This window comes from Chionomys nivalis, chromosome 8, assembly GCF_950005125.1.
Source record: "Chionomys nivalis chromosome 8, mChiNiv1.1, whole genome shotgun sequence".
NCBI classification, from domain to species: domain Eukaryota; kingdom Metazoa; phylum Chordata; class Mammalia; order Rodentia; family Cricetidae; genus Chionomys; species Chionomys nivalis.
Genome location: NC_080093.1, coordinates 74,714,627 through 74,766,462, shown reverse-complemented (window position 1 = coordinate 74,766,462; position 51,836 = coordinate 74,714,627). Strand labels below are relative to the sequence as shown.

General features: G+C 44.1%; 2 protein-coding genes across 3 annotated transcripts; one reads left to right on the top strand and one right to left on the bottom strand.

Annotated features, from left to right (window-relative positions):
• Positions 1-5,874: 5,874 nt before the first annotated feature.
• On the bottom strand, positions 5,875-33,103 carry Ears2 (glutamyl-tRNA synthetase 2, mitochondrial). 2 transcript variants are annotated; one of them, XM_057779443.1, is made up of 9 exons: positions 32,965-33,103; positions 28,855-29,010; positions 21,008-21,197; positions 15,024-15,496; positions 13,372-13,480; positions 10,211-10,364; positions 9,996-10,126; positions 7,070-7,205; positions 5,875-6,338 (listed from the first exon to the last, which is right to left on the bottom strand). In XM_057779443.1, the coding sequence occupies exons 1-9, from the start codon at positions 33,101-33,103 to the stop codon at positions 6,255-6,257; spliced, it is 1,572 nt and encodes a 523-aa protein (XP_057635426.1). In that variant the 3' UTR covers positions 5,875-6,254. The 2 variants fall into 2 exon arrangements, with proteins under 2 accessions (XP_057635426.1, XP_057635427.1); XM_057779444.1 differs by having other exon boundaries at positions 32,821-33,082.
• Positions 33,104-33,253: 150 nt separating this feature from the next.
• On the top strand, positions 33,254-48,846 carry Ubfd1 (ubiquitin family domain containing 1). The gene is made up of 7 exons (XM_057778897.1): positions 33,254-33,546; positions 33,732-34,046; positions 35,060-35,268; positions 38,556-38,621; positions 38,764-38,869; positions 42,650-42,732; positions 45,140-48,846. The coding sequence occupies exons 1-7, from the start codon at positions 33,522-33,524 to the stop codon at positions 45,248-45,250; spliced, it is 915 nt and encodes a 304-aa protein (XP_057634880.1). The 5' UTR covers positions 33,254-33,521; the 3' UTR covers positions 45,251-48,846.
• The last annotated feature ends 2,990 nt before the right edge of the window (positions 48,847-51,836 follow it).

Here is a 51,836-nt window from a genome sequence, read left to right as displayed (position 1 = left end):
TTCCTTGCAATCAAAATTACTGCTTCTAAGGATGACAATGCAGATGATCAGAATGACTGAGAATGCTTATCTAAAAAACAAACAAACAGTATAGTCATTGGTCAACAATTCCCTACTTCCTCTACCTCAGCCTGACAGTCACTATTCTGCTTTGTCTCCTATTCATCCTTTGGTGACTTTGGCACAAGGTTCATCTGTGTTATAACATGTGTCAGAATCAACAGCATCCTTTGTTTGACATAGGGTCTCATACAGCTCAAGCTGGTCTCAATGTCGTTATGGCTCCAGGAAGGAGTCTTGGGGGAGACAGGGATACAAAGACTCACTGTGCTGCCTTGGCTGGCCTGGAGCTTGGCTCAGTGAGGAAAAGTACTTGTGTTAAAGTCTGCTGACCTGGCAGGATAGGGCAGTGGTGGTACACGCCTTTAATCCTGGCACACAGGAGGTAGAGACGTGTAAATCTCTGTGAGTTCAAGGTTAGCCTGGTCTACAGAGATAGTTCTAGTCCTGAGCAGTCAGGGTTATAGAGTAAAACATTGTCTCAAAAAAAGTCTGGTCAGGACAGGCTCCAAAACCACAGAGAAACCCTGTCTCGAAAAACCAAAAAAGGCAGAGGCAGGTGAATCTCTGTGAATTCGAGACCAGCCTGGTCTACAAGAGCTAGTTCCAGGACAGGCTCCAAAGCCACAGAGAAACCCTGTCTCGAAAAACCAAAAAAAAAAAAAAAAAAAAAAGTCTGGAACCTCAGTTGAAGGTGAGAACTGATTCCTGAAAGCTGACCTCTGACCTCACAATTATACTTGCACAGTACACAAATAATTTTATTTTAAAAGATTTATTTATTTATTTATTTATACAGTATCCTGCCTGTAGGCCAGAAGAGGGCACCAGATCTCATTATAGGTGGTTGTGAGCCACCATATGGTTGCTGGGAATTCCAGGACCTCTGGAAGATCAGACAGTGTTCTTAACCACTGAGCCATCTCTCCAGCCCCCCACAAATAATTTTAAAAAATTAAATAATTCTATATGGAAGATGAGCTTGAATTGCTGATTCTCTGGTCTCCACTTCCAAAATGCTGGGATTACAGCCCCCAAACACCAGTGATACCAGGTCTACTTGGCATTACAATACTTTGGGACACATTCACATTCTCATTCCCTGAGCACAAGCCTATGAGTTTCTGTATTTTCTCTATTCCCTCACCCTCATTATTATTATTATTATTATTATTACTTAGATTTTTTTGAGACAGGGTCTCTCTGTGTAACCACTATGACTGTCCTGGAACTTGCTCTCTAGACCAGGCTGGCCTCAAACTCACGGAGATCTGCCTGCCTCTGTCTCCCAAGAGCTAAGATTAAAGGCATGCGTCACCACCACCTGGTCCCATACCCACCTTCTTTCTCCTTTTTGGCTTTTGTGGCTCAGGATGACCTTGAGCTCACTTTCCTTCTGCATCAGTTCCCACCCCCACCCACCCAAGACAGAGTTTCCTCTGTGTAGCCCTGAATGTCCTGTAACTTGCTCTGTAGAAGAGGATGATCTGAACTTGAGCACTGGGATCAAAGGCATGCACCACTATGCCCAGTTTACCTCAACCTTTTGAAGGCTAGGATCACTGGCATGTGTCATCACATCTGACATCGTCATTTTTAATGTTTCAAGAGTAGTGGTTCAGACGTCACTTAATTAAGAGTTGGAAGGGGGCAACTGGAGAGGCGGCTGAGCAGTTAAGAGCACTGGCTATTCTTGCAGTAGACCCAGGTTTGACTCACAGCACCCACATGGTAGCTTATAGCTGCCTACAACTTCAGTTCCAGGGGATCAGCTGCCCTCTTCTGACCTCCACAGGACCAGACATACACATGGCAAATGGACATACAGGCAGGCAAATATTTTACAAAAAAATATTTTTAAAAAATTAAGGCCGGGCGATGGTGGCACACGCCTTTAATCCCAGCACTCGGGAGGCAGAGGCAGGCGGATCTCTGTGAGTTCGAGACCAGCCTGGTCTACAAGAGCTAGTTCCAGGACAGGCTCCAAAGCCACAGAGAAACCCTGTCTCGAAAAAAAAAAATTAAGTTAGTCTAGGCATGGTGGCACTGCCTTTAATTCCAGGACTTGGGATCTCTGTGGGCTCAAGGCCAGCCTAGTCTACAAAGCTAGTTCCAGGCCAGCCAGGGCTACATAGTGAGAATAAAAAACAAATAAACAAACAAAAAACAAAAGAAAAAAAGGTTTGGACTCTTCAAATAGTCATAGATCTGAGTTTAAGACTGCCTCATATCATATCCCAAAAGTTTTACTTAATTTTTCACAGTTTCAGTTTCTCCATCTATAACATACTCCCTCAAACAGTAATAATACCATCTATCTCCTGGGGTAAGAGTTAATGAGCTAGGGACTGGAGAGATGGGGCAGCGATTAAGAGTACTGGCTGGGGCTGGAGAGATGGTTCAGTCGTTAAGAACACCAGATGCTCTTCCAGAATGACCTGGGTTCAATTCCCAGCACCTATATGACAACTCACAACTGACTGCACCTCCAGTTCCAGGGGACCCAACACTTTTGTACATGACATATTTCCAGGCAAAACACTATTGCACAGGAAATAAAAATAAATAAATTATTTAATCCTGTGGGGGAAATGGTCCTTTTATCTTGTCACTTGTATTATTTTTAATAAAACACTGATTGGCCAGTAGACAGGCAGAAAGTATAGGTGAGGCAACCAGGCAGGAGGTAGAGGTGGGGCAACGAGAACAGAGGAATTCTGGGAAGGGGAAACAGTCAGTCTACAGTCGTCATCCAGACACAGAGGAAGCCAGACACTGAGCAAGCAAGATGTGACTGCCTCACCAAAAAAGGTACTGAACCATATGGCTAATACAGACAAGAATAATGGGTTAATGTAAGATGTAAGAATTAATAAGAAGCTGGAGCTACTAGGCCAACCAGTTTATGATTAATGTAGACCTCTGTGTGTTTCTTTGGGACTAAACGGATGTGGGACTGGTGGGACGGAAAACTCGGTAAACAAACAAACAAAAAAGGGTACTGGCTGTTCTTCCAGAGGACCCGGGTTCAATTCCCGGCAGCTCACAACTGTCTGTAACTCCAGTTCCAGGGGATCCAACATGCTCACATAGACATACATGTAGGCAAAACAGCAATGTACAGGAAAAAAATTGAAATAAATAAATCATTAAAAAGAGTTAATGAGCTGGGCTAACGTGCTAGCCACCAGCATCTAAACCCTGTGAGCAGTTGAGGTGGATGCAGCACACAGTCGCTGATGTGCTTATTAGCTCTACTCAGTAATCAGCCTCTGGAATTTTTTCAAGTATCTAGGGAAAGTTTCTTACATTTGAGTATATCTCTGTGCAACCATCTATTCCTAGTGAGGGTTGGCAGTAGCACCTCTGGTAGCCCACCAGACTCAGAAGCTGAATCTTAAGCTCAGTCACCCAACACCTAAGGGGAAATTGCTGAAAAAAATAAACACTCACCATCACTGGGATGTATACCTGTCCCCACTGCAAGACCTCAGCCAAACAGGTTATCAGCTACCATTGCCTGGTTTCCATCTTAGTTAGGGTTTTTTTTTCTTTTTTATTGATACTTATTGAGCTCTACATTTTTCTCTGCTCCCCTCCCAGCCTCTCCCCTCCTCCCTTCAACCCTCCCCCAAGGTCCCCATGCTCCCAATTTACTCAGGAGATCTTTTTTTCTACTTTCTACTTCCCATGTAGATTAGATCTATCTAAGTCTCTCTTAGGGTCCGCATTGTTGTCTAAGTTCTCTGGGATTGTGGTTTGTAGGCTGGCTTTCTTTGCTTTATGTTTAAAAACCACCTATGAATGAGTACATGTGATAATTGTCTTTCTGTGTCTGAGTTACCTCACTCAAAATAACGTTTTCTAGCTCTATCCATTTTCCTGCAAAATTCAAGTTATTGTTATTTTTTTCTGCTGTGTAGTACTCCATTGTGTAAATATACCACATTTTCCTTATCCATTCTTCGGTCGAGGGGCATTCAGGTTGTTTCCAGGTTCTGGCTATGACAAACAAAGCTGCTATGAACATAATTGAGCACATGTCTTTGTGGCATGATTGAGCATCCTTTGGATATATACCCAAAAATGGTATTACTGGGTCTTAAGGAAGGTTGTTTCCTAATTTTCTGAGAAATTGTCACACTGACATCCAAAGGGGTTGTACCAGCTTGCATTCCCATCAGCAATGCAGAAGTGTTCCCTTTTCCCCACAACCTCTCCAGCATAAGTTGTCATCAGTGTTTTTTATCTTGGCCATTCTTTCAGGTGTAAAATGGAATCTCAGAGTTGTTTTGATTTGCATTTCTCTGATGACTAAGGCTGTTCCTAAAAAAGCCTAGAAGTCAGGTACCTGGTCACCATGCTCCTTAAGCTACTCCGAGTTAGTTAGGACCTCAAGAACAGAAACATGATTTCAGGAATCTGAATACAATGACTTACAAGCAATGGTGGATATGATGAAAGGCACCAAATATAAGAAGAGTGAAGGTCTCTAGTTTAAGCATCATGTCTTGGGAACTGGAAGAGAGCAGATGACCTTCAAGGAAAGAACACAGGCTACCCCAAGTCCAAGGATAAAAAGCAACACCAAACACAAGTGTTTACCTGGCTAGAAGAGCAACTTCTCTCTTTACAATTTAAAGAAAAGTCTGATGTCTATTTGGTCCTGCTTGTGTCCATTATGGCTCTACCTTCAGAAGGGCCTGAGAATTGGGACCCATGAGTCCAGACTAGCACTGAACTATTGTGGACTAAACTGCGCCCCGCCTACTATTCCAATTATAGAAATCCTAAGCTTCATGGGGCTGGAGAGATGGCTCAGAGGTTAAGAGCATTGCCTGCTCTTCCAAAGGTCCTGAGTTCAATTCCCAGCAACCACATGGTGGCTCACAACCATCTGTAATGGGGTCTGGTGCCCTTTTCTGGCCTGCAGGCATATACACAGACGGAATATTGTAAACAAATTAAATAAATTAACATTTAAAAAAAAAATCCTGCCGGGCGGTGGTGGCGCACGCCTTTAATCCCAGCACTTGGGAGGCAGAGGCAGGCGGATCTCTGTGAGTTCGAGACCAGCCTGGTCTACGAGAGCTAGTTCCAGGACAGGCTCCAAAACCACAGAGAAACCCTGTCTCGAAAAACCAAAAAAAAAAAAAAAAAAAATCCTAAGCTTCAGTATCATACAATGTTAGGCTGCACTTGGATGTCAGACTTTAAAGGGGTGTTATTTAGGCTAAAATGAGGCTGTGAGAGTGAATAGCATTTAGCCTGACTGGTGCCCTTGAGAAACACTAGGATACACCGAAAGGAAACAGGGATAAATGTGCACAAAGGAAAGACCCTGGGAGGACACTGTAATTCAGGAGAGGCGCCCTCAAGAAACTGACCCTATGACACTTACCTTGTACTTACAGTCTCTAGGACATTAAACAAATCAATATTTGTTTAAGCCACTATATTCTGTGATATTTTATTATGCAGCCTAATGAACCAAGACCTCAGTCCTCTGGACTGATTTGGAATGTTGATCTTTTCTGTAAACTAGCTCCTAATATCTGCTGTAGAACGTGGCACGAAAATCAACACAAGGGGCTGGAGAGATGGCTCAGTGATTAAACACTGGCTGCCCTTCTAGAGGACCTGGGATTCATTCTAAGCACCCAAATGGTAGCTCAAAATCCTCTGAAACTCTATTTCTAGGCGATCTATGTTCTCCTTGCCTTTCCAAGAATCACTGGACGTATGCATGTGATACACAGGCATACATGGAGGCAAACTATCCAAACACATTAAAAATAGAAAAGAACCAGGCAGTAGTGGCACACACCTTTACTCCCGGCACTTGGGAGGCAGAGGCAAGCAGATCTCTGAGTTTGAGGCCAACCTGGTCTACAGAGTGAGTTCTAGAACAGTCAGGACTCCTACACAGAGAAACCCTATCTCAGAAAACAAAAACAAAATAGGTAAAAAAAAAATAATAATAAGGTATGAGTTCAAGTTCATCCTTTCCAGAATCAGCGAGGTGAAGCAGGCTGGGCTTCCCCGAAGGCCAGCTGATGAGGGTATTCAGAGAGTCTGTTTCTCTTACTGTTGATCCTGAAAGTGTCCAAATGGGCCCCAGGCCTCCTGATCTCAGAATGCAGTTTCCATGTGTAGAGGCCTTCAGAGCTGCCTTATTCCTATTCATCTTCTCCTTAGCTAGAAAGCACCTTCTGGATTCGCTCCTGTACTTCCTTTGCGCCCAAGGACACCATCATCTCAGCCACAGGAGGTCCTTGCTAAAAAAAAAAAAAAAAAAGAAAAAAAAGAAAAAAAAATTCTGTCTTTTTGCCTTGAACTGCAGAAGGAACGCATGCTTATTTTCAATGTCTCAATCTATAGAACACAACCCACAGCCTGCAACCCCAGGAATGGAGCCTGTATTTATTGTATTTTCTTTTGTCTAAGGTGATTTTTTTTTTTAAGTTTTGTTTTATGTATATGGGAGCTTTGTCTGCATGTGTGTCTGTGTGAGGGTGTCAGATCCTCTGGAACTGGAGATACAGAGAGTTGTGCAATGACATGTGGGTGCTGGGAACTGAACCTGGTTCCCCAGAAGAGCAGTCAGTGCTCTTAACCTCTGAGTTATCTCTCCAGCCCCTGTCTTAGAGCTTCATGAATGCTAGCAAATGCTTCAGCACTAAGCTATAACCCAGCCCTACTCAGTCCTTACTTGTCTGAATTTTTTTCCCATTCAATGGCTCTCAGGAGGCTGTTTCTGCCTTTGGCAAATTGGTAATCTATTATTCTCATGATCTCCATGAGGAAGGGACATGTGTTCTGTTTATGCCATCTCCACTGTAACTACTACAGTGCCTGGACCCAGAAGATGCTCAGTGGGTAATTGAGGGAAGTGATCTGTTCATCAGTTTATCATCCCCCTGGACTGGCCTTAGTACCAGATATGAATGTTGGCTGGGAGGGTCAATGAGGGACTATCTACAACATTTCAGTACATGTTCCCTCTCACCATCTGTCCACTGAGGGTCATTCGGAGAAGCTTCATCACGCTGCTGTACTTGGTGCCTTCTAGGCCTTCTGAAAGCTTCTTCAGTTCTCTGTTCACCACATCCTGAGTTAGGCTCAAACCAGATGTTTCTAAAACTCTAAAAGAGAGCGAGTCTGAGGCAGGCGTAATGGTCATGATTATAATCCCAGAGCTGGGGAGGCAGAGGCAGACTCGCCTGGTCTACAGAGTAAGTTCAAGAACAGTCAGGGCTACACAGAGAAACCCTGTCACAAAAAACAAAAACAAACAAAAAACTTAGTATTTACTATACCGAACAGCTCAGAGACATTGCAGAGGAACCTAGAAAGAAACTTGGGAATGGGTTGGACACAGAATGCAAGAATAGGTAATTTCTGAGGAATTACTTGAAACAGCTTCAAGATTTGTCAGGGGGAGTATAGCACAGAGGAAGAGGAAGAAAACATCAGGAAACAGCAGCTCTAGGAACAGCTTCACTGTCAACATGCTAGGTAGAGAGCCTCTTTCCCCACAAACAGAAACATGAAGGATCTAAACTCCACCAGTCAGCAACCATCCTCATCTCCTGGAAGCATATTTGAGTTTTAAGTGGTCCCAACTATTGAGAGCTGGACTTATAAGCCATCTATCCCAGCTCTGACTGAGGCAGTACGTGACTACATTCCACTGCCGCTTCCCCAGTCCCTTAGGAATACATCCCAGGGGCTGGAAAGATAGCTTAGCAGTTATAAGCACTTACTGCTTTTAGAGAACCCAAGTTTGGTTCCCAGTACCCATATTAGGTGGCTTACAACTATCCTTAACTTCAGTTCTAAGGAATCAGTGCCCCTTTATAATCTCCACGGACACACACACAATACAAAACAAAAACAAACCAACTTCTAAAACGATAGGACAGAGGTGCTATATCAACGCTACATGAGCAGACCCCCTGCTGCTCCTGATGGGGTCCACACCATGGTGCTCTGAGTGGCAGCTCAGTGTGGAGTAGTACTGACTCAGGGAGTGTTCTTATAAATGATCTGAAGAAACAGCCTCTCAATGTACACAGCTTTCCTTAACAACTGCCAGACTTCAGCAGCTGAGGACATGAAAAACCAAGGAGGACAAGGCCATTGCCTGCTCCTGAGTCAGTTGGCACTCATCTGTAGACCCCCAGCTTTTGGCACTGGCACTGGAAGAACCTGTTGTTTACAGAAGTCTATGGTGTTTTTATCATAGCAGTCTTACTGGACCAAAGGCAATCATTAACTGAGCACAGGATCACTACTGTTTATAAAATCAAGGAGATGAAATACTAAAAATCTAAAGTGCAAGATAGGAAGAAAATGGACATTCCTCAATTGTCACTGTATTCAGGGAAAGAGGCTGCCAAAGAACAGAAGGACAAGTGCCAGGAAGCTGCTAATGGCACCCCAGAAGACATTAGAGCTGGCTGAGACCTTGACACTGGTACGAAAGTGGTCTGGAGGCTCCTAGGCATTTGAGTATCAACTTTCCTGAATTGAGTGAGAGTCCCAGTGTCTCCGAAATCTAATCCACGACAAGGATGAGAAGTTGAGACATGGTCTTGGTGAACTGGAATTAATAGCTGCAGAGATGGTCAGAAGTTAAAAGTATATACCAGGGGCTGGAGAGATGGCTCAGTGGTTAAGAGCATAGCCTGCTCTGCCAAAGGTCCTGAGTTCAATTCCCGGCAACCACATGGTGGCTCACAACCATCTGTAGTGATATCTGGTGCCCTCTTCTGGTGTGGACATACATGCAGGCAGAATATTGTATACTTAATAAATAAAATCTAAAAAAAAAAAAAAGACCCTACTATGGAATACACCAAATTACTTGGGTTCTGATTGGGGGTAGACTTGCAAATATACTTAGAAATAACTTTGCAAGGTTAGTCACTGTACTTCTAAAAGCAAAATTTGGAAGCAACCCTAATATACATAAATAGATTAATTAAATTCTTGTTGAAGTGGTATTACAAGTAAAGTTAGCCATAGAAAGGGATGAGGAGACTTTCAAGGATTGGACAAATCTAGGCATACTACTGCTGGGTAGAGTACTCCATGCCTACAGTCTTAGCTGCCTGGAAAGATGTAGGAAGATCATTTTTGATCAGTTTTGTACTAGTTTGGGCAACATGCAGTACCTATCTCTAAAAAAATAAAGAAAAAAAGAAAAAAAGAGGAAAATATATCTAAAACATCCAAACATTATCACTGTACTATACCTTTTGGGATAAAATGGGAAATAGCAATTACAATTATGAGAAGAACTAGGCAGACGGAAGAATACACCAGGGTATAATTGTACACCACCATGTCCAGCTTATAATATTCACATTTAAAACCTAGGCTTAAAAAGTTTCAGTGTGCTGGGCAGTGGTGGCACTCGCTTTTAATCCCTGAACTTGGGAGGCAGAGGCAGGTGGATCTCTGTGAGTTCAAGGCCAGACTGATTTAGAGAGCAAGTGCCAGGACAGCTAGGGCTGTTACGGAGAAACCCTGCCTTAAACCCTCCCCCCGCCAAAAAAATTTAGTGTATTAATAATATATCAGACACAAAAATGGTACACAGGCATACATGAGGGCAAAACACTCAGACACATAAAATAAAACTAAATAAACCTTTAAAAGTTTAATTAGACAAAAATCCTGTTATTGCTACAGTAAGTCAGGTATTCTCCCCCCTACACACAGCAGAGGAAAAGGAAGCTCTGGGAGGGGAAACCATCTAGACCTTTGGGGTTGCTGTCCTTACCTGAGAAGCCAGTGAGAGAACATTTTTTTTTTAGTTTGTCACAGTTTTGTGATAGGGTCCAAGAGCCAAAGGTCTGGTGTAGAGAAGCAAGGGCAAAGAATGGGAAGGGTGTGTCTAACCCTTAGCCAGGTGTGTGCACACTTACCCCAGCAAGCGTTTGACAATCACATCCACCTTTTCTGAGTCAACGCCCAGTTGTGCTCGGTGGACGGCAGGACGAGTCCATAAGTAGGAGTACACTGGGGAGACCAGATCCTGCAGACGGCTGATGTGGCCCTGGGGAAAGAGAGAGGCAGTCATCACATGCACTGGGAGGAGTTGAGAAACACTGGAAGGGGAAAGGAGGCCCTAAATCCACACCTGTCGCAGCAGGATGATCCTCTCCACATATGCTGGGTCCAGAACATCCTTGTCTTGCAGTTGGCTCCCGAATGCCTCCTTCACCAGGGCCTGAAGCTTCTTCACCAACTGAGGTCTTCGGGTCTCACTGCTCACCAGCCGTTGGAGGTGCAGTCTGAGGGTAAAGGAGGAGGATGCCTTGGTATGAGTATCCCAGGACTATGCCAAACCTTTCCCCTTGGGGGAACAGTAGGGATTTGAAGACAGTCACTCACATCTTCAAAACCCATAGATAAATGTAATTTTTTTTTTTGTATGTATAAAAGGGGCAGGATTTGATCGCGGCCACAGCCAAAGTCTAGGCAGACATGATTTGTTTTCAGTGTTTTTATTTTTACTTACTCTTTCACTTATTTATTTGTTTATAGACAAGGTCTCCCTATATATCCCTAACTGGCCTGGAACACACTATGTAGACCCAGCTAGCCTCAAACACCACACACCCACCTGCCTCTGCACCCCAAGTGTAGATTAAAGGTGCACAACACCACACCAAGTATTTTCGGTGTTTTAAAAATAGTAGCTGATTTTTTTCCCTGTGACTTTTGAGGTGGTAGGGAGCAAACTCGGGGCCTTATGCATGCTAAGGAAACATTCTAAAACTCAGCTACAGCCAGCAAAGGAACTATCTTAAGCTAGATCACCTAAGGAACATTCTGGTTCTCCCCACGGAAGAAGCAGCTCTGGGTGCACAAGCCCCTTAAGTGGCTGGAGCAGGCTGGATCCATGCTGCTGGTTCAGATTCCTGTCCTCCAGTTGCCCTGGCCCTCTCCTCCTTGGTGTCTTACTAGCCTCTCCCTCCCCACACCATCACCTGATTACTACGGGCACCTGAGTTTATCAATAGGATCCAGGAATGTGCTTTTTGGCCTCGCTTGGATTATGAAGCACCAATATAAAAGGAGAGGTAAAAATGTATTCCTAGGATTGGAACAAGGGGCTGTTTTAATGAAGCACTCAGCTTCAGCTTCAAAGCTGGAGCTTTCTGTTCAGTTCAAATTTATCTCTTTTCTGGAATTCTAACTGATTTTCTCCTTCTGAACAGTAAAGCCTCTTAACAGTAAAGCCTCTTAAGAGTCCAACCCTCATACGAAACCCAGTCATCTTCAGTTCCCATGCTGCCAAGGAGACTCAGAGCAGTGCAGAACCAGGGACCATTCTAAGTCCTGTGGCCCCTTGTCTGTGTTACAGAGGAAAGGTAGGCAGTAAAGTGGCAAACAGCTCATAGGGCTGGGACTGGAACAGTCCTGTGTCCAAAGCCTGCCTGGCAAGAGTTTGCAGTCACTCACACAGCCATTAGAAAGCTGGGAAGCCTTGGCACAGACAGGGTGGTAGTGAAGGTTAAATATGGATCTACATTCAAAGTACTGATGCCAGGGCTTGGAAGTCACCCATTCGGGAGCTGCAGCCTGCAGGAGTCTGAGGCTCCTGGTATGTCACAAGATGGAAGACAAGCCGGGCGGTGGTGGCGCACGCCTTTAATCCCAGCACTCGGGAGGCAGAGGCAGGTGGATCTCTGTGAGTTCGAGACCAGCCTGGTCTACAAGAGCTAGTTCCAGGACAGGCTCCAAAGCCACAGAGAAACCCTGTCTCGAAAAACCAAAAATAAATAAATAAATAAATAAATAAATAAATAAATAAATAAAATAAAAAAATAAAAAAGATGGAAGACAAGATATTATGGGAAGCTATCTTGAATCTACACTGACAAAAATATTAAAAACTTTTTGCTTAGCTTCTGATGTTTGAGATAGGTTATATGTAGTCGGGCTGGCCTAAAACTCTTTATCTTCCCACCTCAACCCCCAGTGCTGGAATTACAGGCAAGAGTAATTTTGTTGAAAAAAATATTTTTCGCCGGGCGGTGGTGGCGCACGCCTTTAATCCCAGCACTCGGGAGGCAGAGGCAGGCGGATCTCTGTGAGTTCGAGACCAGCCCGGTCTACATGAGTTAGTTCCAGGACAGGCTCCAAACCACAGAGAAACCCTGTCTCGAAAAAACCAAAAACCAAAAAAAAAAAAAAAAAAAAAAAAATATTTTTCAAAAGAATAGTACAGAAGTTGGGCAGTAGCGGTGCACACAATTAATCCCAGCACTCGGGAGGCAGAGGCAGGCAGATCTCTGTGAGTTTGAGGCCAGCCTGATCTACAAGAGCTAGATAGGCTCTAAAACTACAGTGAAACTCTGTCTTGAAACAAACAAACAAACAAACAAACAAACAAAAACAAGAGTATTACAGAAAACACAGCCGGGTGATTGTGGTGCATTCCTTTAATTCCAGTACTTGGAAGGCAGAGGCAGGCAGTTCTCAGTGAGTTCGAGACCAGCCTGATGTACAAAATGAGTTCCAGGACAGCCAGGACTGTTACACAGAGAAGCCCTGGCCATGCTGAATTGATACACCATAAATTCAAGCCTGGAACATAGTCAAACTAAATGTTCTTAATTATAATTCCCATGTTCATGTACTACCAGTATTTACTGCTACTGCTGCTGGAACATTAATAAGCCTTCTAATGTATTTACTATGTCTCTGAAGTAAGCACGGCAGTGGCATGATGACAGAAACATCTGAGGATAATTATTGGTTGTGGGCATCAGTCCTAAGTACTCCCTCCTTCCCTGTCTTTTTGTTGACCCCTGGCTTTCAAGGAGGCTTGGGAGGCATCACAGTGTATCTCTAACTGGACTCCATGTCCCCCTAAAATAGCACATCTGTGAGATTAAAAAAAGGTAGTTATATTGCATCTGACATGCTAGATTACATTCACTCTTGTAGGCCCAATGCAAGAAATGCCTCACTGCCCACTGTGTAAATGTGTTAGTCATTTAAATTCTGTCTTGGATCTCCTATAGCTAACATATAGCAAAATTACAGAACTGATCAAGTCATATACTTAAAACAAGTGCAGTTGAGTCAGTATGCTGACACACTCCTGTAATTTGAGCACTTGAAAGGTGGAAGCAGGAGGATCAAGATTCAAGGGCATCAATTGGTTACATAGTATATTTGAGGCCACTATGTAATCCAATCTGGCCCAGAATTTACAATTCACCTGTCTCAACTTTCCAAGTGCTGGGATTACAGGTATGCACCATAATACTTGGCTCTCCCACTTACCTATTGAATTCTGGGAGCTTCTCCAGGTCCAGCAGGGCTGAGTGGCAGGTGATCCGGGTCAGGTCAAACTGTGTTATCAGCTCCGGCAGGGTCCTGCCCATTTGGTTCTCTGCAAGTCAGGTCCACTCAGCTGCTCAGCCCCTCCCTCATCTTATTTCTGTAATTACTTTTATCTTTCTTTCTGCATTGCCCAGGCTGGGCTACAGATTTTGATCCTCCGGTTTCCCACACAGCTGGAATATAGATGCTGATTACACTGTCCAGCTTTTCTCCCACTTTCACACACAAAGGAGAGCAAGTGAGCAAGCTATAGGTTTCCCAGTCTTGGATCAAAACTGCAAGAACAGTGTGCCCACTGCCTGGCTTCTCCAGAGCTTCTGTGTGCTTGGCTCTGAGTAGAGTATAGCACCAGCATGCCCTACAAACTTCATACTTAATGCCACAGTGGAACCTCAGTGCTGGAAGTTGCTGCTTTTTTGTTTCGTTTGAGAAAGGACTTTGGTATTATACAGTCCAGACTGACATCAAACTAGCAATCCTCTTATTTCAGCTTCTCTAATGTTGGGATTCCAAGTGTGTAATACCACACTCAGACAGAAAGCTGTTTTTTGAACATTTTCTTATTTTTAGTTTATGTGTGTGTGCACACGCAAGTTACACAAGCCTACCCATGGAGGTTGGAAGAGGCTGTCAGATCCCTTGACACTGGAGTTACAGGCAGTTGTGAGCCATCTGATATGGTTGTTGGGAACAGAACTCACACTAGCAAGAGTTTTTAGCTGCTGTGCCATCTCTCCAGCCCCCGGGAAGCACCTTCTTAGGGAGCAGCAATACCTTTAGTGCAGTCAGAAGACACCATGGTCAGGCATAGTTCTCAAGAACTATATCCTTGCTGGGAGGTGGTGGTGCACGCCTTTAATCCCAGCACTGGGGGGGGGGGGGGGGCAGAAGCAGGAGGATCTCTGTGAGTTCGAGACCAGCCTGGTCTGTCAGAGCTAGTCCCAAGACAGGCTCCAAAGCTACAGGGAAACCCTGTCTTGAAAAACAAAACAAAACAAAAAAAGAACAATATCCTTTACTAAGGATGTGATTCTGGCAAGTTACAACCTCCTCGAGCCTCAAAATCACCTTAGAAACTAGAATTATCAAGTTACTGCCACAAGAAGTCATCCTATTTGGTACTTGGTTCTTCAAGGTTTGTGTTCTAAACCTTGAATAAGCTAGATTCACAGTACACCAGTAATAATGTTAGAGCTCATACTTATGTAATCACAGTAATCATAAGGTCTGTGGCTTTAAAGCTTATGGTGTGGCCAGACAGTGAGCTGGTTCCTTATATTTATAAGCTTACTGGCTCCTAATTAACCCTACAGAGCACACCCTTAGCCCTATCATATGGACAAGATTAATGGAACTCTAGGTCTCTGAGGACAGGGGCAGTGCCTACTGTGAGTCCCACTCCATCAACAACAGCTGTGTGGGAAAACCAAGTGAGGAAGCACAGTAGCGTGACTCAGTAAACACTGCTGACTAGAATTATGATCTTGTCCAAGATCATGTAACTGATAGGTGGCAATTCTGGGACTGACAAGCAGATCTGCCTGTATTAAAGCTCAAGCTCAGCCATCAGGACCACTCTGAAGCATATGTACCTGCAAACCCCGAGCCACAGTTGGTAATGATGTCAAGCAAGGCTTCAGGCAGAAAACCAGAGGCAGCAAAATGTTCCAGGAAAATGTCCCCTTGCCTCTTAGACAGCTTGCTACCATCCCTGTTGAGGAGCAGGGGCAGATGAGCAAATTGAGGCGGTTGCCAGCCCAGAGCCTGGTAGAGAAGCAGGTGCTTAGAGGTGGAGACGAGCCACTCAGAGCCCCTCAGCACATGGCTGATGCTCATGTGGTGGTCATCCACCACACAGGCTAGGTGGTAGGTGGGGAAGCCATCACTCTTCAAAATAACTGGATCCCCCTCCACACTGGCCACTTCATGTTGAGTCCAACCATATACAAGGTCCTGGAAGGCTGGTGCTGCCTCCTCCAGGCGGAAGCGGATAGCAGGCTTGGGGTCCACGGCCAGCTTCTGGGCCACCTGTGCCTGGCTCAGGCTCCGGCACCGATTGTCATACCTATTGGGAGACAGAGCAGCAGAGCAGCTAAAAGAACCATCAATGGACAGATACCCCACTTGTCTTTTAAGTTCTGTTTTTTACTTACAGTACTGGAGATTTTACTCAAGGCCCTGGGTATGCTAGTAAGCACTACCAACTGAACCTTTGGTATCTGATAGCTTATGACCCTGGGCAATGCAGTAACCTCTTGAAGGGGTTTCTTCTATCTAAAATAGAAGTTTAAAAATAAAGTCACGTGGGTAACAGTGCAGCAGACACTAATGTTTTGCTGTTCCTTTTCTTTTGCTAAGGAGGAGATGTAAAAATGCTTAGATCAAAAGTAGGCTTACAATGAGTACAGACCATGTTGCAATCTTGTGACCTGGTGCCAGTGATGGACCCAGGTAGGAATGTAAACCCATTCTATTCATTGAAAATCAAAGAAAACAACACTTGGTAGGTAAGGAAGGGCTAGGGTCCTGGGAAAGATATTTCTTTCCAATGAGGTTAAGATGTACTTGTAAGGGGGAAAAATCCCTCCTTTTATACCTCCCAGGAATACTCTGTGGATGCCACCTCTGAGGAGCCAGATTGGAACTGTTAACCCCCACAGACAATTAAGGGAGAGATGACAAGGCTGTCAGCAGGTGGGGCAACAGTCAGAGAGGTCACCCCAGAGTTATTTCAAGGCTGCTCCTCTTAGTGTGGAGTAACCATCACCAGATTTTCCACAAGATGCACAAATAAGGTCGATGTGGCTCATATCCTCCTTATTCAAAGTAGGCATGACTACCAGCATCAGTTTCACTAGGGAACTCATGAGAAATCAGACCCCAACTTCAGACCTGCTAAGCAAGAATCTACAGGGTAATCATAAGCCCAGATGATTCGCCTACTAGAGAAAGTACAGGGAGCTGTTGTTGCTGTCATTTTAAAAATTTATTTTATCTTTCACTTCTCTTTTTTTGGTTGATTACTTTTTCAAAAATTGTTATAAAAATTATGTATGTTTAAGTACACTTAAGCACAGTGCCTGTGGAAGCCAGAACTGCTGGAAGCCCCTGGAGCTGGAGTGGCAGGTAGTTGTGAGCTGTCTAATGTGGGTGTTGAGAACTCAACTCTGGGCCTGTGCAAAGCAGCATAAATTCCTAACTAAGCCAACTCCCCAGGCCTCTGGTTCGCTCCCCGCCCCCTACACAAAGTTTTAGCTGAAAGTGGTGGCACACACCTTTAATGCCAGCCCTCAGGAGGAGAAATAGGTGGGTTTCTGAGTTCAAGGACAGCTTGACTCTAAAGAGCTTGCTTCTGGACAGTCAGAGATATATAGGGAAACCGTGTATTGGAAAAAAAAATTTTTTTTTGTTTTTTTTTTTTGTTTTTTCAAGACAGAGTTTCTCTGTAGCTTTGGAGTCTGTCCTGGAACTAGCTCTGTAGACCAGGTTGGTCTCGAACTCATAGAAATCCACCTGCCTCTGCCTCCCGAGTGCTGGGATTAAAGGAAAAAAAATGTCTAAAAAAATTTATTATTATTATTATTATTATGCATGTGCATGAAGTGCACATACCATGGTGCACATGAGGAAGTCAGAAGAGAGCATTATAGAGCCAGTTCTGTCGTTTCATCTTTCACACGGGTTCTTAGGCTAGAACTCAGGTTTCCAGGCATATGCAGTAAGCAACTTCACTCACTGAGCCAATTCACTGGCCTCTGTCCATCACTTTTAACTTTCTAAATGTATATCCAACAGTGTCCTAACAAACATAAATGTGAAGCTTGCAGGCTCAGTTCTTGATACATTTAACTCTTCAATCAACTCTCATAGATCCCATGATGTCATGTGACCATAACTAAAAACAATTCTTTGTACCAATGGAATATGGTCTGTTTACAATTAAAAACAAACAGCTGGTCATGGTGGCACATGCCTTTAATCTCAGCACCTGGGGTGGGGGTGTGGGGCAGAGACAGGCGGATCTCTGTGAGTTTGAGGCCAGCCTGGTCTACAGATCTAGTTCCAGGACAGCCAGGGCTACATAGAGAAACCTTGTCTTGGAAAACAACAGTAATAAACCAAAACAAAGCAAAACAAACAAACAAACAAACAAACCACACACACAAATAAAAATAGAAAAGAAAAATTAAAAAAAAATGAAAAGGAGCTGAGCATCAGCATCCATTCTTTCTTCACGCTCACTATGGACATAATGTGAGCAGATGCTTTAAGCCCCTGCTACCTGGACTTCCTTGCCACGAAGGAAAATCAAACTGTGAACCAGAAGAAACCCTTCCTTCTTAAGTTTCTTTTGTCAGGGTATTTTATCACAGCAAATAAACTATGACACTATCCTACATACATAGCACAGAGGCAAAAGGCATATTTCAAAGTTCCCTCACTGTACTGGTTGCTTTTCTTTTGCTGTGACAAACACCAAGAGCAAGACAACTTATAAAAGAAAGCATTAAGGGCTAGAGAGATGGCTCAGTGGTTAAGAGCACCGTCTGCTCATCTAAAGGTCCTGAATACAATTCCCAGCAACCACATGGTGGCTTACAACCATCTGTAATGAGATTGGTGCCTTCTTCTGGCATGCAGGCCTGCATGTAGGCAGAATACTATATACACAATAAATTAATAAATCTTTAAAAAAAAAGAAAGAGGGCTGGAGAGATGGCTCAGAGGTTAAGAGCATTGCCTGCTCTTCCAAAGGTCCTGAGTTCAATTCCCAGCAACCACATGGTGGCTCACAACCATCTGTAATGAGGTCTGGTGCCCTCTTCTGGCATGCAGGCATACACACAGACAGAATATTGTATACATAATAAATAAATAAATAAATAAATAAATAAATAAATAAATAAATAAAAAAGAAAAAAGAAAAAGAAAGAAAGCATTAAGTTGGGACTATGGTTTCAGAGGGTTAGAATCCATATGGCGGAGCAAAGGCATGGCAGCAGGAACAGCTGAGAGTTCACATCTTAGCAAGCAGGAAGCAGAGAGAGCATACTGAGAATAGCTAGGATCATTTGAAACCTCAAAGCACACCCCTAGTGACACACTTCCTCCAAAATGGTCCCACTTCCTAATCCTTCAATAGTTCTACCAACTGGGGACCAAATATTCAAACACATGAACCTATGGACATCATTCTCTTTTATTTAAACCACCACACTCATCATAACTCCCGTTTATAAAAGATATAAAGTTCAATAACAGGAAACAGAGTAAGTAATTCATAGCATTTCTGCATAGAATTTTTTTTTTGTTTTGGGCTGGGGAGATGGCTCAGTGGTTAACAGCACTGACTGTTCTTCCAGATGGACCCAGCACCCACATGGCAGCTCACGACTGTCTGTAATTCCAGTTCCAGGGAACCCGACACCCATGGCAAAACACAAATGCATATAAAATAAATTAACTTAAAAAAAAAGATTTTTTTTGTTTTGTTTATTTATTATATGTATAGTGTTCTGCCTGCATGTATGCCTGCAGGTCAGAAGAGAGCATCAGATCTCATTACAGATGGTTGTGAGCCACCATGTGGTTGCTAGGAATTGAACTCAGAACCTCTGGAAGAGCAGCCAGTGCTCTTAACTGCTTAACCATCTCCCCAGCCCCCTTGTTTCTTGAAAAGGGTCTCACAAAGTCCAGGAAGGCTTCAAAGTTCCAAGGTAGCTAAGAATGACCCTGAACTGCTGATCTTCTTGCCTCTGTCTCCTGAATGCTGGGATTACAGGCAAATGTCACCATGCCATGTCATAAATGAAATAGTATAGAAGAGTAAGAAAAAATTTATGGGTTGATATAGAAACTTCCTCAAGACAAGAGGTGTGTAGTATACTGCACACTACCATTTACTAGAAAAGGTAACAATAATTTCCGTTTGTCAGCATAGGCACTGAACACCAGCTGGTACCAACTGTCTCCTCTTCAGAGAGGAAATAAGTAGCTAAAGGGAGGGTTAAGGGAGATGTTTCTGTTTTTTTTTTGGAGTAGTTTAAGTAATAAACATGAAGCTAGTTGAAATAGCTCAGTGCATGAGGGTGCCTCCTGCCAAGATTAATGACCTAAGTTCAATCTCCATATGGTAGGAAAGCACCAACTCAGGAAAACTGTCCTTTGGCCTCTACATACACACTGTGGTACGTGCTGCCTAAGTGCACCTATATAAGTAGTAAACATGAAAAGTTTTTTAGATTTTTATGTTTTGTTTTGTTTGAGATAGGGTCACACTGTGAAGTCCTTACTGACCTTAAACTTGCTATGTAGACCAAGCTAGCCCTGTACTTACAGATATTTGTTGGTCTCTTGCCTCTTGAGTGCTGGGATTAAAGGCATGTGCTGCCACACTCACTTACTTTTATTATATTTAATAATATTTTAGTGTGTGTGGGGGTATGTGCATGTGAGTACAGGTGTTTGTTTGTTTGTTTTTGTTTTTCGAAACAGGGCTTCTCTGTAGCTTTGGAGCCTGTCCTGGAACTAGCCTGAGTAGACCAGGTTGGCCTTGAACTCACAGAGATCCGCCCACTGCCCAGCTGAGTACAGGTGTTTATAAAGGCCAGAAGAATCAGATTCCTCCAGAATTGGTTATGAACTGGGTGCTAAGAACTGAACTTGGATTCCCAACAAGATCAGTAAGCCTTTTTTGTTTTGTGTTTTGAGATAGCTTCACTTTACATAACCCTGGCCGCCCTGGAATTCACTATGTCGAACTGGCTAGCTTCAAACTCACAGAGATCTACTTGCCTCTGCCTCCCAAGCACTAGTATTAAAGGTGTGTGTCACCACACATAGCCAAGTAAGTATTCTTAACTACTAAGCACGCTCTCCAGCCCAGAAATTTTTTTACACATTATAATAGGTTATTATTATTATTAAAACTAGTATCACTTGAGGTGCAGTATAACCAGCAGCTTCCTCTACAGCCACAATGACTGATTCTGCTTCTTGGCATTCAGGCTTTACAATGTCCTCCTTCTAAGTATAGGCTGAATTCACACTGACTTCTTTTTAAGAAAAGAACACAGTGGTAAGATGTCACTTCCACAGTTAGGTACATTTAATTGCCAGGCTGTGAGGTGTCCTGTGCAGACCTGTGTAGTTTTGAGATATAGTAGAGTTATAAGAATCTTTGCCTAGAATGTACCAGGTCATTTGTTCAACTTTAAGCACTACCAAAAAGATAAAAAGAAAAGGGGTTTGGTCCTCAGCTCTGGAAATAAGAAAAAGACAGCCCTTGTGTGTATTTTGGCAGTTTAGTTGGTTAGAGGAAACCTACCTGATAAGCAACAGACAATATAGTAAGACCCTCGGTCTGCAAACAGCCTCTGGGGAGATGGATGCAAATCCTCCTCAAACAAATTCTAGGGAACTGCAGGCTTGACTTCGGCCCAACTGTAGCTTTCAAAGACACCCAGATCCAAAGAGCCCAGCTAAGCCCTACCCAAATGTCTGACCTGCAAAATCAGAGATGCTACAAACACATCTCTGATTTGGGGAGGCATCCAAAATGGGCTAGGTATCTCACCGGGGTGTCTGCCGGCTCCTCAGGGCTTCCTTCTTCAGGAGCTCCAGCCGCTGTGGTGAACAGAAACAGGGATAGGCAGCTCCAGACTTCAGCAATGCTTCTGTGGCCTGGGCATACAGTGCCAGTCGCTGGGACTGAGTGTAGGGCCCAGCAGGACCACCCCGACGGGGACTTTCGTCAGGTGGGATGCCTGGAACACAGGTAGAGAATTGTCCACAGTAACACCAGAAAAGTACATAGTGCTCTTCTTTTTTTTTTTCTTCCAAGTATTCATCTGGGTGCTTTACATACACACTGAACTTCTTGTTTGTCTTTTTCAAGACAGGGTTTCTCTGTGTGTAGTCCTGGCTATCCTGGAACTTGCTTTGTAAACCAGGTTGGCCTCAAAGTCACAGATTTCCACCTGTCTCTGCTTCTCGAGTGCTGGGATTAAAGGCATGTCACCAGGCCTTGACACATTGAATTTTTAAGCTTTATGATAATCCATGAGGCCAGTACTACCATAATTTCTGAGAGACTAGGGGTTAAAGATCACATAGTCTAGTCAGGGGGGTGGGGCACAGGGATGTGTGTGTGGCCTGTCTACTGTGTATCCTTTCCATCCATCTTTTCCCAGGTAAGAGAAACCAACTGAGGCCGGTAGCCAGACTCAAGAGAAGGCAGGAAGGCTAGGCTCCAGCCAGTCCTGGTTGGATGTCTGGCTGTTGGTACTCACTGGCCAGGACAGGGATCACAAAGGATGACAATGTATAAATACTAGGGCGCCATGCACTCTGCAGTCTGCTTTGCTGGTTTTTTGTTTGTTTGTTTGTTTGTTTGTTTTTTCTTTTTGAGACAGGGTTTCTCTGTATCTTTGGAACCTGTCTTGGAACTTGCTCCATCGCCTGGCCCACACTTTTTTTTTTTTTTTAAAAAAGTTTTCTGAGCTAGGGTTTCTTTGTGAAACAGCCCTGTCTGTCCTGGAACTCTCTTTGTAGACCAGGCTGGCCTCAAACTCAGATTCAAGTCTGCTTCTGCCTCCCGAGTGCTGGGATTAAAGGTGTGAGCCACTACTGCCCAGCCAAAGCCTACATTCTTAATTTTGAATAACTCATCCTTTTTAAGCCTCAGTTTTCTCCTCTGGAAAATGAAGCTCACAGCCTTTTATAGAGAATGATTGTGGGAACAAATGCATTGGCATTTATATGCTTACAGAGTATAGAGTCTGAAGGCTTGTATGTAAGACAGTCTCAATAAAGCTGCATATTAAACCCAACACTTACAGGCTAGACTCCAAACCTAACATCCAGCTTCCGGACTCATGTGTGAGAGACAGATATCAATATTTCCAGCAGAGGGCAGGGGAGATGCAAGGCCTGCAGAAGGGGACTTCTGCCCACTAAGAGCTTCTAGTAAAGTAGGGTAAGAACACAGATCACCTTGTAACGTTTAACACTAGCATACACACTCAATACAGATGGACCTTGGTTCAAACCCAGTGGACAGCGCTGAGATCTTGGGCAAGTCCACTTTGAATACTTTCAACTCTTCATTTGTAAAACAAGATGTAAATAGTAAGCGTCTCAATAAGGGTCCTAAGAGGCAAAATGAGAATAAGGACATATCACTTGGTACTTGCTAAATGTACTATATATTCTGGCTAAAATTACTGTTATCATAACTTAGCTACCTCTCACACAGCAACTTCATTTCTTCATTTGATAAAAAAGAATGTGGGAGGCTCCAAAGCTACAGAGAAACCCTGTCTCGAAAAACCAAAAAAAAAAAAAAAAAAGAATGTGGGGCGGTAGACATGGTACATGGTATCACAAATTGGTAATCCCATTACTTGAAAAGCCAAATCAAGAAGACTGTCAACGTTCAAGGCTAGCCTATGCTATATAGCAAAATAATGCCTCAAAACAAGACCAAAAACCACACACTTATGAGGCTCAAAGAGATGGCTCAGTAGTTAGGAGTATTTACTGTTCTTGCAGAGGACATAGGTTTGGTTCCCAGATCCCATATGGAGCTCACAACTAACTACCTGTAATTCTAGTTCCAGGAGATCTGATACCCTCTTCTGGCCTCCACAGGCTCTTGCACACATGTGATACACATAAACTCATGCAGACATACACACACACAATAAACAAGCAAACAAACAATACACCAACACTAAGCAACCTCACCAGAACTAGATGGTAAGCCCTATTGCTGAAAACATAACACATTTTGCTGCAGAACATTCAGATATCAAGCAGGAACTGACCTGAAAACTCCCTCCTTGCTAAGGTTTTTATAGCGTAGAAGGTACAAAGTAGGCTGCTGGGGAAGAAAACACATCAATGCCATCCCTGCAGCTAATGCTGCACACTACAGTACCGGCCCACAGGCAAGAGGGTCAAGAACAGCATGAAGGTTATAGAGGTAACTAACTACTTTTGGATTGGGTTTGAGGCATGCTCCACAGGAAGGAATTCAACCTTGGTGTTGTAAATTTGGCCAAAAGTCCATGGTTCAGGAGGCCACAGGCCTTCAGGAGGAACCTACTACTGCTGTCTCACTAACAACAAGCTGTCAAATTGCCTTCTGAATCTTTATGCTTATCCTCAACCTTTTCAAGGGAGCTTCTCTTTGCAATGGTCAGCTCTTATACAACAGCTCATAACTGTTCAGAGTGCTGACAAGTGTCTGCTGAGTGCTCAGCTCCAAATGGAACATCTTTCATCCATTTCCCCACCTCAAGGCCAGAGAACACGACCTCCCTGCAGCCGTGATGGTCTGCAGAAGATCAAGTTAACATTCTAACATCTGGACTCACTGGGATATCGATTTAAAAAAGGATAGGAGGAGCTGGAGAGATGGCTCAGAGATTAAGATTATTGACTGCTCTTCCAGTGGTCCTGAGTTCAATTCCCAGCAACCACATGGTGGGTTACAACCATCTATAGTGGGATCTGGCATGCAAGCATACATGCAGGCAGAATACTGTATAATAATAAATCCTACAAACTATAATTACAACAGGCCCAGCATTAGTGGCACTAATGTCTTGAAGATAACCAACTCTATCTGATTATACTTATGGCCAACTCAATAAGAACTCATATTTGCTACTGTAAACTTAGTCAAGAACCTGTGGCTGGAGGTCACAGATTCTAGAAGAAACCTACTACTACCATTAAAAAAGGGGGGGGGGATAGGACATGAAAAGGGAGAGTGGGATGTGTTGAGGGTACCTGGGGGAAGGAAGGAGTTGGGGATTCCTAGGGAAGTGGGAGGAGGAGTTAGGGTGCTTATGATCAAGATACATTGTTTACATATATGGAATTTTCAAAGAATAAATAAAAGATACTCCATGCTGGCTAGTTTTATGTCAACTTTGACACTAACTGGAGTCATCAGAGAGGAAGGAACCTCAATTGAACCTCCACAGAATCAGGATTGTAGGGCAGCCTGTAGTGCATTTTCTTAATTAGTGCCATTGGTGAGGTCCATATTGGTGAGGTCACCCTGAACAAGTGGTCCTGGGTTCTACAAGCCATGGGGAGCAAGTCAGGAAGCAGCATCCCTCCATGGCATCTGCATCAGCTCCTACCTCCTGAATCCTGCTCTGTTTGAGTTCCTATACTGACTTCCTTGGGAATCATAAGCCAAAAAACCCTTCCTCTCCAAGTAGCTTCAAATCATTGTGTTTCATAACAACAATATTAACCCCACTAACTAGGATGTACTCTATTAAAGGGGGAAGGGAACCACAACCCACTTTTGGGACCCATTCATGCAGCAGATAGCTGCTACTCTACTTTTCAAAATACCCTGCTGGCCCTTAGGAAAGGCTAAGCATGGTGTGCATGCCTTAGAGCTCCAGCACTCAAGGGATCAGGAGTTCAAGGCCATCCTTGGACACGCAGTGAATTTGAGGCCAGATATGAGACACTGTCTCCACAAGAAAAAAAAAAAAAGAAAGAAAAAGACAAGGAAACTAGAACAAAGTTGAATGAGGTAAATTTGTGGATCATTTCCATATCAAAATTTATTAGAGATCTCCATCTTTTTTATTAATTTCATTCTCAAGACACTTTCACATGTGTATATATAGAATATATTTTTATATTTCCCTTCACTCTTATCTCCCTCCCATTCCTATTAACACCCCTTCATCCCTGTTATGTTTCAAACCTGGGACAAAGGCCTATTTAACTATCAAATTGGACTTGGCAGCCAGGTTCTCCCTGCATCCCTCAGCCCCTGCCTGTCACAGGGCCCTCCTGGCTGGCATATCCTGTCCCTACCCTTAACTTCCAGCTTAACTACTTTTCCTCTTTCCACCAACTGTCTACCTTTCCATATATAATCCAACCATTCTAGTTTTCTGGTCTTTTTGTCTGCTTTCTTTTGGGCCTCCTGGCTGCTGCACCTAGTAGCCACCCCCACTCACCCAAACAGCTCAGGGTCACATCCGTTCTGGACTCAACCAGATGTCCCTACCTCTGACTATGTCTCCCTTTCATCTACAGTAAACTTTCTCCTCCACCATGCCTAGGAGCACTCATCTTCTTTCCTTTTTCTTTTTTTTTTATTCCATTCTCACCAGTCCCTTTCCCAGATTTAGGACTTGGTTTTATTTTGTGATCCATTTTGCTTACCCAGGGTCATCTGTGTGAATAATCGATGTTGCCTTAGTAACTTTTCTATTGCTGTGATCAGGCCCTGTTTACACAACAGTGTGGCAGTGGGTGCTCAATGAGGGCAGGAGCAGCGGCTTTCCTCAATTCCACATGAGCTTCACATGGTACCCGCAGCAGCAAGAGCCCCATCAAGTTGAAGTTGTCACATGGGCCTGTGTTTTACTGAGTGAATTTGCTGGCCCCCACTAAAACTCATTTTGCTTTTTTGTAGTCTTTGGGCCACGATGTAGGATGTCCTTCTGTATATGTGTTGCTTTTATTGGTTAATGAATGAAGTTGTTTTGGCCAATGCAACAGAGTAAAGCCGGGCGGGAAACCAGAACAGAGACAGAGAGAGAATAGGTGAAGTCAAAGAGATGCTTGTACCTGCCCAAGGAGACAGATGCCCAGAACCTGTACAGGTAAGCCACAGCTTTGTGGCAATACACAAATTAACAGATGGGTTAATTCAACATGTAAGAGCTAACTAGAAATATATCTGAGTCACTGGCCAAACAGTGTTGTAATTAATATAGTTTCTGTGTGATTATTCAGGTCTGAGCGGTTGGGAAACAAATGCGTGGTCTCCACCTACATGGCCATACTGACGTCCTTGTCATTTCTCACCCAACACTACTTCTCTTCCACAGAACTTTTGCATCTGATTCCATCTACTCTAAATAGCCAAAATTAGCCCCTTAATTCATTCAAGACTCTATGCCCAGAGAAACAACCCTATCAAGAAGAACATCCTTTTCTCAGTTTTCCAACAAATTACTCTTTCTCCGTAACTTTGCAGGTGCACATGTACATGTAGAGGCCAGAGGCTGACGTTGGGTGTCTTCTTTAAGGGCTTTCTACTTTATTTTTTAAGATTTTAATTAACTGATCCCTTTGTATGTGGATGTTTTGTCTGCATGTACATATGTGCACCATGTTCATACAGCACCCACAGAGGCTAGAAGAGTACTGGAACCCAAACTAATAAGTGCTTTTACCCACTGATCATCTCCTAGCCCTCTCACTGAACCTAGAGTTCACTGGTTAGAACCCCTGGTCAGTGAACCCCCGGGAATCTGATCTCAAGTCCTCACACCTGCACACAGCAAGCACTTTACCCAACAAACCATCTCTCCAGCCCTTTCTCTATAATTCTCATCACAACTTACTATCAGGTTAAGGATGAAGTACAGGGCCAGGGCACAGCTTAGTGGTAGAGTACTTGCATAATACGCACAGGCCCTGGGCTGGAGCACCAATACGGTTTAAAAAAATTCTGGGTAGGTAAAGTCCTAATACTTGAATTTTTAAGGCTGCAGCAAGCAGATGGATCAAAGTGATCTTAATGACTAATACATTCCTTTAGTCAATGAACCTCAACTACAAATATACTAAAATTTCACTAATAAAAGCTAGAAATAAATGAGTTTCTGCTACTTAGGAACTTAGAGCGTGGTGAATAATTATCTGAGGTGAGAGTATATATCTTCAAGTAGTCTTTTGTTTTGTTTTTTTGAGACAGGGTGTCTCTGTGTAATAGCCCTAGCTGTCCTGGGACTAGCTATGTAGACCAGGTTGGCCTTGAATTTACAGAGATCCACCTGGGTCTGTCTTCTAAGCGCTGGAATTAAGGATATGTATCACCACCACCGGGCTTCAAGTAGTCTTCATATTTTTCCTTAGGGTGTTAACTTTCTCTAGTGCCTGCCCTAAAGGAACCCACAGGAGTTCAAGATGATCCAGGAAACTCAAAACACATTCTTTATTTCAACAAGCCTAGTTAAATTCAGGATTAAATTACCCACAAGAAGATCAACTCCTAAAACTGCATTCAATTTGTTTGACTCACATGATGTGGTTTAAAAATAAAATAAATTCAAGCCTAGGTTTAACAATGGACAGTGTTAATTTAAAGTAACAATTAGCCAATGATGTGGCGCAAAGGTCAAGACTTGTGGTAAAGCCTAATAATTGTAGTTCAGGCCCTAGAACCCACACTGTAGAAGGAGACCCAACTCTAGCAAGTTGTCCTCTGACACACAAACAAGTGCATACACACAATAAATGAAAATACAAATTAAGATAAAGAGTTAGGACCACAGAGAAACCCTGTCTTGAAAAACCAAAAAAAAAAAAAAATCAGAAAAAAAGATAAAGAGTTAGGGAGAAGGGGCTGGAGAGCTGGCTCAGCGGTTAAGAGCATTGCCTGCTCTTCCAAAGGTCCAGAGTTCAATTCCCAGCAACCACATGGTGGCTCACAACCATCTGTAATGAGGTCTGGTGCCCTCTTCTGGCCTGCAGGCATACACAAAGACAGAACATTGTATACATAATAAATAAATAAATAAATATTTAAAAAAAAAAGAGTTAGGGAGAAGACAAAAAAAGGTACTTAAAAAAAAAAGAAAAAAATGGGGCGTTCAGCTGGGCATGGTGGCAAATGTCAACTTTAATCCCAGCACTCAGAAGGTAGAGGCAGACAAATCTGAGTTCAAGGCCAGCCTGGTCTACATAGTGAGTTTTAGGACAGTCAGGGCTACATAGAGGAACCTGATCTACGTATCTACATACATACATACATACAAACATACATACATACATTCTATATACTTCAGCTTTCTAGTTCTTCTTGGAACTACAAAGTTGGACAATTTGAAGTCACATTCTCTTGGGAGCAGGAGCTGGTGCTCATAGGCACCGTATTCTTTTCAGGAGACCCCACTTCATGTCCACCACACGCCTAGTCATTCATTCCCCGTGAACCTGTTTCCTGCTCTGACCTCTCAGGGAATGCACTTAAACAGTTGGGGTAAGAGAAGGTATTCCACAACAGTCGTAGAGCTTGGCTTCGGGGAGTCTTGTCATTTTTTTTACAGGGAACATCCACCACCCCAGACTATGCAGATTTATCTGTTTTCCCTGAGTTCTTATTCTCCACCTTGAACGCACAGAGAAGACCCACAGCTTTTTTTTTTTTTTTTTTTTGGTTTTTCGAGACAGGGTTTCTCTGTGGCTTTGGAGCCTGTCCTGGAACTAGCTCTTGTAGACCAGGCTGGTCTCGAACTCACAGAGATCCGCCTGCCTCTGCCTCCCAAGTGCTGGGATTAAAGGCGTGCGCCACCACCGCCCGGCGACCCACAGCTTCCTTCTCTGCTTCCTGTTCCCCCTCAGAGACGCTTTCCTTGCCAGCCTCACCTGCCCACTCCAGCATGTCCTCAATGTTCTCTGCTGCCCTTGGTACCAGTCGGCTCTGATCAGTGTCCTCCAGTCTCAGAATGAAGCTCCCTTGGTGCTTCTTGGCAAAGATGTAGTTGTAGAGAGCAGTACGGAGGCCACCCAGGTGCAAGAAGCCTGGTAGAAGAGAAGAGGTCAGATAGGACAGGGAAGAGGCTAGATCACAGGCCTCAACTGAAATGCAAATAAGAATGTCCCAATGAAGTTTCAAGACCAAGAAATGGCTGTGACTGTCCTATTTCTTTGGTTGATAACCAGACTGTCACTGAAAAGGACACAGTGGGGATGGAGAGAAGGCCTAATGGTTACAAGCACTGGATGCTCTTCCAGAACCCAGGTTCACTACCCAGCATCTACATGGTGGCTCATAACTATCTGTAACTCTAGTTCCAGTGGATCCAACACCATCTTCTGACCTTAGCAGGTACCACATAGAGATGGTACATATACACACATGTAGACAAATTACTCATAATGTAACATAAAATAAATAAATCTTAATAACAACAGAAAAGAAAAAGTAAAGGTCAGGGTAGTTGACTCCATTTAGTCCTTCATCTTGGGAATGGAAAAACACCCACGTGTCAGGTCCAGGAGCTTGTCATCACATAAAAATGCTCCAACTCTTCCTGAGTGCCTTTAGCACTCAACTTTGACATTTGCCTCAAAGCCAAGTTTCACCAGGAGAAACAGCATTCATTATCTGTTTGAAAACTATTCAGAGGCCAGATCACACTAGCATTTACATTACATAAGTCTACTGATATATTCCAGGGAAGAAGAAGGCTAATTACATGTTAATAACACATTTAAATCATATTTAAAAATCGTTTTTCATATATACCCTACATATCATACTTAATCACATCATGCAACCTGCATTTTTCCTATTTGAGATTATTACCATAAGCACTAGTTATAAGTAATTGTAATAAGCCAGGTAGTGGTGGCACACGCCTTTAATTCCAGCACTTGGGAGGCAGAGGTAGGAGGATCTCTGTGAGTTTGAGGCCAGCCTAGTCTACAAAAGCTAGTTCCAGGACAGGCTCCAAAGCTACAGCAAAACTGTGTCTTGAAAAACAACAAAAAAGTAATCATGATCAAAAGTAACTTTCGATTTCACGATATTTCCTTTTGCTGGAGTTTAAACTTTGAAAGTATTGTTACTAACTAAAAGTTTCAAATTTTCCCAGGTTGGTTATTTCCCTTTTCCACTACTTTCTTTGGTCCAGGCCAGGGTCCTGGATGTCCACAATCAGGTCATATACATTTATAACAACCTCATCTGCATTTCCAGGTACCGAAGGCACCATGAGACAGGAAATGTTCTTCCGGATACCAGGCAGACCTGGTTCAACAATAGTTCTATGCGAGAATTTCAGCAAACCCACAAAACAAGTAGTTTCCTGTAGAACTGAGTCTCAGGAATTTCAAGACAGGATTCAAATTCTACCTTCAGGGGCTAGCTAAGTGGCTCGAGTCAATAAAGTGCCTGCTGCACAAGCATGACAACCTGAGTTTGGATCCCCAGCTAACCCTAGCCCTACATAAAGCCAAACATCCAGCTGGTAAGTCCTGCGCTGGCAATGGGAAACAGGCAGATTCCTAGAGTTCACTAGCCAGCCAGCTTTGGTGACTCTTTCTCATACCCACATGAAAACACAAATACACCATACATGAAATTTAAAAAAGAATTCTCAGTCCACCATTAAGAAATTCCTGCTGGGGGCACACGCCTTTCATCCCAGCCAGCACTAAGGAGGCAGAGGCAGGCAGATCTCTGTGAGTTCAAGGCCAGCCTGCTCTACAAAAGCTAGTTCGAGCCTGGCGGTGGTGGCGCACGCCTTTAATCCCAGCACTCGGGAGGCAGAGGCAGGCGGATCTCTGTGAGTTCAAGGCCAGCCTGCTCTACCAAGGGAGTTCCAGGACAGGCTCCAAAGCAACAGAGAAACCCTGTCTCGAAAAAAAAAAAAAATCCTAACCTTTGGGAATTCACTTAGCTTTCACAAGTTTCAATTTGCTGATATCAGTAGGCTTTAAAAAAAAAAATAGTCAGGCTGGATCTGGTGGCATCAACCTTTCCTCTTAACCATTTTGGAGGCAGAAGCGGGTGATCTGTGTAAGTGAGCCAACAGCCTGGTCTACACAGCAAGTTCCAGGCCAGCCAGGGATACAGTAAGTTCCTGTCGCAACTCAACAAAAACACCTGGATTCTTCTTTATCATTAGGTTGCTATGATACCTAAATGTTGACCAAAGCAGAACTTTAAGCCAGGTCTGGTGACTCACACCTATAACTCTAGTATCTGGAAGGCAGAGACAGGAGGATTGCTGCAAGTTCAGTGCCAGCATGATCTTCACAGTGAGTTCTAGGCCAATGGGCAATACAGTAAATTGTTTCCAAATTAAAACAGCCAGAACAACAACAAAAAAAAAGTATACCTTCAATTAATTTTTTTTGATATACCTTCAATTAATTTTAACTATCACAGTGATCTACACTTATTGACAACTCCTTCCCATTTGGGTTTTTCCTGCCAGTCAGCAAAGAAATGAAAATGATAATTGAAGTGAAGGCTACTTCACATAGCAGGTCTTGCTGAGTGGCTCAGCTACGCTGGCTCAAGACCATCAGTCAAGTACTATTATTAGCCCTACTTGACAAATAGCAAAACTAGGACATAAACAGAGCAGAGAACATTGCCAAAATGACACATCTAGGAATGGCCAAAAACAGAAATATAGGCTAGGTGGTGGTGGTGCATACCTTTCATCCCAGCCTTCTGGGAGGCAGTGGCAGGCGGATCTCTGTGAGTTCAAAGCCAGCCTGGTCTACAAGACCTAGTTCCAGGACAGGCTCCAAAGCAACAGAGAAACCCTGTCTCGGAAAAAAAAAATCTCTATCTATATATCTAGATAGATGTATGCAGAAAATGCCAGGCCTTGGTGACCTACACAAGTGCCTCTTCAAATAAGGGACACGTCCAGTGCACGCTCACAGTAGGTAAGCACAGAAACGGAGGAGTGTTGAGGTTTAGAAACTTGCATCCATTTGATAAGCCATTTGACGTCCACTGAGACTAACAAAAAGAAAGGAGCTTTTGTTTTGTCTGGTTTTCAGATACTCGTTTTTCCCTAGTAGTTTCATTTATGTTAGTCTTAAATACAGAATTACAACTGGTAATTAAGAATCAGGGCTTCCGCCACACAGAGTTTAAAAAAAATTCCACGATTTATATCGCCTGCCCAGAAGCAATGTGTCATTCCTGTGCAGCTGGGACTCTGTCTCAATGATCTTTTTCTGCTGACCTTGGGTCTGGAATGAAAGGCTGCGCAGTGTCAAGTGGGTGGAAGGTGACTTGAGCTAAAGGAGGGTTGGGAACGTGTGGTGCGGAGCGTAAGTGACGACAATGTTTCTCTCATTTTGGTCTTTTGTAGCCCTGGCTGTCCCGGAACTCTGTAGACCAGGCTGGCTTCGAGACCCGCCTGGCTCTACCTTCCAGGTGTTGGGATTAAAGGCGTGTGCCCCACCATCCAGCAAGACGACAGGACAGTATTTCTAACAGGCTATCCACTGGCCTGATTTCCCTTGGCTTGCTAAGCTTCTAGCAGTAATAAACCCGGGCCACTGCGCCATTTGCTCTTAAGCTTCAAGCAGGTCTCCTTAACATGTGGTTCTCAACTCAAACGTTAACTCTTCAGCAATGCCTTCTAAGGCACCCTATTCCGCTTCATTTCCAAAATGACATATATAACCCTAAAATTTTTCTTGTAAGTGCATGTCGTGGTCACTAGAATGACAGTTTCTTCAAAGCAAGAACCCTAACTTTTCAATGACCACTGCATTCTAGCGCATAGGGCTTGGCACAGTTTATACGCACTACACAAAAAATAACCGAGACATTGTAACAAAGGAACTTCCAGGAACCTGAATCACTTCAGATCTTAGTCCTCCATTTCCGTCTCTGTAAAATGGGGTCGCGCAGACACCGGAAGGGACTGGTTCTGGAACGTTCGGGGGCGGGGACAGACCGGTGGGCTGCGGCGCGGGCGTCACGTCCGTCAGGATTACCTGTGGGGCTGGGAGCGAAGCGAACTCGCACCGTGGCCCCGGGATCTGGGCCCAGACTGGCGTCCCGCCGTCCCACGCGGTGGCCTAGGGCCACCGCGCGAGGCCCGGGCTGCGGAAGCCTCCGGAGGAACGCCGCCATGTGAAATAGAAACACACACGTGGGCTTCTTCGCGCGTCACTTCCGCGCGGCTGGGGGGGCGGGGAGCTCATTTCCACCAATCAACTTCCGCCACAGCGCGAGCGGCCCCGCCCACTTAAAGGCGCAGGCCGCCGATCTGGGCCGCCCACTCCCCTCTGAACAGCTGGGACGGTGCACCGCCGCTAGGGGACTGCGCGCTGGGAGCGGGCCATTTCCCAGACCCGCCCCCTCGGCTGCGGGAATGCTAAAGCGTGGCAGGGGCCGGCCGGGGAAGCGGAGGAGGCGGGTCTCCATAGAAACCTCCACCTGTTTCCGGCCAGGCTGAGTGAAATTAGGGGCTGTAGCGGGGGCCAATCTCAGCCAGCTCGCTTCTTCCCGGCGGCCCCTGCGGGCGCGGTGGGTGTTGTACACAATCATCATGGCGGCGGCCGGAGCCCCGGATGGTGAGTGCGGAGGGGAAGGCGGTCGGTCGGCGGCTGAAGAGCTGCCGGCGCTGCGGGGGTCGGGGAACGGGATCTGGCCCTAGGGGGAGGAGGTGGCGCAGCAGCGACGGTGCAGTGGCGCCCGGGCTCATTCTCGTCGCAGGCCCGGCCCGCGGCGAGCGCCCACCCTCTTAACCCCTTTGCAGGCATGGACACGGAGGCTGAGGCTGTGCCCACCGAGGCGCCCGCACGGCCCCTCAACTGCGTGGAGGACGAAGTAGCGGCGGGGGCGGCGGCCGAAGACTCCTGCGACGCGCGAGGCAGCCTGCAGCCGGCCCCGGCCCAGCCCCCTGGGGACCCTGTGGCTCAGGCCTCGGTCAGCAACGGCGAGGACGCAGGCGGCGGTGCGGGCAGGGAGCTGGTGGAGCTGAAGATAATTTGGAACAAGACTAAGCACGACGTGAAGGTCCCGTTGGACAGCACGGGTTCCGAGCTAAAGCAGAAGATTCACTCCATTACAGGTATTCTAGGAGCTGACAACCAACTGCCTCCATCCCCCACCCCCACCTTCTAGTCCGTATTGCTTACGTCGTCCTAGAACTGCTGTGTTTTCCTTGCATGGACTCCCGCTACCCTCGCTGCAGTTTTTCTGAAGTCAGTATTTGCATGTCTTTTATTAATCACAGAGGGAAAACTGGACCCGTGATGATATAGAGCTACCAAATGGTGGAGCAGAGATGCAAACCTTAAACTGAATTATTAGGCTCAGCCTTCTAACTAATGTTGGACTACTAAGGATAGTGAAAATCTCCCGTGGCATTTATTAAATTCACAGCTCCTGGGCACTAACTGTAGAAATTCTGAGTGGGTCTAGATTTATTTTTAGCAGATAGGTAAGTTTCATAAGGGAAGTTCCTGAAACATTAATATTGACTGACAGTCATGGTGGCCCTTCACAATTATATTTGGTCACTCTGTTTGTATTGATTTGCTATTTAAAATTACTTCTTTCTTAAGCTATTCCCATGTAGCCTGTAAATGCCATAGGAAAGTAACTTACTGACTGCTGTGTCCCTGATGCTTGGACATTCTCAGTATCTAAGTGAGAATAAGGCTGAGGAGCAACTTGGAAGGAATGATAACAAAGACATGTTGGACAATTCTAAATACCCTAAGTCTACTAGAAGGACCAAGTCTTAGCAACCAAATATCCTACTGGTCCAAATTCCCCCAAGTTCAAAAAGCTACTAGCTGCTGGGCGGTGGTGGCGCACGCCTTTAATCCCAGCACTTGGGAGGCAGAGGCAGGCGGATCTCTGTGAGTTCGAGACCAGCCTGGTCTACAAGAGCTAGTTCCAGGACAGGCTCCAAAACCACAGAGAAACCCTGTCTTGAAAAACCAAAAAAAAAAAAAAAAAAAAAAAAAAAAGCTGCTAGCTGATGAAGCCAGTGTTCACTTCCTGTTTCGTTACAGAAGCATGATGGTCCATACATTTCCTGCTTATTCCTTTCCCTACCTTCCACTTTTTGTCAAGGTCTCCCACCCGCCATGCAGAAGGTCATGTATAAGGGACTTGTTCCTGAAGATAAAACGTTGAGAGAAATAAAAGTGACCAGTGGAGCCAAGATCATGGTGGTTGGCTCTACTATAAATGATGTTTTAGCAGTAAACACCCCCAAAGATGCTGCCCAGCAGGACGCAAAGGCTGAAGAGAACAAGAAGGAGCCCCTCTGCAGGCAGAAGGTGAGTGCATTGTGGACTTACTTGTTGGTCCTGGGAATTTGGAGGCTGGTTACATTCTCCCTAGAATAAGATGCTTTTTGGACAGGGCCCATGATGGACATTTATGGAGGAGTTGGGTGCAGCAGTGGAGTTGACAGCTACCTGAAATTTGCAACTTTGTCATCTGGCTGGTTAGTGTTCCTTAGTCTTCCTTGCTTTAGGATAAGGCCTTTGTGAAGGGAGACTTCAGTGAGTTAGCAGGTGGAACAGGTGTGGGTTCCTTTTATTCCATGCCAGAGAAGATGGCCAGTGTTAGAATGAAGCCCTTATTCCTTACAGGTGTGTCTTCTCAAGTTCAAAAAGCCCACTTCTGGATAGGTATGGAAGTCAAGAGATTTCAGAGGTTCTCCTAAAACTGACCATTTCAGGAACCCAAACCAAACTGAATAAGAAGATATTGACACTTTTTGTTGTGTGTTTATTGTGACCCTTCATGACATAGCCTGCGATTTATATTATCTCTCTTACTCATTTTTCTGCTTGTTCTTTGAGGCAGGGTTTCACTTCTTAGCCCTGACTGGCCTGAAGCTTGATCTGGATACTAAGTTGGCCTGGACTTTGTACAGTTTTCTTGTCTCTGTCTCCCTGGTGCTGAGTTTGTGGACATGTGCCATCATGCCTGTTTATAGGTGTGTGTTTTGTGTACATGATGCGGAGGACTGGACCTAGAGTCTTGTGCACAATAGTAGGCAAGAACTCTACACTGAGCTACCCCCTAGTCCTTTACCATGTAATTTTAATTTAATATGTGTCCTGACCAGAGTAAAACTGACTTGAACCAACATTAGTTATAGGGCCACACACTACAGACATAGTTTCAACCATGGGAGAAAGATGCTTGGCTTTGTGTTAGACACTCACAATCCATGTTTCCTTCATAATCAAAAATGAGTATTTTTAAAATTTTGGTAGCAAAATTGAACAAGTGTGGGGACAGTTACACTTTTTAAAAAATTTTTTTAATTTTTTTTTCTTTTTCAATATTTATTTATTATGTATACAATGTTCTGTTTGTGTATATGCCTGAAGGCCAGAAGAGGGCACCACACCTCATTACAGATGGTTGTGAGCCACCATGTGGTTGCTGGGAATTGAACTCTGGACCTTTGGAAGAGCAGGCAATGCTCTTAACCACTGAGCCATTTCTCCAGCCCTATTTTTTATTTTTATTTATTTATTTAGTTTTTCCGAGACAGGGTTTCTCTGTAGCTTTGGAGCCTATCCTGGAACTAGCTCTTGTAGACCAGGCTGGCCTTGAACTCACAGAGATCTGCCTGCCTCTGCGTCCCAAGTGCTGGGATTAAAGGCGTGCACCACCACCACCGGCTAAAATTTTTTTTTTTTTTGGATTTTCAAGACAAGATTTCTCTGTAGCTTTTTTGGTTCCTGTGCTGGAACTAGCTCTTCTAGACCAGGCTAGCCTCGAACTCACAGAGATCCGCCTGCTTCTGCCTCCCAAGTGCTGGGATTAAAGGCGTGCGTCACCACTGCCCGGCCTAAAAAAATATTTTTTAAAAGATTTATTTATTAGTGCTCTGTCTACATGTTCCTCTGCTCGCCAGAGGAGGGCATTGGATTCCATTATAGATGGTTGTGAGCCACCCTGTGGTTGCTAGGAATTGAACTCAGGACCTCTGGAAGAGCAACTAGTGTTCTTAATCTCTGAGCAATCTCTCCAGTTCCTCTTAACATTTTTTGATGGAAATACTAATATGCTTGAAAGAAGTATTGTTCGGTTATAAGTTACTACCCCAGATATCATAGAGAATATTATCTAACGTGTTTTAAAACCGTTATCTTTACAAAATCCCCAACACTCTGAAGTTTAGAACACCTTTTTATAGGGTATTTGTTTTCTGTTGTATTTGGTGCTGGGGATTGAACCTGGGACCTTTTCTATACATATAACACATGCTCTACTGCAGAGCATCACCTCTATTTAGGTAAGTGTTGTAAGGTTGAATTATCATCTAGAAGTAAATATTTATATGACCCATTTTCATCCCTAAATATGGGGTCCTAATTTCCTGTAAGCCATTGAGGTCATTGGTATTTTTTGTCTTCCCTTGCCACATTTATAAGAAGATGTGAGTATTTTCTCCTGTCACATCCTTAGTGCATAACCTGCCTTGTAAATACAGGTTTTGGGTTACTAATGGTAGCTTAACAGGCTTAAAACTGTTTACCACCGTTCAAGGACGATTCTCCCACAGGTGCTTATAAGGCATGACTCAAATATACTTTCAGTCTGTGCTGCTTTGCTTTGGGGATGCCACTGGTTACGAGGCATAGCATGACCTACTGAGGCTTCACTCCCTCATGAGGCTTTTGATGAGCGTGTTCCGGAATCTGAGGCTGATGTCAGCAGCAGCCCTTTGCTAGCAATCCCTGCCACGGGGTCCTGCTGTACCAGTGAAGGCTTGAGTTGGCTCATTGCCTATGAGTGCTGCATTTCACTGAGTTTTACCCTTGGCCCATTTATTGGCCTATAGTTCTAGCTTTAGCAAGCAGCTGCTGTACTTGTAAAACCACAGATGTGAAAGAGATGAGACAAAGGCATTTAGGGACTATGAGTTTGGAACGTGAGTTCTGAGATAGAAAGCAGGAGGAGTGGGCTTGGACGCTTCTTCGTGGGAAGGCATGGGGGAGTCGGCATTTCTGTTTTCAAAATGTGATTCCCTGGGTATTCATTGTGACTGGATTGATGGTGGGGCAGAGGAAGACTTCTGCCATAGTCTGGCTCTCCATAATAATGGAGAAATGACCCTGCTTGGCATTTATACCTATACAGGCAGTATGTAGTTTCTTTGGAGTTGAAAAATGCAGATGTTGCTCTCTTTTCCTGTCTGATAACTTAATGATTAGGTTTTTCATGGGTGAGATGGGAGTAAAACATTGAATTAGTAACCTTGAACTCCTACTTAGTCTGTGAAACTTTTATGTCTAATATGGTAGCTATGTGTGGATAGTTAATCTTAAATAAAAATGAGAAGTTACTTCTTCATGTTGCTAGTCACATATAAAGTGCTTATAAGTCAGCGACCAGTGGCTAGCTAGCACAAGTAAAGGAACATTTCATTATCAACATAAACTCCCTTGAACACATTTGCTCTGCAGTGTTAAGGGATCTGTTATCCAACAAACATTTAGGCTGCTTCATTCTCTTTATTCAAGAGATAGAAACCTGGCTCAAATGTAGTAGAGTGTCTTATGTCTTATTTTTCTCTTTGTTCTGACTTATATTGTAGCAACACAGGAAAGTGTTGGACAAAGGAAAACCTGAAGATGTGATGCCATCTGTTAAGGGTGCCCAGGTAAGCTCACCTGATTTTTGAACCCTTGAAGAATTGGGTTCCACAGTCTAAGATTCCTATAATCATGGCCTCAAGTTCTGTCTCATCTCCCTCTCTCTGTCCTACTGCCCCTCCCTTTCTCACTGTGCTCTCGTGCCTCCAGGAGCGCCTGCCAACGGTACCCTTGTCTGGCATGTATAATAAGTCTGGAGGGAAAGTGAGACTCACCTTTAAGCTAGAGCAAGACCAGCTGTGGATCGGCACTAAAGGTACTCTAGTTCTCAGCCTCTTTGGCATCCCTGCATCCTGCCTGCTTCTAGCACCCAACAGCAGTGGCTCCTGACTGTGATTCTGCCTTTCATTTGGAGCCCCTCTCCTCATCATACTTTGTGTCTTCATAGCTTTTGATTGTGTCTTTACATGCTTGCCTCTTGGTTGGCCCCATTCCCCTCTTTCTTTTTAGTCTGATCTCAGAGACCATCCTTCACATTTGGCCCTTAAGTTAATATATAAACCAAGAGATCCCGAGTATATGACCTAAATCTGGTCCTTAAGCAAGGATTTTATGGATATATACGTAGTTTGTACAAATCAGATTTCTCTGAAACTAATGGGGAGAAGATCTGGCCACTGGAGCCTGCACTCTTTATGAGGCATTGAGTAGCTGTGACTAAGCAGTGGTATTCACCACAATCCCCATGGCCCCATCTAATTTTAGTTAGCTTTGCTCGTGGTGCCTATGTGGCCCCTCCCTATTGGTCAGTTGATTCTAGAAGTGAAATTTCCCTAATTGCCACCTAGAATTTCTCCCTTTGCTTGCTGATTGCCCTTTATATACATCCTCATCCCATGTCAGTGACACTCTGCCTGCCCATAGTATCTGGTTCAGCCTTGCGTTTCCAGGAAGTATTTCTGACCATTTCTACTCAACCTTTCCTTGATGCTTCCCGAATTTTATTTTATCTTTTTTTATGTAGTACTTTTTATATAATTCAGGCTATCCTGGAACTTGCTCTGTAGACCAGGTTAGCCTCAAACTTACATCTGCCTGCCTCTGCCTCTGAGTATTGGGATTAAATGCATATACCATCACTCCCAGCTAGTTGCCAAATCTTATCGGTAACACTCCAGAATTGCCCTGCATCCCTTTAGCTACTGCTAAAGGCTACTAGCCTTTTTTGAAAAGTTGCATTAGGAGCAAGTTTCTGTCTACCTGACCCCTTCTGTCAACTTTGGTCCTCATTGCTGTATTGCTTTTTGTCTGTTTCCTAGACCTGTAAACCATTAGTTCTTCCAGACCTGCTTCAGATGTTTCACCATACCCTGTTCTAAGTCCTCGGCCCACTCTGTCAGCCTTGTGTACTTGAGGCACATGCTTGAATTCCCCAGCTCATATTTTGCAGAGTTCTTGTCTTTGCTGGGCCCTATCCTGGAATGTCTTCTCCTCAGTCCTTGGGATTAATAGTCTTCCAAGCTCCCCCACCCCCAAGATGCCCTTTCCTAATGAAGCCTTCCTTACATCTCCCTAGCCTCCACTGAACTTTTGTTCCTTTGAGTTGCTTCTGCTCCTCGGGCATTCTGTTTATGTCCCTAGAGCACTCACTGCTCTCTGACTGTCTGTCCCCATTAGGTTCCTGGAGGGACCTGAACGTGCCTAATTCACCTGTTTGTGGCCAGCACTATAGGTGTTCAGTGTTTGAGGTACATGCCAAAGAGGAGAATAGTGGTCCCATCATCAGAGACTTGTTTCCAAGGGCAGGTTGCAGAAAATGGAATCAAGTTTCACAAAAATAAAACTTGGGCAGGATGATAGGGGTGTGGTTTTTATTATCTGAACCATGAATCTAGAACACAGATCACTGTTTCAACCCTAGGGAGTCTTAAAAATGACTGGAGTGTTGAAAGTGAGTTTTCTCATTTTCTGATAGCTAGCTATATTGTTTATTTTATAGCCAACTCTTAACTGCGTGGTCAGACCAAATTCTCTAAGTTTTAAAAGGTTTCTCTAGTTTTCCCATGGCTTTTGAAGGCTTTGCTCGAACACGCTGTTCAAGAGAGCCTGTCATACCATCTTCTTTGCCAGTGAGTAGAAGCCCTGCTTGGGTTTTTCTTGGTGATCTTGCCTCATCTTCCATTACTGAGTTTCTTGCTGATGCATATGGCTCTCCTCTGTAGCTGGGTGTCTCTGCTTGCTGGCAGCCCACATTGAGAGCAGTTGCACAGGCTGGTCTTGGAAGGTCATCATGTATGTCCAGGAGGGTAGGTGCACGCACGTGGTTAGGGATAGTTTCCCCATGAAGTTGTGTATGTTGTTTGATGTTTTTGAGGAAACTATAGCTTAACCTGGCCTCAGACTTTTGGTGATTCTCCCACTCCAGCTTCAAGAGTACTAGATTTAGGTTCAGAGATTTTATTTAAGCTTCTGGAAGCAGCTGGCCTCCTGCTTTAGTGTGAGGGCAGAGCTCTAGCAATGTCCTGATGCACTGAGATTTGAGCTGTTTGAGAACTTCTTCCCATTGCTGTATTGAAGGAACATGGCCATGAACTCCTTGTACCTTTCATGGTTGATAACCTGAGCTGTTCATTCTGAGCTAAACTTTTCCTTATCAATGGGCTACCTCCTTAGTAGCCCAGAGGGTGGGTAAGTGTTCTTCTTAGGCCCCCAGGAGTTTTGTCACCTAGCATCAAAGGGACTTGGAGAAGCACAGCTTGCTCTGGGAATTGGCTAAAAGCCATTGGCTTGTTTTTACTTCAGCAAGAAGGTGCTGTAAAGTGAATGTCCCAGCAGTTAACTGGCCTCTCTATGAGTACTTTGCTGAGTAAGGGACTCTCAAGACTGCCACACACAACAAACTGTTGCCTGTGTAGGAAGAAGCAGGGTGAGACCATGGAGTTGCACAGAACAGCATGCTAGGCTTGTAGTCAGCTGCCGCTCCGCCATACTTGTAGGACAGTCAAAGGTTAGTTGATTTCCATTATCAGCTGTGTGGTGTTTGCATTGTCCAGCCTTTGGAATTTGAGAAAAGGTCAGAAAAGGTGGAAAGTATTTGAATAGTCTCAGTCTTAAGTATGCCGCTGTTCTTGCCTGTGTGTGACTGCTGTTTTAGAGCCATGAAGTAGACATTCAGGCCCCATCTCCCCATTCCCAGTTTTCAGAAGTCAAGGCTTATGGAAGTACAACACTTGATGTAACTGGTAAAACCAGAGCCCAGGGCTCTTAAATTTCTAGTTCCATTTGGTGACCTAGTTGTTTATTTATCTGTCTTTAAGATCTTTCTTTCTGTAAAAGCTCTAAGGAGTCTTTTCCACCTTGATTTAACAGTGTTATGACAATGCCTGCCTGTACCTCAGGTATCTGGTGCTTCCTGGGTTATTCTTGTGGCAAAGATCCCCTGCCTCATCATCATTACACTTGTCTGCTACAGGTGCCTCATCTCAATGAAGGCCTGTTTCATGGCTGCCTCCTCTTTCCTGCCATCCTTAAACTTGTAAAATGGTCTCTGCCCCAGTGATCATTGGTGTCTTCCAGTGTTGATCAGGTGAGGGCATAAATGTTTTTGAGAGACCACCACAGTTATGTTTATAAAGGGTTTGTAAGTTTTGGCACAGGCAATAAATAGTCTTGGAAACTTGGCATATAGTCTTCCCTCCTGTTGCTTCTTTGTTGTGGGCTTCTTGAATTTGCCTTTTTTAGGTGTTCAAAACCTTAGCTAATTCAGTTTTGGGTTATAAAAGCAAAATGGTGTTTTGAGGTGTTTTTTAATCATCAGACTTGAAAACTACTAATAAGATGGGTAAATGTGCCCTGACACTTTTACTCTACCGCCACTGAACCCTGTTTTCCATTTGATGCTCCAGATTTCCTAGCTCCCTTCCAGGCTGTAGGTGCATTGGTCAGAAGATGCTGTCCCTCATCCCTAGAGGGCGTGGTACCTGCCACCTAAGTTACTATATATCCAACCAGCCCTAGTGTGGGAGGAATTGCTGTGGTCAAGGTGGAGTTGGGACAGGTAGACCTTTGAGTAACTGCTGTCCTTCTTTAAACCTAGAGCGGACTGAGAAACTGCCCATGGGCTCCATTAAAAATGTGGTTAGTGAACCTATCGAAGGACACGAAGACTACCACATGATGGTGAGTAGCCTCAGCTTGCCTGGCCGTCTGCTCCTGCTTCCTCTTGAAGGGAGTGGATTTCTAACAGGGCATTGCCAACTGAAAAGTAAGCAGTCTTCAGAAGACTGTGGAGATCCTTATGTTTTCTTCTCTACTTAGAGTTGAGTTCCCAGTTATGGGTTTTTTGTTTGTTTGTTTGCTTGCTTTTTTGTTTTTCTTTTATACTCTCCCAGTAGTCCAAAGGAGGGTTTGTTTTCTCCTCTCCTTTTTAGAAATCTCTTCTGTCTCCCTCTTATTTGTTATACTTTGTTTTTAGGCCAGGAAAATGAATTGGAATGGCTTTTGGACTTTCATTTTAAGTTTTGTCTTGCTTATAAAAGAGAACATCACCTTAGCCATGGGGCTGTGAAGATACCAAGAAGTCTCTCTCCTGTAGTGGTCTGCCATGCTCAGCATGTGCCCACATGGCCGGGAGCCCTTTGGGATATGGGGCCCAGGGCACGCTTGCTCTGCATGGAGCTCATCAGTTTGTGCAGAACAAAGCAGGCAGTTTAGTGAGCTGATAAAATGGGCACTCTACAAGTGAAGTTTACCTGCCTAGACTCCAAAGTTGCTACAAGAGGCACCTAACCTGGGCTTGCAACAGTTTGAGGGTGGGTTTGCCTGCTGTTCTTCTCCAGGGGGCAGTTTTTTGTTTTGTTTTGTTTTTTTCCAGTATCTAGCCTATCGTGATGCTGCCATATTGCCCCCCACCTCCATGAGCAGCTAGGTGTTTAAACTATAGGTAGGAGTACCAAGTCCAGGTCACAGAGATACGTTGGACAATCTACTTGTTCTAGGACAGTCAGTGAACGGGACTTAGAATACAATGGGCTGCATAGCTGGTGTGTCCTTTCCTGCCTGCTCAGGGTCAGCTGGATGGTGTCGAAGTCAAGGCCATGGAACTGTAGTTGCTGGACACAGGCTCTTTGGAATTTCTTGGCGGTGATGAGAACATACTGGGGTTTCCTTTGGGGCCATCAGGCAGCCTCTACTGCCTGTAATATTCTCTGTAATATATAAAACAAGATAGCAGACAAATTGGTTTTGCCTGCTCAATTATTTTTCTACTTTAACAGTTGATAATGATAATTTTAGCCTGACCCTTTCGCTCTCTTTTGAAACATTTGTTTGAACAGTCTGACACTGTGGGCCTTGCAAATTCTGTTTTCCAGGTAGCCTGGTGATGGGGAAGCCGATAGGGTGAATGAACCACATTAGACATTTCCTAAGGAATTTGTTTCCATGAATAATTATTTAGAATTTAGTTACAATGTTCTGAAGTCATTTTAGGCAAAAAGTGGATTCAGCAGTCCCCTCAGTCTTTTTATTTATTTATTTATGCCATTAAATAGCACTTTACCCTTGTCCTCATGAAAGATTTGCTTTCCTCTTCTTCTAGATGCCATTTGTCTACTAGAGTAGTATGTCACAGTTCACAGTGCTCTTTCATTTTTAGGGTTATGTTTCAAAGATACAGAAAAGGATACATCTTACAGTTTATACCATAACCCGTATATCCATCACCAAAATACGATAGTTGTAAACATTTTGTAACTTGTTTTAAATCTTTTAAATAAAAATTTTTTACCAACAGTGATGTTGTCCCCATTGTCTTCCCCTCCCCTCCCCATTATTGTAAGCTATCATGTATGTTCTTCATCTGTCATTGCTTTTGTTTATACATATGTCCATGAACAAAATGGTGTACTGTGTTGTGGTTTTTCAGTTTTCATAAATAGCATCATGGTATCTACCCTTCTGCAACTTGATGTTGGCATTGTGATCTGTCATAACTCTAGATCGAAAGGATCTATTCATATCTTAATAAAAGACTCCAGTGTTTGTATGACTAGGCCACACCACTGTGAATTATGGGTACCCTTCCATACTTACTGGTGGGTGTGTACATTACTGTCAGGATTTTAACATTTCACACAGTGCACTTTAGACATTCATACCTGTTTCCTGTGTGTGAGTGACATGTTTTCTAGGGCAGCAGTCCTCAAACTATGGCCTCTGGACCAGTAATGTTGAAATTACCTGGGAGCTTGCTAAAAGTTTTTTGGGCTTTGCCTCAGGTCTCCCAAACCAAAATCCAGGGGCTGGAGCCTGCAGTCTATTTTTGAAAGTCTTTCAGATAGTTCTGATGTGTGCTGAGGTTTGCAAACTACTGCCTTAGAGTTGGCTATGCTGAACTGAACTTTCTCCTCCCCACTTGCCCTTTCACCCTTCCCTTTTTTTAAGTATAGGAGAAACATGTACACAATTTGCTTTTGTTTTTCTTCCCTTTTTAATCAGTTTGCGCCCCTCCCTCCTGCGTCTGTTGTTCTGCCTGCTTGGTCACCCTCCTCTGAAGCATCGCTTGGTTTTTCCTTTTCCCTTGCAGGCGTTTCAGTTGGGCCCCACGGAAGCCTCTTACTACTGGGTGTACTGGGTTCCAACTCAATATGTGGATGCAATCAAAGACACTGTGCTGGGCAAGTGGCAGTATTTTTGAAAGCACTTTCACCTCTGGCCCAGGAGACTGACCCAAAGTGAAGGACATTGCCGGGAGAGGTCTGCAGCATCCCTGGATTGCAGAGTTCTGGGACTTTGTTCACACACAAAAAAATCTCTATTCAATCTGAGGTGATGTGGTGACTGAAGCCAGAGGTGATGTACTTTCACCATTAGCTTAATTTGAACTTAAAATCACCGGTTCCCTTTCTTGCAGTCGGCTTACCATTTTTAAAGTCAGTATGGTGGAAATTAATAAATCCAAGTTTCGAACATGTGTGGAATACTCTTAAGTGTGTTTGAGAGTAGATCTGCCAGGATGCTGAGAGGGGATAATCCAAAGCTTTGTGGTTGTTTTCTTTCTTTCTTTTTTTTTTTTTTTTTTGTTTTGTTTTGTTTTGTTTTGTCTTGTTTTTAGCAGTGATTTCAGCTGAAGTCTTCAGATGTCTTTGGTTGCAGACATTTGGATTGGACTGCATTGGATGAGTTGGGTTTTTTTTTTCTTTAGTATTAAAATTGTATGCAAAATGGGGGTGGTTAGTAAGCCATATTTTTTTGTGTGTGTGTGCTCATTGATTCAGAGATTTTCTTTTTTAATGTTTCGCACTTCCTATGATTTTGTTTTAAACCCAAAGATGCCAGTTTCTCTTTTGGTACCTCATTTTCACCTCCTTGCCAGGCTCTCTCCCATGTGCTGCTGCTGCTTGGGAATACACATGGGAATAACAACTGGTGGTCTCGGTGTAGGGGCTCCCACCTTCCTGGGGTATTCGTTGAGCAGCAGAGTATCTCTCACTTGAGTCCTGTGTACACGTCTTACCCTTTGGACCCCTGTTCCGGGGAGTTCCACTGCTGGTTTGGTTGTTGACAGCCTTTCTTGAGCTTGGCTTTGAAACTCTGCCTATCGCCACAACCTGGGACTTGCTGCTCCAAGGCCCCCAGCTCTGAGGAGCCAGCTCACCATATGGCCTCAGATCACACACTTCCTTTCTTGGGAAGCTTCCTAGAACTCCTTAAGCAGTCCAGTGGTTGTTTGAATTATGCTTCTCCATTTGGTCCTCTGCTCGTGCGTTCAGTTCAAGTGTCCTTTATCCCAGGTTCAGAGATGCTGCCTTTCTCACGGAAGACCTCTGACCCAGTGGGTCGGCCAGTGGTATTCCAACAACAGAGATGGGATAAATTGCTTTTAGGACCAGCTTGCTCTCCTGGTTTTAGCCCTGATGTTCTTTGTACATGTGAACTGCTGTCTTCTCCGTAAGCCTTGACCGACTGAAATGAGGGACAGTCTCTTGGTGGATGATTCCCTTTGTGCCGTTTGCTGTTTTTTCTGCTGCCGTCTTTGCAATTCTCCTCTCGCTGGTTGCAGGCTCTCGTAGTAAGGTTTGGTGAGAAACCTTTCCAGCTTCACATTTTGGAATCTAAGCTGTTACCCGCCTTCATCCTGTGAAATGTATTCGCATGTATTCGCCTAAGATGACTATTCCTTGTGAGCCAGTTAATGACGATATTTATGCCCTTCCCTTCTAAGCTGTAGTTTGGGAATCCAGCCCACATAGACAGACTCTTGCTTTTTGTGGTGTATTCAGTGCCAAGTTATGCATCTGGACAGGAAAACCTACTCTGCTTTTTGGGCGTGTAAGTAACGTATGCAAAATTCAGCGTCCAAGAAACTGTCTGTGTTTCAGCATCTCAGTGGTAATTGTGGATTTTCTGTTCTTGTTGGCCTGCAGTCCCTGGAGAAAGTACATTTTGCTCCTTGTCCCAGCCTCCTCCTGCACTTGGCAGGTCTATCAAGGAAGTGACCAAGTGGCAGGTATAACATCTTCTTGGCTTGAATACTGTCATTTGTATGCCAATGTCCCTGTCCTTGAGACTTGTTTGACAATGCCACACACCCAGTTTTGGTCTCTCTGAGCTGACCTGTGTGTCCCCACCTTAGCTCTGACGCCCCTTCTGCCAGCCCCCCATTTTCTGTGAGGGTACCAGTGCTCTCTGCCTTCTCTCCTCCTAGTACACGTGCCCTGCTGTTGTCCCCCTGCTGCCCAAGAGCCAAACTGCTTCTCACGCAGGCTGGTGCCATTTCAAGAGGACCAAAGCCTCTGTGAGCCTTTTTATTTTTAGTACAATGGTGCTTTTTCCTTACTTGGAGATATTCTCTATAAATAATGTAAATGACACCTTTTCGTATGGAGCTGTTTTGAGTATTGCTTTCCAGAGCTTGAGCTGTGGCTCCTGATCCTGTCAGCACAGAAGGCTGCGCCAGAAGCTCTCAGAAGGGCAGGGGCAGGCAGTGCCAGAAGCCCTGGGAATAAGTGTTCAGATCTGTCTGGGTCACAGCAGTATTTGCTATTTTGTCACTCAGTCCCTTGAGCAGTCTTTATATATTTCTACCATGTGGAGTATACTGACGAAATCTGTGTGAGCAAATTGAAATTCTCTTCCCGCTAGGTAGCATCACAGTGTTTTTTCCTCAGGATTATTTCTGCACAATTCCTTCACTATCAGTTAAGAGGGCATGCAGGGAGCTCTTCAAAAGGCTTCTGGTGGCATTACATGAAGCTAGCTGGAGGAGTCCTACTCATGACGAGGCATCCCCTGGGCTTATCATGTAGCCACACAAAGGGATGCTCTCCCATCTATAGGTGGTACTGGTAGCCCTTCTGCAGGATTGTCCTCATAGACATCATGCCTTCCTTTTCCTCCCTGAGGCTACTGGGCAGAAAAAAAAATGTGACTACATAACCACTGCTGAGCCTGGGCCTCTCAGCTCAGAGCACTCAGACTCAAGATTTGCAGGACCTTTGTGAGATACTTAATCTATGGTGGGCCTTGCAGATAGCTTTGGCTCTTAGGTTAGGTTTGACTGAGCAAGGATGCACTTTCAAATCTTGTGGATATAGTAGGGCCCTGGTAAGGCCTAAGTAGCTCCTTATTGCTGCTTTCTCTTCTGAGGGCCAAAGAGATTAACTTTGCTCCATTGCTACGTCTCAGAAAAGTTGCCATGCCTCACCCAGAAGGGAATTCTTCCTCTTTAATGTGCCTGGAGGAGCATTGTGAGCTCTTGCAGTTGGCCAGCCCTTTTCTTTGCCAGGAGCCAAGAAGGGAAGGGATGGATAAATAAATTCCAGTGTCAGGCTTTCTTTCCACACATCTACTGAGGGAGCCAACTTTCTCTTGCTCCTTGCTACTGTTCAACCCTGTTCTCTTGGAAAAGGACGGCCCCTTTGTCTTCAGATCAGGCCCATTTCCTTCTTCATAGGCCTAGAAACCTTTTTGAAATCACAGTGGCCAGGAGCCCTCTGGTTTGCTGGTGGGTTTACCTGCCAGGCTGGGTGGTTCTGCTTTCTTGGTGGCTGAGAACCTTCTTTACCTTTCCTACAGAGTTCTGCAGAGGTATCTGACAATATGTAAGTACTATGTTTCCTTGTGGTGTACATTCTGTTCTTGTTTGTTTTTAAATCAAAAATGCCTGTTTGGGAGGAGATGAACGTATTTAGTCTATTAGATTTGCGCTGCTGGATTTTTTTTTAATGTGTAATCTTGACTAGCTGTCTTATTGTTTATCCTGTAAGATTAGTCTATCAATTAAAGTTTGATAATTAATTGCGTCTCTTTCCTTCCAATTCTTCATGCGCCTAATCTGTTCTTGGGACTAGCAACATTTAGAACAGGGCCCAGAGCTGTCCTCTGTCAGCTGTGGTCTGACTTGTATGATTCTCAGTAATATATACAAGTTTATTTTCTGAAACAGCTGGCAAAGAGATGTGATTGAGTCTGAAAATATCAGACTAATGAGCTTGCTAATCAGCTATTCTTTTGCTAGGGCAGCCCTCCGCCATGCATGCCTCCAGTTAGGGGAAGCTGCCTCTCTGGCTTTTTTTGTTTTGTTTTGTTTTGTTTTTTTTAAGACAGATTTCTCTGTGTAAATTTGGAACCTGTCCTGGAACTCGCTCTATAGACCAGGCTGGCCTCGAACAAACAGAGATCTGCCTGCCTTTGCCTCCCAAGTGCTGGGATTAAAGTCATGTGCCATCACTACCAGCCTGCAAAGACAGGTTTTTTTGGTTTTTTGTTTTTTTAAAAAAAAAAAAAAAAACAGTGGAAACAGAGAGGAGCCACATGCTATACAGAGAGGAGAAGGAAGAAAACTATTTCCAGAAATAGGATAAGACCAGAATTCTTGGCATTAAGGATGACAGTTTGTCAGGATGTGGCATAGTCCACTCGGTCACTCCCGTGTTAGACATTTTCCCCTTCCCTCCATTGGGCAAGTATTCCTGACGGTTCTGGTCTCCCATTTTTCTAATACCTCCTACTTCTGAAGCAACACTGAAAAGTAATTTCCTTTTCTTTCTTTCTTTCTTTCTTTCTTTCTTTCTTTCTTTCTTTCTTTCTTTCTTTCTTTCTTTCTTTCTTTCAAGATAGGGTCTTGCTAGGTGGTATAGGCTGGCCTGAAACTTTCTCCCACCTTACCCTCCTAAAGGATTATAGGCATATGCTGTAATGTCCAGCTTCACGGTCTTAGATTTCTATTAAAAGTTTTATTACAGTTTTGTGTGTGCACACATATCACATGTGGAGATTAGAGGACAGCTTTTGGAAGTCGGTTCTTCCCTCCTGCCATGTAGTTTCCAGGATGGAAAGGTTTGGCAACAGGGTAAGTCACGGAGCCATCTTGCCAGCCCATCTATAGATTCTTCAAGATCTGGCTAACAGCTGTTTCCACAGTAGAGACCCTACAGACAGTCCTCAGAGCTAGAGACAGGTCTCTTCCCACTTTTACTTCCTGCTGTGAGACCTCTGCCACACAACTGCCAAGGCTGCTTTTCTTTCACCTCACTACCCTAGCCATGTCTATTTGACATAGTTGACCAAGGCCATTTTTATTTTCAACCTGTTTTGCTTTTTCTCCAACTTTCTTGTTCACCCAATCTTTCCACTAATTTTCAGACTTCTCATTTTTTTTTTTTTTTTTTTTTTTTTGGTTTTTCGAGACAGGGTTTCTCTGTAGCTTTGGTGCCTGTCCTGGAACTAGCTTTTGTAGACCAGGCTGGCTTTGAACTCCCAGAGATCCGCCTGCCTCTGCCTCCCGAGTGCTGGGATTAAAAAGGCGTGCGCCACCACCGCCCGGCTCAAACTTGTCATTTTTATGCCTTCTGCCCTTATCTAAATTATTTATTTTTCTGACCTTAAAACTTTTTTTAATTGCATGTATGTGGGCTCATGTGAGGAGGTCAAAGGGCAAGTTAGTGGACTTGGTTTTTCCACATTGACTGGATTCTAGGAAGCCAACTCAGGTTATCAGGTGTATGCGGGAAAAGTCTTCACCTGCTGAGCCATCTTTCAGCCCCTCTTTTTATTTGGAAAGTTTTCAAATTTACAGAAAGTTGAAATATCCTAATCTGTTCAGCATCCTCATACCTTTTACTTGGTTTACCATTAGCTATGTTATTGTCCACATGTGCTTTCTAATCAGACCACATTATTGTGCTGATGAGAGACATGCAAATCGAGACACTTGCTTGTGTTTACATAAACATATCTCCTAGGAATAAGTATGAATGCTACTATCTCATCTAAAATATATCAATAATATCTAATTTGTAGAATTTTTTCCTCTTAATACTCATGTACTTTTTTTTCTTTTCCTTTTTTCTAAAACAGGGACTCACTCGAGCTCTGGCTGGCCTAGAACTAGTTATGTGGATCAGGCTGGCCTCAAACTCACTATGAAGCTGAGGGTAGCCTTATTCCTTCATTCTATTTCTACTTCTGTCTCCCAAGCGCTGAGACTATAGGTGTGTGCCACCATGCGCTGTCCTGCTTGGTTACGAGTCTTGTTCTACTTCATGTTACAGGTTTCCATGGCTAGGGATCCTCTGGTCTGGGTGTGTTTAGCAGGGATTCTCCCTCTACCCCTCAGGCCAGGTCCGTCTGCATAGCGATCACTGTGGCTGTGCTGTCACATCCACGTCTGAGACTTAGACTCCACTAGTCAACTACTGAGGGCTGATGAAGCGTTTGCTTATATTGTTTTCTATTCGTAGCTAAAACTCTGGAGTCAGGTATTGGGGTGAAAACCTGATAGATGCAAAGAGTTATGTGGTAAAAATCAGCTAACTCTGCCCCTCCACGATTTCCCGGATCCAAAAAGGCCACAGCTTTTTCTGTTTCACTCCAAAATCTATGGCTACGACTTGGTGTTTCTCTCTGTATGTATCCTGGGTCTTCCAAAACCTCTATGGGTAATTCTTGTCAGCTAGTTGCTAACTCTGCCCCCTGATTCATGGTTAAATTTTACTGGAAGAGTGTCAGTGTGAACAGATATCCCAAAACAAACAGACTGATAGAAGTTTTTGCTTTTTTTTTGTTTTGGAGACAGGGTTTCTCTGTCTAACAGTCCTGGCTGTCCTGGAACTTGCTCTGTAGACCAGGCTGGCCTTGAGTGCTGGGATTAAAGGCACACGCTGCCACCACCACCTGGACTGCTATAGTTCTTGATAACAAACTCTGTTCACGTAAGTTAGGCAAACAACTTGGGCTCTTTTACTGAAAATGGAAACCCAGAGTGTTAGACCCAGCCCAAT

Coding starts and splice junctions, on each gene's coding strand:
- Ears2 (XM_057779443.1), bottom strand. CDS start 33,103: ATGGCGGCGTTCCTCCGGAGGCTTCCGCAGCCCGGGCCTCGCGCGGTG. Junction 10,127..10,210: donor GGATCATCCTGCTGCGACAG/GTGTGGATTTAG, acceptor CTCTTTCCCCAG/GGCCACATCAGCCGTCTGCA. Junction 7,206..9,995: donor ATTGTCAAACGCTTGCTGGG/GTAAGTGTGCAC, acceptor GCTCTCTTTTAG/AGTTTTAGAAACATCTGGTT.
- Ubfd1 (XM_057778897.1), top strand. CDS start 33,522: ATGGCGGCGGCCGGAGCCCCGGATG. Junction 35,269..38,555: donor AGCCCCTCTGCAGGCAGAAG/GTGAGTGCATTG, acceptor CTTATATTGTAG/CAACACAGGAAAGTGTTGGA. Junction 38,622..38,763: donor CATCTGTTAAGGGTGCCCAG/GTAAGCTCACCT, acceptor TCGTGCCTCCAG/GAGCGCCTGCCAACGGTACC.